This window comes from Epinephelus lanceolatus, chromosome 5 (genome assembly GCF_041903045.1).
Source record: "Epinephelus lanceolatus isolate andai-2023 chromosome 5, ASM4190304v1, whole genome shotgun sequence".
Taxonomy (NCBI): domain Eukaryota; kingdom Metazoa; phylum Chordata; class Actinopteri; order Perciformes; family Serranidae; genus Epinephelus; species Epinephelus lanceolatus.
The window spans coordinates 18,663,177-18,735,010 of NC_135738.1; the positions used below are offsets into that span (position 1 = coordinate 18,663,177).

The 71,834-nt window shown below is 40.1% G+C and overlaps 2 protein-coding genes and 10 non-coding genes across 13 annotated transcripts; 6 read left to right on the forward strand and 6 right to left on the reverse strand.

The window, feature by feature from the left end:
- Window positions 1-868: 868 nt before the first annotated feature.
- On the reverse strand, window positions 869-18,949 carry LOC117261935 (potassium/sodium hyperpolarization-activated cyclic nucleotide-gated channel 2). Its single transcript, XM_033634544.2, has 8 exons — window positions 18,198-18,949; window positions 12,104-12,527; window positions 11,158-11,319; window positions 8,806-9,024; window positions 6,446-6,592; window positions 5,473-5,713; window positions 4,276-4,440; window positions 869-2,524 (listed from the first exon to the last, which is right to left on the reverse strand). Exons 1-8 carry the CDS (start codon window positions 18,845-18,847, stop codon window positions 969-971), a joined length of 3,564 nt encoding a protein of 1,187 aa, XP_033490435.1. The 5' UTR covers window positions 18,848-18,949; the 3' UTR covers window positions 869-968.
- Window positions 18,950-19,982: 1,033 nt separating this feature from the next.
- trnap-ugg (transfer RNA proline (anticodon UGG)) lies at window positions 19,983-20,054 on the forward strand. The gene has a single exon. It is a non-coding gene; the product is annotated as a tRNA-Pro (tRNA).
- Window positions 20,055-20,919: 865 nt separating this feature from the next.
- trnap-ugg (transfer RNA proline (anticodon UGG)) lies at window positions 20,920-20,991 on the forward strand. The gene has a single exon. It is a non-coding gene; the product is annotated as a tRNA-Pro (tRNA).
- A 283-nt stretch (window positions 20,992-21,274) lies between these two features.
- On the forward strand, window positions 21,275-21,346 carry trnap-agg (transfer RNA proline (anticodon AGG)). Its single transcript has one exon. It is a non-coding gene; the product is annotated as a tRNA-Pro (tRNA).
- Window positions 21,347-21,793: 447 nt separating this feature from the next.
- trnap-agg (transfer RNA proline (anticodon AGG)) lies at window positions 21,794-21,865 on the forward strand. The gene has a single exon. It is a non-coding gene; the product is annotated as a tRNA-Pro (tRNA).
- Window positions 21,866-22,347: 482 nt separating this feature from the next.
- On the forward strand, window positions 22,348-22,419 carry trnap-cgg (transfer RNA proline (anticodon CGG)). Its single transcript has one exon. It is a non-coding gene; the product is annotated as a tRNA-Pro (tRNA).
- Window positions 22,420-22,803: 384 nt separating this feature from the next.
- Window positions 22,804-22,875, forward strand: trnap-cgg (transfer RNA proline (anticodon CGG)). Its single transcript has one exon. It is a non-coding gene; the product is annotated as a tRNA-Pro (tRNA).
- Window positions 22,876-23,523: 648 nt separating this feature from the next.
- On the reverse strand, window positions 23,524-23,595 carry trnap-ugg (transfer RNA proline (anticodon UGG)). The gene has a single exon. It is a non-coding gene; the product is annotated as a tRNA-Pro (tRNA).
- A 393-nt stretch (window positions 23,596-23,988) lies between these two features.
- On the reverse strand, window positions 23,989-24,059 carry trnap-ugg (transfer RNA proline (anticodon UGG)). Its single transcript has one exon. It is a non-coding gene; the product is annotated as a tRNA-Pro (tRNA).
- A 336-nt stretch (window positions 24,060-24,395) lies between these two features.
- On the reverse strand, window positions 24,396-24,467 carry trnap-agg (transfer RNA proline (anticodon AGG)). The gene has a single exon. It is a non-coding gene; the product is annotated as a tRNA-Pro (tRNA).
- A 386-nt stretch (window positions 24,468-24,853) lies between these two features.
- On the reverse strand, window positions 24,854-24,925 carry trnap-agg (transfer RNA proline (anticodon AGG)). The gene has a single exon. It is a non-coding gene; the product is annotated as a tRNA-Pro (tRNA).
- Window positions 24,926-31,099: 6,174 nt separating this feature from the next.
- On the reverse strand, window positions 31,100-51,843 carry LOC117262577 (neuroplastin). 2 transcript variants are annotated; one of them, XM_033635586.2, is made up of 8 exons: window positions 51,398-51,843; window positions 39,803-39,971; window positions 39,608-39,702; window positions 38,566-38,699; window positions 36,882-37,155; window positions 35,242-35,251; window positions 32,244-32,320; window positions 31,100-32,072 (listed from the first exon to the last, which is right to left on the reverse strand). In XM_033635586.2, exons 1-7 carry the CDS (start codon window positions 51,486-51,488, stop codon window positions 32,260-32,262), a joined length of 834 nt encoding a protein of 277 aa, XP_033491477.1. In that variant the 5' UTR covers window positions 51,489-51,843; the 3' UTR covers window positions 31,100-32,072; window positions 32,244-32,259. The 2 variants fall into 2 exon arrangements, with proteins under 2 accessions (XP_033491477.1, XP_033491476.1); XM_033635585.2 differs by having other exon boundaries at window positions 35,242-35,263.
- Between the last annotated feature and the right edge of the window lie 19,991 nt (window positions 51,844-71,834).

Below are 71,834 nucleotides of genomic sequence, written 5' to 3' on the forward strand. Positions count from 1 at the left end.
TTTAATCTGTTCTAACTAAAAACAGAATCTCACTCACTCACTCACTCGAGTGCTTCGATTCACAGTACCTTTGTATACCCATAAAAAAACACAGATTATTGCATACTGTGCTGATGGCACACAAACAAATGTTCTGCACCGTAGTTATTGTCAAACGAGTTGGCATCAGTGGCGCGCCTCGCCACGCGCCGCAGCAGTTGTGAAAATGTGTCTCTGAAACTGGTTCCACTCTCCAGTACTCTACAGAAAACCATCATCGCCCTCGAGTTCAACACATTCAGAAATTAATCCCACTCAGACAGACAAACATCACATTACATTCATTACTTCAGGTTTTTTTTCTTGAGCGTGATCTGATTTGTGTGACCCATTTGGGTGTGCAATATTGCTGAAACGCTATCTTGGAAGACATGCCGTCATCAAACCATTAGGTGATCTCTGAAACGAGCAAAGTGCACAGTCTGTCTCTCCTCGAATCTCTTAAGGGGGTAAACCTTGCATTCACACGACACACTCGGTGATGGGAAAGGACATAAAAAAGGACAATAATTTTTGGTTTCAATCATAACTGGATACAGTTGTGGACAAATTTCCAACTAAACGGATGCAGCTAAAAGTTTACACAAAATTGCCTGGACAAAACAAAATACTTATAACAAATCACAGAGTGTGGTTATAATACAATACATAGAACAATTCATATTTTCATGAGGTGCTATATATACCCATCAATAGGTTTTGGATTTTATTACTATATTCAAAGATGCAATATCCTGTAGAAAAAAGTATCCATCATTGTCCATTATTATCCCCTATCCATTCAATCTGATTAAAAAGTGAAACCACCAATCTGATTAGAGTAACACACCCTCCTGCTGTAAAATCTGACAAAGTAGTGGTTAAAACAATGCCAAAGAAGGAGGCGACCTCCTGTTTGTTCAGGCATTAAAGGAGGGTGTGTCTGAACCTCACAAGTTGGATGGAAGTTTGGACTGTTTGTGTTCGGTCTCTATCATCTTAGCGGGGGATCTAACGAGGGGAGATTGAACGCCAACAGACTGGTTCTGAGGTTCGGGACCTGAATGCGTCCGACTGACGGGAGCAACTTGACCCGGGATTGGGCTGTAGGGTTTACTGACAGCCATGGGGGAGGAGAAGGGGCTGGATACCCCCGCTGCCCCCTCTGAGGGGCCGCTCATGGCCAAAGGCCTTTCCTGGTGTATAGAGCTGTGAGAGCCTGAGATAGTCTTTATTTCCTGGGTAAAGAGATCCACCGAAGACTCGGCCCTCTCTTTGAGGGTACAGGCCACCCTGGCAGGGCATGAGGTCTGAGGGGTTAGAGGGCTGCGAGAGCCAAGGGTGCTGGGGAGCTCACTGTGGCAAACTGTCCTTCCCCTCACAGGGCTCTGTATGCTGGGACTGTGGACTGGAGGCGTGTAGCAGGGCGAGGCCTCGGCGGAGCCATACTGAGCCAGGGAGGCGAGGGCCGAGTGCTCGGGGAGAACCTGTGGGAGGAAAACAGACTGGAGACCTGCGAGGCTTTGCTGCGCCAGAGAGGCTGTGGCCCCGCCGAGGCCTCCGACTGCAGACCCTGGCTGAATAAATCCACTGGAGGACTGAGTGCTGGTGAGGAAGGGAAAATGTGGGAGGTTCAGACCACTGGATGTCCTGCCTGCTCTGTCATGACCGAACCCCATCTGCTGCGTAGTGGCGTGAGAGGACTGCTGCAGCTGGCTTAGTATGGGGCCGACTGAGCTGGAGATCAGAGGGCTTATGGCGGAGGCAGAGGGGGCTGGGAATCTCCCGGCTAGCCTCCCTGGCACCCCCTGCTGGAGTAAACCTATTGGGTGTGGCGGGGTGGTCATAGCACCATGGAAGGGCTGAGGGTGGAGCTGAGCAGAGCAGGTGTAGGAGACTGTAGCCTGGCTGATGGGGAAGACTGAGGCCATGGCGGAGTGTGGAGGGTGGTGCGGGAGCTGGTGTGAGGGCAAAGGGGTCAGAGGCTGCAGGCTGCTGGTGAAGACGGGCTGGGTCGTCAGGGTGGGCGACACAGATCCACCGGCGAAATGCTGTGCCCTAAGGGACGCCGGTGTGGAGGTCTCAATCCCAGATCTGACTCTAATGGAGCTGGTAGGAGAAGCGGGTCCTGAGCCACAGCTGCTGGATGTGTTCGCTCCCACATGGACTTTCTTTGGATGGCTGATTGGATCCTTCAGGAGGCCAGATGTCAGAGGATGGTGGAAGAGGATGGGAGGCAGCTGGGAGTGGTGGGCTAAGGCCAGAGCCAGAGGGGTGGTGGCAGCAGCTGCCTGGAGCGGAGCCTGAACCAGCGGGGCCCAGATGACTGGGGTGGGTGATGGGGGCGCGGGGGGAGGCTGCGGGCTGGTCTGGATCAGCTGCGTACACTGGGCCATGTCCCGATCATGCTGCACTATTCTTTGGATGATCTCGGTCTCTTGGAAGTTTAATGTGCCAGAACTTTGGTGATGCTGGACTTTATTCTGAAGAACAGAGTTCCTCTTACCTGTTGAGAAAATGCAAATAAAGCCATTTTCTTTTTTACACATATATAAAGCAGCAACCAGTTAACATGTTTTGTGAGGTGTTATGCTACAGCACAATGTGGCTGAAACTGAAGACAGAAAGGAATCTAAAACAGAGTAAAAGTTCTTTATTCTACGCACACAGCTCAGACAACTTCTCCTCTACATGAAAGCAAAAAGGGTTTATTAATTCACCATCCCTCGTAAAGAATGAACTTGATAAAAACACTTGAAAAATGGTGCTGTTTGTCTGTGAACTCCTAAAGTCGACAACAAGCTGGAAAACTATGCAGCTCCTCACGATTTCATAGTGAATTGGGAAAAAAAATCACATTAAGTTGATGGTGGTGAATTTCCATTTTCTGGAAAAATTGTGATTATTGTGTCCAGCAACACCTAAAAAATAGACTGCTGGGCAACTATCAATAAAAGAGACTCTGCAAAACCAGGCTGACATGAGATGAACAGACTGAAAACTCTAGAAGAAAATAGAGAAAATCTAATATCACAACGTATTTTAACCAAATACCTCAATATTGCAGTGATATTGTAGGGTTGACAATTGGTGCTTTCACAAAATATATATCTAAAGATTTTTGATAAATAATCATCAGTAATGTGGATTTGATGACTAAGTGGATAAATGCAAATAACAGATCAGCTAGAACAGACTGGTGAGTTCAGAAAATTACGCTCTACTATAATGCAGCCTTTAAAACGAGGAAAAGATATTCACAATACAACGATACCCAAATCTATATAATCTGTCTCATATCAGGATATCAACAAGATATTGATATATTGGTATATACTCATACTGCGTAGGATCCATACTAAAAATGTACGTATGGACAAAAGCCAAAAATGTTGTGCGCGAAAAGAATTTCATTCTTCCATCTCACCATCTGTGTCGCCAATTTCCCATCTCCAAAATGTTCGTAAGCATGGGTCAAAGTTTCTCCCATCAGGTCTGTTCTAAAGATTGCAATTTTTGTGCGGGAAGTGGCATACACTTCTTTCAGGCCTCGTTTTGTGCATACGCAATGTTTATAAATGAGACCCCTGGTGACCAGTCACTGCTCTCCATTCCATGGACCCAGTTAAAAACAAAATTAGGTCTTCCCCCTTCAGTGATACATTTAAAACCATTTTAAGAAGTCCTCCAAACCCTTGCAGATAGCAAAATACAGACACAATTCATATTTATAGTTGTGTCTAATTAGGTTAATATTTTATTGATTTTTTTTGAGTGTTAGACGAATTGTTTGGTAACGTATTCATAGCAGATTCCTGTCTGAAGAAGATTCTAAATGAATATGGATGCATTAATGTGAGAATGACAGTGACCTGATTTACGTCATTGATCATATTTAATCCACTGTGTGACGTCAGTGAGCATTTTATTTTTGTGTATTGAAAAGAAATAATCAATTCAATTCAATCAATTCATCCTGGACTGCTATTAATAGATTGTTGGAGTGGCTTTCTTGGATCCTGTGTTTAAATGTGCGCCTCAAATCATGTGTTCTGTCACCAGATGCCTCCACAATCACTGTAGTTTCTCAGTGTACCATCAATGAAATGTTAAAAAATATAATAGACCAGCATTAAATGTAACATAGGGAGAATAAATACAAGCAAGATATCGATACATAAATAATAAATAATATTTCACTGTGAAAGATGAAACTGGCTCCTACATGCAGGTGTTATCTTTTGGTAAAATACTCACCGATGCGGTCCAGGCGGTCGAGAGCCACAGTCTCAAAGGCCCTCCTCATCATGGGATACTCCTCCAGCACCTCATTGAAGTTGTCCACCGACAGAGAGTACAGCCGACAGTAGTTATCTGCTCGCACACTCGCTGTCCTCCTGCCTCGGGTCAGCAGGCAGATCTCTGCAGAGAAGACAGGGGAGGAAATAAAGGTTAATTATTTGTGTCAGTTATATTAAAACACGTCCTGCTGAGTGAAAATCAGATTAATATCAAGGATAAAAACAGGTAATTAATATGAAGTGCCATAGGATGGTTTCCCACTTGTGTGATACATTACAGCCACATTTATATCTTTTTAGATCCATTCACAAAAGGGGAGGCAAAAATAGTATTATCAGTGTGAGACGATAAAACACGAAAAGAGTGATGCCTCTGAACCCCACAGATGGAGCACTTACTGCAATTTCTGCAGCTTACAGTTTGTCCTGACCTCATCTGTCGTGCCAGATCAGAAAAATAAAATAATGCGCCATTAAAAAAAAAAAAAGTAGACATATTTTCAGGACAGACATATTGAGGATATAGACACAAACACACACAGAGACTCACACGCTCTCCCTCTCTCTTTTAAACACACATTTCCTGTCCTCATTTACCACATTCACATCTGTGTGCGTTCAGCTGAGTAGCTTTAAGCCAAAACATATCATGTTTAGTAATCACCACATCGTTTTTGTATCAGAAAAGTATGGTTAAACATTAGAGTATTGCTTTGGATGTCAGATCACACTGCCTTCATTTGCAAATGCAAGTAAATTATATATTTATATTTCCTTGCTGACATTTGACGATGACATTTCGTATTTCTGCACAGCTGGATACTGACAATGAGACGACGCAACAAGGGTGACAACAAATTCAAAGTTCTGCATTTCAGCTTTTAAATATGGCGTTAACAAAAGAGGGAAAACCCCCACAGATGGAATCAAAGATCACAAAGCTTTTGCTCCTCTTAGTCCCGAGCCCTTTTAAGGAGATGATGTCGACAATTTTTCCCAGCTGTAATAGTCAGGGAAGTTAATCTGCTGAGTGCCAGAGCAAAATAAATCAAAACAAATCATGCCATCAGCACTCCTTCACATACATTCAAACTGACCCAGTGCCAGTGATATTAGCATGCGGGCCACACAGCAGCTCGTGTGCAGACACTACCTCCAAAATAAGAGCCGTCAGACAGCTTGGTGTCATTGCTGTTCTTGGTGATGACACTGACGACGCCGTGCTGGATGAAGTACATCTTCTTGCCGATGGTTCCCTCTCTGATGATGTAGTCGCCCGGCTGGAAGACCTCGAAGCGCAGCTTGGTCAGCATGGAGGTGACAAAGTTGGGATCAGCGTTGGCGAAGAGCGGCATGGAGGCCACCAGTTTGCGACAGTTAAAGTTGATGATCTCCTGCACAAGACACACACACACACACACACACACACACACACAGAAAAAAAGTGTTTCAGATTTCAGCCTTCGCAGCATCAGTGTCACTACATGTGTACATTTCAATCATTATAAAAGCAGGGCGGTTAACGGCTTAGTGCTCTGTTAATGAGGTTCCCTGTCCTCATAAAGTCTCCCGCCATTACTAATCAGATTACACCACTATTAACATTATCGTGCAAAGTAAGGGAGGCATATTAGATTGCATAAATAATTAACTGTGAACCATTTAGGACAAGGATGCTCACGTCATTAACTCTGAGAACCGTATAAAATAAAATACATTAAAGCATTTCTGTAAACACTTTAACCCTCTTATTCAGTATGTGTCAGCAGTATATAAACAGTCAATAAATGGTTTTTAGAGTGTAGTTTTCAGCAGATATGATGACATTTTGAAATGACTATGAATAATAACAACACTGATTATCTGTTTATACACCAGCCTCCACTAATGGGCACCAACAGGAGTTAAAGTTGTTGACAAACACATTAGTAAACACTTATATCTGCTGACATCTGCATTATAGTGTCTCATAAACCATTTATTGACTGTTTATATACTGCTAATAAATGCTATATAGGAGGAATTAAAGTAAAATGCTGCCAATATTGTGATAGATGTTGAACATTATGATGACTCAGCAGTATTATTATCAGGACAACAGCAATAATAACAACATGACTTGTGACCTCTCGCAGTGGCTCATTCAGCTCCTCCAAGATGCTCTCCTCATCAAACATCTTGCCCTGGTAACGGTGTTCATAGTAGTCGTGGATCCTCTGGCGCATGTCGGCGGGGAGCTTGTGGAAGGACATGTACTGCTCCACCTGCTTATACTGTAACAACAACACCAGTAACAATTATAAACTCATTTCACAACAAACAAACACCACAGAAATATGTGTAACTGTAATGTAACTGCGAGAGAAAATGCAAAGTCATGTCAAAATGAATATATTAAAGTGATTGATGTGTTGGCTCAGAGGTGGACTATAATGTGTCTCATTATGTTAACAGTCAACTGTCAGGCCATCTGTGAAACCTGCCCACAGAGCAGCGCTGTGCCTCTGTCCCATCTGACAAATACAGTCGTGCTCTGCAGGCTGCAGCTAATAACATTAACTACTGTGTCCTTCAGCCGTGTACTCTAGCAGCAGAGCACCGTGAATGGTGCGTGCACCAACTCTACTGTATGTGCGTTACGTCCTGCTGTAAGGCTCTGTTTTGCTTTTATTAACTAGCTTTTTACACCTCACCACTGTCTCTACTGTTTTCTGTGTTAATAATCCACAACACATCTTGTCTTTATGCTGCTCTCTCCTGTTTGATCTATTAATATTCTCCCTCTGTGGGGCATTTTCTCACTTATGTGCCTTAAGATTTATGACAGGAGGGTAAAGTCTTCACATAAACACTTTGTCAAAATGTCAAACAGCATCATCAGCATTTAAGCTATATTCTGATCAGTCGTGGAATAAGATCAGATTCTTTATTTAAAGGAGCAGTGTGTAGGATTTAGTCACATCTAGCTGTGAGGAATGCAGATAGCAACCATCTGAAATTCAGGTAGAGTTCCTTCAGTTTTCACTGTTCGGGAGTTTTTTACCAGGAGCCGAATTATCCGCAGAGTTCTCTTCCTCTTAAAAGCAAACAAACTAGGCGATTAAAACCGGTATAAATACTGAATAAAGAAGTTTTACATCATAAATCTGTGTTTCTGCAACAGACGCTAACCCGGCATCAGCTGATGTTTGTTCACCATTTTTCTCTGACAACTTAAAATCCAGTCACACAAGAGGTTTTTACCAGGAGCCAAATTATCTGCAGAGTTCTCCTGCTCTCCAGAACAACCGGACCAGATGATTTAAACCACGAAAATCACTGAATGAAGCAGTTTCACCTTCAAAAAATTGGTGTTTTTCCAAAGCTTCCATCGTGGAGGCACTGTTAACTACGGTAACTGACATCAAAATTTAAAAAAGGGGATGGCTCTTTCTAGAGACAGTGTTTGGTTTGTCATTCTGGGCTACTGTTGAAATATGGCAGTGCAACATGGTGATCTCTGTGGACGAGGACCCGCTCACTATGTAGACAAACGGTCACAAAAACACAATGATTCTTATTTTTAGGCATTATACACTAAAGAAAACATACTTATAATTTTATGTTTATTTGTGCCAATATATCCCCCTAAATCCTACACACTGGACCTTTGACTAAAAGCAGCAACACGACAATGGACAAAAAATAAAAAATAGCACAAAATAAATTAATAAATAGATAAAAGTTACAAAGTTACTTAGAAGTTGAACTCCTGCACTGAAAATCTTACTCACAATAGTAAAAGTGCATTAGTATCATCAGGTAATTGTGCTTAAATTATTAAAACTAAAGTACTCATTATGCAGAAAAACAGCTCTTATAAGTGTCATTTTATTATATATTATATTACTGAATTATCAATACTGACTGTTTATAATAACGCATCAGATTATATAGACTGATCTAATGTTTTGTATAGGACTGCACGATTAAATAAATATTAAAATATTGTTGAAAAAACAAGTAGACCACGTGCAATAACCAAATTTAAGGAGCTGTTATTATAAATTAATCACTGTGGTGTTACAGAGATGCCCTGGCATATAAATCATAGTCCAGACATAAGAGAACATGCTTGTTTTGTGTATACCTGAGCAAAAATCACATTATTGTCATTTTCAAAAGCTTTTTCTCTGTGAAAATGAAATGCAAAGCTTACCATTTCTACCTAAATCACAACTCATACGGCAATCGTGGTACCTGTCAAAATAATCGCACTGGTATGTTTTTTGCATATTTTGTCGCCCTAGTTTTGCTGATAAAATTGTAACCTCAAAAGTAACTTAAAATCTTAAATAGATGTAGTTGAGTATAAGTTTAAAAATCATAAAATGAAAATACTACTTGGGTACAGTTTTTGTGTAAATGCTCTTCCATCACTGATTTCTAAAACTAAAGAAAGTAGCTTTGCTGAGAGAAGTCAGCCCTGCAGAGAACAAACGCCCACCTTTTCTTGGTACTGCCTCCTGGAGGAGTCCAGAGACTGAATGAGTGCAGTCGCATGCCCCACAAACATAGCAAAGCAGGTAGCGCCCACAATCATGCTGAGGATGGTGAGCCACACGTCAGCCATGCCGATGGGGGGGTATAGGCCATACCCGATGCACAGCATGTGACTCATGGCCTTGAACAGGGCGTAGGAGTACTGCTGACCCCATGTGTCGTTCTATAAGAGACGAAGAGGAGGAAAGAGAAAGTTTATCACTGCTACATTAATGCTGCAGCACATCTTCGAGAACGATTCACAGTTTCAGATCAAGACTGCAGCTGATGACGCCGTTATTTTCCAGGTTTGTTGGCCTTGAATCGCCCACCTGAGGGCCTCGGCCTGTCAGAAAACATCATCTTATAACACGTGGGCTGACTTTTCCCCTGACATTACTGTCCTGGTTTATTTTTGGGTGTAAGTCTATTTCAGTTACCACTTACTACTATCAATATACTCTGTATCAGTAATTAATAATGCTTGGCTATGTAAGTACTTCAATATAATTAGGGTTGCAATTAATGATTATATTAATTATCCATTAATCTGCTGATTATTTTCTCAATTAATCAACTGAATTGTTAGGGCTATAATATATCAGTTTACTATCATATACAACAAATAAACTATTCAAATCCTCACATCTGAGAGGCTGAAACCAGTGAATGTTTGGTATTTTTGCCTTAAAAAAACCCAAACTAACATTATCATTTACTTGTTAAAATCACTGCATGATTATTTTGTGGTTTTATGGCTCCAAAAACTGGGTTTCAAATCTGAAGTATTTCTCTATATTATTAAAAATCCATGACTAGATATGCATGTTAAAGTATGAAAAAGAAAAAAGACAAACACCCTTAAAGGGGACCTATTAAACTTTTTCTTACTTTCTGTCATATATAAAATGTTACAGTCCTGGATCTTCATATTAAATGTGGTAAAAGAGTCAAATAATGTGTTGAACATATGAAAAAGTAATCCTAACATGACAGCTCCCCAAAAATGAAGCCAAAACATCATGATCACCTCCTGGTGGCTGGCTGCAGTACAGGACATAAACTCCACCCCCTTTATCTTAGTGGATGGGATGCCAAACTAAAAACTCAAAATACATGTCAAATAAATTTTCCTAAAGATGTTTTTTGTCGCTTTAGGTAGTTCTCATCCTGCTGATGTGTGTGCAAGTGCTGGTTTCTCTAATAAGTTTGGTTGTAATGCTATAAAAAAAGGAAGCTTGACGTCATGATTGAAAGCTGTGTGCCAGTTCATGCATTTGTGATCAATGGTGCTTCTCGTGATTGGTTAGACCCGATGCCGTGGAGATCACTACAGCACAGACTCTGGCTCCAAATTACGTCACCAGCGATAAATGGCAGTGGCAATATTTGTGATATTTTGGCTTCGTTTTTGAACAGTGGGAGGAAGTGGAGACGTGTTGTCCATCTTTATGTATAGTCATTGCTTCAGACCGTTCTGAATATTCTGTTTCCAGCATTTTTTTTTCCGACAGATGTCTTTATGTGGTCATCTGCTCCAGGTACAATACTGCAATTGTTTACGTTACCAATTCTACAATGCTACATGTAGCCACTCGCTAACGTCAGAGAAACATGTAAACTTGGTTGCTGATGTTTTTATTTTCTCCTGGATTTTGGATTAGTTGTTTCTCCTGGAACATTTTGAAGATTTTGTTTTAGAAGCTTTTTTTTGGTGATTTCCTTTTTTTTTTTTTTTTTTTTTAAATTGCTGCTATTATGTTATAGTCATTTCCCTGGTTGCAGTAATGGTGCAGAGAGTGCGGCAGCAGAAGACTCAGATACACTGACCAATCGGAGCAGACTGAGCTTTTTGAGGAGGGGGTTGAAAAAGGCCGGTGCTAAAATGGCAGATTTTTGACAGAGGGTGAATACGGGAGTTCCATAGCAGACAGTATGAGGAAAATAAAGTGTTTTTTGAGAATTAAAGCATGAAAAGATGTTCTAGTAGAAATCTTCAATCCAAGAATGAACCTGAAAATGAACACAAGAGGTGCCCTTTAAATATTACTGAGAGTTTGATATTTAAAAATTCAGTTATTCAGCTTTATCAGGACTGTGTGGGTGAGATTTTGATTCAAATTTTGCCGAATTATGATTGATGCTTGGAAGTATTTGGCATCATCCTTTCCAGCTCAGACCCACCTGCTTCAAACCAGCGAAAGAAGCACAGAAACAACGACAAAAGAAATACAGAAAATCTCTCGTGAAAAAACTAAAACGGTTCAGACTTCAGAAAAATTTGTTTTCATGCAGCACCCAGAGTACGACCACTTACCACCATCTTGTTTCTCGTGACCCAGCAGTCAGGAGGGAAGTCCTGCAGCATGGGAACCAGGAACTGCAGACAGCCATCCCAGTGACACAGCAGCAGCATCATCCCGATCAGGTTCATGATGCGCACCATGGCGCTGGCCAAGTCGTAGGTCATATGGAAAACCTGTGTGCCGCAGATTATCAGCATTAATAAAACTGAAACAACTGTACACACATCTCTCTGTGCATACATCTATGAGAGATCAATTCTCTCGCATGCAACCAGTGGATTTGAGAACATACAATAGGTGCTTTGTGGGCCAACAGACACAGGGGTCCTATACCAGACCACACTGTACTTAATCTTCTATAGACCGCCAGAGGCTGATTCAGTGTTGCGTAACCATCTGCAAGCAACATTAATGGCCTATGGGGAGAACAGCCTCAGTTGGAATTATAGAAATAAAATAATGCAGGAGAATATCTGTTATTAAGGCAGCTGTTTGTGTGCGAGTCTCAGAGGGGCAACAGCGAATTAACTCATGTTGTTTTTTACAATAAGGAGTATCATGCATTTTGTCTGAATGAACAAAAATGGTTAAAAGATATGAGGGAAAGCTCACTATATTTTGATTATTTGAAATTTTTGATCGTCTATTTGTTTTGTGAAATGCCCATCAAATGATGTCAGAGCAAGATGGTGTCTTTCAATTACTTGCTTTGCACAATCAGCCATTCAAAACCCAAAGATATTCAATTTACTGTTTTCAAAGACCGAAAAAATTTATATTTATAATGATGTCAGCTAAGAATTTTGGGCATTTATTCTTAAAAGTGGCTAAGACGATGATCAAAACTGCTCCTGATTTGTTGAGGAACTGTCATGTAATTGGCTAACTGTTGCATCTCTATTAGTGAGTGTGAAGTCTTTTATGGAGATCCAAAGAGCCCGTCCCTGCAGGATCTACCTCTTCCCACTGGTGGATGTAGCGAATGAGTCTGGAGAGCCGCAGCAGCCGCAGCAGACTGAGGATCTTGGTGAACCGGACGATCCTCAGGGCTCGTGCCGTCTTGTAAAAGTCCGAGTTGATGCGTGTCTCGACGATGAGAAAAATGTAGTCCACAGGTATGGAGGAGATGAAATCCACCACGAACCAGGTCTTCAGGTACTTGATCTTGATCTGCTGCGGGTCCAAGATGATCTCCGTGTTGTCCTCCTTGACGATGCCCGTGCGGAAATTGAGAACCAGGTCCATGAGGAAGAAGGTGTCTGAGACCACATTGAAGACGATCCAGGGAGGCGTGTTCTCGTCCTTGAAGAAGGTGATGCCGACGGGGATGATGATGAGGTTTCCCACCATCAGCAGCAGCATGGTCAGATCCCAGTAGAACCTGAAACACACAGCCAGAAACATAACTCATGTTGCAGGAAACAGCAGGCCAAAGTCATTCAGGTCTTTAGATGAATCATCAGAAACTTTTCTCACACCTCTGACAGGATGAATGAGTTGGGTGTTTTTATATGAGGATGAATAAGTAATGTTTTTGTGTGTGTGGGTTGTTTTGACTTTTCTTTGGCTTTATGAGAGATTAGAGCAACAGACATTTGCCTTTTCCAACTTCTAAAATATGAGGATTTACTTCTTTTCTTTGACATATGTGATGGTAAAGTGAATATATTTGATTTTTTTGGTCTAAAACATCGGCCTTGGGGACATTATAATGGCCATTTTTCACACTTTGTGTACATTTTATGGACAAAATAATCTCAGTAAGATTTCTTTATTCAAAAGAACTTTGCTAAACTTTGCTTAAAGATGCCACTAATCTGCTCCTCTCTTTAGAGGACTATTATTGTATATTACTGACTACTATTATAAGGAAGCAATACTTTTCCTCCAGGGACAACAAAGTATATTGTATCGTATCGTATCGTATCATATCGTACCGTATTGTATCGTATCGTATTGTATCGTAGAAAATATGAACTTCTATCAATTTTTAATGTGAGCATATACCAGACTTGTGTATTTATATGTATGTCCAGAAATTTTAAAGTCTTCCTTAGACATTCATTCATACTCCAAAAGACACTCCAAGAATTTTTATCTTCCATATTGTCGAACTTCCCTTCATCTGATATTTATTTAAATACAGAGGACCATCTCTTTGGAACAACCTACTGCTATCACTACAATCAACATCTACATTATCGTTATTCAACAAACATCTGAAAAGCACTCACAGATTTACAACACTTCATTGATTCCTTTGTAACACATCTCAACTTTTATAGATAAACTATTGTAATTTGTGCAGTTCTATCAATTTTGTATAACTGCTTAGTGTTTAAAGTTAACTTCTGCAATCTTTGAATTGTTTTTCTTTCTAAAGTATGATATTTATTATTTAATAGGAGAGGTATGCTTATGGGCCATTTTTGGCTTCTAACCTCTCCTGCACGATGCCCTTTTCTATGCACGTGTAGGCACAAATAAACTAAACTAAGCTAAAATAATCAATAATCTAAATAACAGACAAAGACTGGTATCAAATGTGTGAGACACAATGTACAGCCACAAACACACTAGTGTGGGGGGAATACTGGGGGGAATTTAACCCGCTTTTTCACAGCACTCAAAATAAAAAGCAAGCAGCTAATTACACAGCAACAAAATGTTTTGGGATATGAAATCCCAAATACCTGCCTTCTGACTGATCTCGGGAACATTAAAGGTGTGGTGATGAGAAAAGATATTTACTTGACTAAAGTCTTGCTTTCAGCAAGTCAGAAAGCTATTACCAGACACTGGCACAAAGAACCCCCCCAACACAAGGAAACTGTCCAAGAAATTTTAGTGATGGAAAAGTTGACATAAATTTTGGGAGATTAAGAGAATATATTTAAAAAGAACTGGGAAAAATTGAACATTTACATGAGACGTGACACCAACTAAAAGAATGCCTGACTTGAAGATACTTATATCGAAACCGTCCCAGACACCCATATATTGTTACCGTGTATTTTAATTTGGTTTGTGTATCGCACTGTGTTATTTCTGTGTTGATGTGTTTGTACTGCTGATTTATCTGTGAAAACTCAATACAAATGCAGGTGAAAAAAAACAAGATCAATAATCAGCAGATTAATCAATATGAAGATAATTGCAGCTCCAGGAGGAGTGCTGAGTATCAGCAGTTTGAACTCTTTGGTCTGTTTGCTGTTGCTTTACAAAGAACTTTAGAGACACGGGAACAGACACCATTTTTATCAATGGCTGCTCTTCAGTTCACACAGGAGACTTTAAACTCCAGAGTCTGAGTGTGTTTCTCTGTGAGTGCTGAATATCTGCTGCAAACTCAAAGCAACTCTGGATGTGTTGGAACTTCAAATAGAAATTAATCTCTGTGCAACTGGCAGTCTTATCACTTCAACTCAAAGCAGAAACAATTCAAACAAATTGAGAATAAACACTAAAAAAGCAAGAAATGAGTTGATCCTAGAGAACAGCCTCATTCGGTTCAACGCTGGGCTCCTGGCCATGGAGACGGAGAGAAAAATGGGTTATTGGAATCCATCTGAATTGCTCATGAGGAAATATTGATTTTCGAAAACAACTAAATCCTCAAGTGTCAGCAGCAGCGTGCTCAGTTTCATCTATAATTGCATTTAGTTTTGTTTACAGTGAAGTCGTTCAATTGAATCTCAAAACATTTTCATTAAAATTCATAGCTTCATTAACAAATACTTGCCAACAGCTAAATGTAAACGAGTTGTGTTATCTGACACCAAATCTAGCTGTGTCAATTACTCTGTTTCAGGGGCTTAGATTTTTCTTTCATCGTTTGGGAGGACACATATTTAGCGAGAGGGTAGAGGGGTCCTCACCCGTAAAATTTTGAGTGTCCAACATTTCATTGCCTGTATCCTGGTGATTTTTTATGCACCTGTTTGTTGCGGAGAGATCATGGTATTTCCTGCAACAACCCTGCATAATCACTCATCTTCTTTCCGTTTTATGGCACATGGCAACCATTGCTTTTAAGGTTACACGCTGCCATATTGAGGGTGACATGTCCCCTACGTACCCCACAACTACGCCACTCTACGCCTTTGCTCTGTTTACTATCCTGACATTTAATATTGTTCTTATTCCCCTGATTTGTAAGACTGCTTTTTAATTCTGATTGCCACAGCTGATGAATAAAAGAGCCGTTTATGAATCACAGGAAACATACAGCAACGTATAGCTCAGCCACACAATGGCCAGCCAAGATACCGAGAGTGTTTGTTTACCAATTACCATCTTAAGTGTGTATGTGACGCATGCACGGATGTGACTGCATGTCCGATCCATGTCAGAGACATAATTAATCACTCATTGATCCAACAGGAGCCTGACACACCTGCAGGGCCAGCAGAAACTGCTGGTGGGTAGGGGTGAGTGTCGGGGGGGTAGACCTGCGAGGGCGCATGCATTACACCACTTGAGGATAATTAAGCAGCATGTGAGGCAGCATACAGGGACCACGCTGTATGAGTTTGGTGCAGTGAACGCAGACCTCTCAGTGTCTTGTCAACAGGTATGATTCAAAACTGAGAAACAAAATCCATAAAGAAACAGCTCAAAGGGATAGGCAGCTAAATTGTGTTCCTGTTACGTACTCTGGGCTCAAATGAGAGTCCAGGAAAGAGGCGATCAAAACCAGAGAGGTGACCAGGGCACACCACAACCTATAAACCCAGATTTTAGAGTTAACGCCAAACCTTCACAGGAGAACATCTCAAAACCAACGAGGACATGGTGACCATTTGCTCTAATCAGCTTTCTGTTGTTCTCTGCCAAACAAAGCATTTGCATTCCTCTCTTCATCTGCCCGTTCGCCTCTGCGGTGACACACTGGTCCTAATTGCACTTCCCCTCTCTAGCTAAATCCACCGTTATCTCCTGGGAATCCATGTCATCTCCAGAAGTCAGCTCCCATCAGCCAGATGTTGAGTAGTTAGCATTACTGCTCTGCACACGTCACCATGCTGCAGAACCCTGGAACAGCTGGACCAAAAAAAAAAAAAAAAAAAAGGTCTGCAGGGGACAGTGCATTACTGCCCCTGCAGACCATCTAGTTTGCTCATCAGCTGACTGTGCATGCAGCATTCGGGCCACAAAGATCAGACAAGTTGCTAGTGTAATCTGTTACCACACACACACAAAAAAAGCTAACAGTTGTGAGGTTTCTGGAGCTCAACTGGTCCAGAAAGGAATCTTGCACTATTTGGGTCAGAGTGCAACCACGTTAAAGAGCATGAGAGCACAAAGAGAGGGGAGTTACAAGCAAAGTGAACACAAAAAGGCTTAAAATGGTGAAAGGAGCTTAGATCAATCAGGACAGCTGAAAAAGGGATCACATTTGTACTAGAGATACTTATCTCTTGCTGCCAGAGCGCAGCTGAAGCACAACAGCCTGCATGCAGCTCAGTGGCTTAACACACACCTGTACTGTGGCTCAGGCCCACCAGCAATCATATTAACCATATTTACTCAGCGTGCCAGTTCGGTATGTCTGCTCCTGTGTCCACGGACAGCTTTAATAAAAGACAGCAGTTACTTATGCTATAAACAACACAGGGACTGTGTATATAAAAGGTACAAGCAGAGGGTTACACTGTGCTCAGCTGATGCACAGTGGTCATGGGAACACACAGTACACAGTATATGAAGTGAGGGAAGTTAACTGTGTGCAGGATTGGATTCAACAGTGTCTCACAAGCCACGAGGACCCAAACGGTCTTAAATGGTGCAAAGGTTTACAACTTAAAATCAGATCTGCAGGATGAAGTGTCCAACTTAACCATGCTCCTGAAAGTGTGACCCACACAGACCATGAAGTGATGACACCTCATACCTCATACACAGAGTTAACAGCTGGGTGTCCTGATTCCTCACAACATCCCTTTTTTCATTTCAATCTCTCTTTCTGTGTGTGTGTGTGTGTGCGTGTGCAGCGTTTTGTGGTGTGTCCCCTCCCCGTCCACACCATCTCTGCTCCATTAGACTAATTGTACTGTAATAATCTCCACTGATGTGTGCTTCTAATATCTTCTAATATCTCGAATGGTCATGTTACCCTATTTTGATTACCCCATTTCCAAGCCCCTGCTGCACTCTCTGTAATCCATTGCCCTCGCTAAATGATAAAAAAAAAAAAAGTGTAATTCAGATGAGTGGAAAAAAAACCCTGCAGTGACACACATCGGCGTACAACTGGCTGGTGAAAATATGATGACAGTGAGCCTCAAGGTTAAATGTCATGAAAATCCCATGATGGCGGTGATGAACAGAATGCTGGTTTGCATGCAGCGTGCGAGGAAATGTAGAGCATGCATGTAGCTATGCATCGCACGGCGTGGATGGTAAATTAGGGAAATACAGACTGCCTTAGTTTGGTGCACAGATTTAATTTATAGATGTCTGTGTGCAGTGAGTTGGTGGCTTAGATTAGCTGCAATGTTCCTGTGTGAATGAAACCATGTAGTACACACTGACTTGTCTTGGCCAAACAAAAGAGGGACTTATATCCTATATGTATGATATAATTTAGCTGCCATTGTGCGTATAAGAGGATTTTGGATGCAAGTCAAATCCTTTACATAGATCAGATGTTTTCCTGTGAGACTGGCCTGCACAGTAGGAGTGGTTAAGTCTTTAGAAAATGATCATTTTGAGAAAGGTGTGCATGGATTTTTATTCTGCAAAGGCTCCTGATGATCATTTTATCATGATATCATCAAAGTGATCAAAGAAGAAACACTCATCATGGCACATAGGGGATTAGTGTGTGTCTATGATAGGCTGCTAACTTTATAGTGACCACATCATATTTAAAGGCATACTCATATTTAAAGGCATTTTTGTGCTCCATTAAGATTATTCTGCTCTAAAATGATGAGTTTTTCTGCATTTGTCGACCAAACAAGCTGAAAATGTGTGACAGGATCACTGCTGCACTTTTGTTGTAAGACACCACTGCTTGCAAAGAAAAGGTTTTCTGCACACAAATTACCTAAAATCACTGTACGGGTGGATTATCCAGAAGCCAGCAGACTTCACTCGCTCCCTCTCATGCTCCACGGCCCTCTCACTCCCCAACATCCGCAGGGAGAACTTGTTGACTCCCGGCTGGAGCATCGCCCCAAACTGCCGGTGCATGAAGCCGGCTTGGTACAGCCGGTCGTCCTCAGGTATGATCTGCTCGGTGCCCTCCAACTTGATAAAACTTGACTGGTCAAACATTGTCGCCTGCCCGGCTGCGCCACTCACACCACCCGTTGCCCGCTGCTGGGCCCCGGGGCCGTGCTCACCGGGGTAACTCTCGCTGACACCAGCCTCGGGGATGAGGCGCCGCTGCTCCGCTGGGTCTGACCCGGGAGGATGCCGCCCGGTGATGGAAGAGATGCTACCCCTAAATAAGCGACAGTCCCCGTTCAAGTTGGTCTTCACAGTGACGTCCCTGTCCAAGTCTTCACTCCTGGCCTCCTCAATGCTCCTGCAACTGCTTGCAGGAGACGGAGAGGACAAATGTTTTAGCCGAATACTTTTCCTCTTTGTGTCCTTGTCGCCGTTGTCTCCCTCGTCAATCACGAAGGGTTTTTGCCCAATGTTTTGCGGCAAGCTGTAGAGCCGTTTGCGCATGGAAGACTGAAATCTTTCCATTTTGAAGAAGCAGAAGAGATGCGCTCTAAGGATAGCCCGTGAAAACAGAGGGATGAATCATGAATCTCATACACTTGGGGGGCCACTGGAGGCAAAACAGTGACGGCGCATCCGCAGGACAGGTTGTATCTTATTTGACACTTGGGACGTGCCTCTCTTCCCCCGGTTCAAACATTGAGATGCATCAACAATACGTGGCCTCTTCGATCCGACGGTCATGTAAAAGAGGTACACGGGAAATGCGTGTAAATCCAGGTAACCCCACAGCGTGCAGACGAGAGCGCATCAGGATGCAGCATGCTGAACGTCGGACGTGTCGGAGTGGGAGAACGAGCTGCTGAGCTCCTCAATGACAAAGCATGATCTCCACCTCCCCAAAATATCTGAGCTCTCTGTCAGTGCAAGGTGATGACACGCATGCAGGCGGGCAGCCGGCACCGGCGTCCACACAGCGCTGACATCACTGATCCATCAGCCTCCCCGCTTTCTAATAACGTGAATATTGATGGAGCTAATCTATCGGGTTGCCATAGGAGCCAGGATGGCACATGCGCTCACCCCGCCCAGTCAGGACAGCTGGAGAGGATGATTCAAGGATGCGATCCAGCCTTGGAGTTGGTAGTTAGTTGAGAGAAAGCGACGGGGTGTCAGAGAATAAAGTCAGGTGTGCAGGCCGTGTGCATCGTCCTACCATTGGTTTGCATGAAGAAACAACAGGGCAGCTAAATTATGTTTATATAGCCTAGTGTATGAGAAGCCTGATGGAGGGTTAGGTGTTTCAGATATGAGCCTTTTTTCATTGTGATATGAAAACAAATTCTGATGATAACAGTCTCAGACTTGCCCATTATTTTACCTTTGTATTAAACAGCCCTGAAGTCTAATGCTCATCATCATGTTTTCACTTACACAATAAAGCTCATTGTAAATCGAGAGTGTGCATGTCCAGTAGAGATAGTCTATGGGTTTTATAAGTGAACCAAATTCTGATATGAAGCTAAAATCAATAATGAAAGTGAAATAATGACTTAAGTTATATCAACACACCATTTTAAACCATGCTAAATCATTTTGAAAACAACAAATCACAGTGAACAACCCAAACAAAAATTATGGCAAAAATATGGAAAGATATGGCTCGTTGGTCTAGGGGTATGATTCTCGCTTTGGGTGCGAGAGGTCCCGGGTTCAAATCCCGGACGAGCCCACAACTGTTTACTTTGACTGATATTGTGTTCATCAGCTGTCATGCAGAAAACATTTGCTAAAAAAAATTACCACTACAGCGTTGATAGTGTAGCACTTCTAAAAAATTTGTGATTTCACAATGACGTTATTTGATAGAATCAGAGTTTACTCATCTCTTCAAAGGTTAAAGGGACAGTTCGCCCCCTCCTCTTACCTCCTAGTTTTATTTATCAGTCTAGATTGTTAAATTGTGAATTACCAAGTCTTGGAGATATCTGCTATAGAGATGTCTCCACCAATTTGAAAACAACAAATTACACTAAACTAGCCAAAGAAAAATGATGGCAATGATAACAGAAAATGTGGCTTGCTGGTCTAGGGGTATGATTCTCGCTTTGGGTGCAAATATTCCCGGATGAGCCCACAACTGTTTGGTTTGAATAATGTGATATTCATCATGTTATGCAGAAGACCTTTGCTGGCAAATACTAATAGTAATTTCAGTGTAGCACTTCGGGAAAACCTGTGATTTGATGACATCACAAGTGATGTCATCAAATCACAGGTTAAAGGGACAGTTAATGCCAAAATCAAAAACCCACATTGTTCTTTTTACGTGTTGGTTTATTTATCAGTCTAGATTGTTTTGGTTTGAGTTACCAAGTGTTGGAGATATCAGCTATAGAGATGTCTGCTTTCTCTCAAATATGGAAGTAGATGACACTCAGCTTAGAACTGTTTTCTTTACCAAACTGCTCCAGGTTCTACCTTACTCATACTAATACACCTGTTTACGTATTTAGGATGCAAAAAAAAATTAAATAAAAATAAAAATCACAGTAAACAAGCTGATGAAAAATGATGGCAAAATTCTTAAAAAATGTGGCTCGTTGGTCTAGAGGTATGATTCTCGCTTCGGGTGTGAGAGGTCCCGGGTTCAAATCCCGGACGAGCCCATAACTGTTAACTTAAGATGATGTGGTGTTCATTAAGTCACATGCAAAAGACCCTACCAAGTGTTGGAGGTATTAGTTATGGAGATGTCTGCCTTCTCTCAAATATAATGGAACTAGATGACACTCAGCTTGTGCATCTACTTTCTGTACCAAACTGTTTCAGGTTCTACCTAACTTATAGTTATACACGTGTTTACTTAATTAGGATGCAAAATCATTTTGAAAAAAACAAATCACAGGTAACAAGCCGAAGAAAAATTATGGCAAAATTTACATAAAATGTGGCTCGTTGGTCTAGGGGTATGATTCTCGCTTAGGGTGCGAGAGGTCCTGGGTTCAAATCCCGGACGAGCCCAATACTATGAATGGCGTGGTGTTCATCAGCTGTTATGCAGAAGACAATGCTGGAAAATACCACTACAGTGTTGTTAGTGTAGCACTTATGAAAAATCTGTGATTTCACAATGATATTATTTGATAGAATCACAGATAGGTCATGTTTTCAAAGGTAAAAAGGGGAGGTATCCCCCTCCTCTTACCTGTAGTTTCATTTATCAGTCTAGATTGTTTTGTTGTGAATTACCAAGTGCTGGAAATATCAGCCATAGAGATGTCTGCCCTCTCTCCAATTTTATGGAAATAGATGACACTCAACTTGTAGAAGTACCTTCCTACCAAGCGACAAAAAAATGTAACAGGTTCTACTTAAATTATAGTGATACACAACTTCATATTAATTGGGAAACATCTAATCAGAGTATACAAGCCAAAGAAAAATTATGGCAAAATTTACATAAAGTGTGGCTCGTTGGTCTAGGGGTATGATTCTCGCTTAGGGTGCGAGAGGTCCTGGGTTCAAATCCTGGATGAGCCCTTGGATGTTTACTTTTAAAGGTATTCATCAGCTGACAGAATACCTTTTAAAGGTATTCATCAGCTGACAGATACTATAGTCAGTGTAGCACCTCTGGAAAACCTATGATTTCATCATGGTGTAATTTGATAAAATTGCAGTCATGTTATGTCTTCAAAGGTTAAAGGGACAGTTCACCCCATAATCAAAGTCACATATTTTTCCTCTTACCTGTCATGTTACTCAATCTAGATTGTTTTGGTGGGAGTTGCTGAGTGTTGGAGATAGTAGCTATCGAGATATCAGCTATGGAGATAGGCTATGGGTTTTATATAGTAAGTAAACCAAATCCTTACATGAAACACAAATCAATGAATAAAGTGAAATAATGACTTCAGTTGTACTAATCCACCTGTTTTGTTTAGGATGCAAAATCATTTTGAATACAACAAATTACTGTAAATGAGCCGAAGAAAAATTATGCTAAAATTTCCATAACTTGTGGCTCGCTGGTCTAGGGGTATGATTCTTGCTTCGGGTGTGAGAGGTCCCGGGTTCAAATCCCGGACGAGCCCGCTACTGCTTAATTTCAATGATGTGGTCATCAAGTGCTACACAAAATATCTTACCAGGGTTATACCTATGTTACTTCTGGAAACCTGTGATTTCACAATGATGTAATTTGCTAAAATTTCAGTCATGTCATATCTTCAAAGGTTAGAGGGACAGTTTGCCCCCTCCCCTGACCTCTAGTTTTATTTATCAGTCTAGATTGTTTTGTTGTGAATTACCGAGTGTTGGAGATATCAGCTGTAGAGATGTCTGCTTTCTCTGCAATATAATGGAACAAAATGACACTCAGCTTGTGCAACTATTTTCTTTACCAAACTGTTCGAGGTTCTACCTAACTTATAGTAATACACCTGATGAAAAATTATAGCAAAATTTACATGAAATGGGGCTCATTGGTCTAGGGGTATGATTCTCGCTTCGGGTGCGAGAGGTCCCGGGTTCAAATCCCGGATGAGCCCATGACCATTACCTTGAATGATGTGGTGTTCATCAGCTGTTGTGCAGAAGACCTTTGCTGACAAATACTAATGCAGTGTTAAGTGTAGCACTTAAACCAGTGATTTCACAACAATGTGATTTGATAAAGTCAAGAGTAAAGGGACAAAAACATATTTTTCCTCTTACCTGTAGTGATATTTATCAGTGTAGGTTGTTTTGGTGTGAGTTACATGTGTTAGAGATATCGGCGATAGAGATGTCTGCCTTCTCTCAAATGTAATGTGTATCACTATAAGTTAAGTAGAACCTGGAACAGTTTAGTGAAGGAAATAGTTTTACAAGCTGAGTGTCATCTATCTCCATTATATCAAAGAGAAGGCAGACAACTCTATAGCGGATATCTCCAGCACTTGGTAATTCACACCAAAACAATCTAGACTGAAAAATAAAAATACAGGTAGGAGGAAAAATTTCAGTTTTTGATAATGGAGATAACTGTCACTTTAACCTTTGAAGAGGTGACCTGGCTGCAATTTTATCTAATTACATCATTGTGAAATCACAGGTTTCCAGAGATGCTGCACTTATAATGTTGCAGTGCCATCTGTCAGCAAAGGTCTTTACCGTAAGACTTGATGAACACCACATCATTAAAGCTCAATAGCTCCGGGCTCGTCTGGGATTTGAACCCAGGACCTCTCGCACCCAAAGCGAGAATCATGCCCCTAGACCAACGAGCCACGTTTCATGTCGGTATCGCCATAATTTTTCTTTGGCTTGTTTACTGTGATTTGTCATTAAGTTAAGTAGAACCTGGAACCTTTGGTAAAGAAAGTACTTCTACAAGCTGAGTCCCTATTTGATTAGAGAGCAGGGGGACATCACAATGGGTGATATCTCTAACACATGTAACTCACACCAAAAACATCTAGAGTGATAAATAAAACTACAGGTAAGAGGAAAAATTTTCTGATTTTGGGGTGAACTCTCCCTTTACCCTTTGAAGAGACAGCATGACCTTGACTTTATCAAATCATATTGTTGTGAAATCACTGGGTTAAGTGCTATACTTACTGCTGCATTAGTATTTGCCAGCAAAGATCTTCTTCACATCATTCAAAGTAAACAGTTGTGGGCTCATCCGGGATTTGAACCCGGACCTCTCGCACCCAAAGCGAGAATCATACCCCTAGACCAACGAGCCATGTTTTTAGTCAGTATTGCCTTACTTAAGATATTTGCCTTACTTAAGATATTTCCAAAATGATTTTGCATCCTAATTAAGTAAGCAGGTGTATTTGTGTGTGTTAAGTAGAACTGATACATAAAACTACAGCTAAGAGGCAAAATTAATGTTTTTGGAGATACTGTCACTCTAACCTTTGAAGAGATGACATGACTGCTATTTCATCAATTGATATCATTGTGAAATCACATATTTTCTGGAAGTTCAGCACTTAAGTTGCTGTATTTGTATTTGTCAGCGAAGGTCTTCTGCATGAAGCTGATGAACACCACATCATTCAAAGTAAACAGATGTGGGCTCGTCCGGGATTTGAACCCGGGACCTCTCGCACCCTAAGCGAGAATCATACCCCTAGACCAACGAGCCACACTGTGTAAAAACATTGCCATATTTTTTTCTTGGGCTTCTTCACTGTAATTGGTTTTCAAAATGATTTTGAATCATCATTTAGTGAACAGATGTATTACTATAAGTTATTACTACTAGTACTTTAAGAACCTGGAACAGTTTGGTAAAGAAAATAGTTGTACAAGCTGAGTGTCATCTAGTTCCATTATATTTGAGAGAAGGCAGACATCTCTATAGCTGATATCTCCAACACTTGGTGACCCATGGCATGACCTTGACTTTATCACACTGTTGTCAAATCACAGGTTTAAGTGCCTAACTTACAATGCTGTGGTGGTATTTGTCAGCAAAGGCCTTCTGCATAACACATGTTGAACACCACATCATTCATAGTAAACAGTTGTGGGCTCATCTGGGATTTGAACCCGGGACCTCTCGCACCCTAAGCGAGAATCATACCCCTAGACCAACGAGCCACATTCCATGTTAACATCGCTATAGCCTTTCTTTGGCATATTTACCAATTTGTTGTTTTTAATATGATTAAGCCTCCTAATTAAATGTATAGGTGTATTAGTAGTCAAATAGAACCTGGAACAGTTTTCTAAAGAAAATAGTTGTACAAGCTGAGTGTCATCTTGTTCCATTATATTTGAGAGAAGCCAGATATCTCCATAGCTGATATCACATAGCTCACACCAAAACAATCTGGACTGATAAATAAAACTACAGGTAAGAGGAAAAAAGTGTTTTTGATTTTGGGGTGAACTGTCCCTTTAAAGGGGGGAGTTCCTTCTGATCCAAACTGAGGCTTTGTAAGGTAAGAGGGTGTTTCTGCTGTATACAGTGTAAAGCTCCTTGAGGCATGTTAATGATTTGTGATACTGGGCAGTATAAATAAAGTGTACTTGACCTGATCTGTGATCTTTCAGAGCTGAAACATCTCAGATGCACAAAGCAGTTGATTGTTTCCACTTCTGATCAACCTTTAAACTCAATGCTCGAGGTGAGACGTCAATGCGATTAATGTTCAGTACTATCCTTGCTAATGGTGGATTTGTTTCAACCTTCATCACTTACTGTAATGATATCCCACTGAAGTAATACCTGTTTGGCTACCTGCTCCCTATATTATGGCAGATACATTACTCTGAGTGTACGCAGTGTTAATTTTTATTCCCTGAAGAAGACGTATTGAAAAGTGATGAAATATTTCCTGGCAAAGACCAACAGAGAGAATTTATTTGGTGAAAGGTAGTTGGCAGCTGGTTGTGTTGCTCTGTATGATTGAATACAAACTTCACTGAATTGATTTAAACCACACAGCAATTTCTTATGGCACGATGCCATAAGACAGGGAGAAGTAAACAGTTTGTTTCTGCCAAAATATTTCCTCATGATACAGCGATGAGCTAATATAAATGTTAATGTATCTAGAGCTCCAGATTCTGCTGTATGTACCAGAGACTATTTCTCATCAGCAGTCGCATAACATGGGTGTAAAATAGAGTGAACTGAACAGAATATGACAGAAATTATAAAAAAGAGGGATTTTTTTTTAAATGTACGCAACTGTCCTCAGAGTATGTATGCAAAAATAACCATATCGCCATTATTTTTGACAAATATTGCAATTGTCAGAATATTAGTGGGAATGGTAATTTTTGTTTAATTTTCACAAAAATAAAATAAAATTAATAAAATAAAATAAATACACTGAAATAGAATAAAATAAATAAATAAATAAAAATAAAATATACAAAACAAAACAAAACAAAATAAAATACAATAAAATACAATAGGCCGGGACATCTCTCTAGCACCACAGTGCTCAGTTTGCTATGTTGGGACACATTATCCCCCCAGGACAGAGGGATGTTGTATGCTGTAAAGCCCTGTGAGGCAAATTGTGATTTTTGATATTGGGCTTTATAAATAAAATTGATTGATTGATAGCGAAAAATTGCAGCTCCTGTGATTTGGATATTGCACTTGGTCATTTTGCAATTTCGATAACAATTCGATTGGGCATCCTGTTTTCTTCCTTTCTTCAGTAATTATCTTTTTTTTAAATTACACTTTATATGCAATATTTACCTACCACACTACATGTACGATATTCACAGTGGTACTATGTGTAGTTTTTTTGTTTTGTTTTTTTTACCTATTACAATTATTTATTGTCTATTATTTATTAGTGTGAGGTTGAATGTATGGAGGATGTGGTTTTAACTGTCGGCATCTTACAGGAGCAGCAACCCTAATTTTGTTGGGTTTTTTATTTCAATGATATAACGACAGTAAAAAGCGTTCTGAGTCTGAGTCTGTTTCTAAAGAGCCCAAAACAGTGTGCAGGCTTGGAGTGCTGACGCCTCGACACAGTCTCCTGATCATGAACTGCCCAGATTAGGAGTTCACACTCTGTGCCTTATTTAGTACATTACAGTCATCACTCTCCATTATGTTTGCAGGCACGATTATCACCCAGGGTGGGACGTCATCACCATCACCACGTGGCTGATTTAGACTCAGATGCCAGTTTAATAGGTACACCTGACTGAAAACCACTGCTGTCAAATACAATTGCCATGTCCACCCCTTTTGGATAGACCAAATATTAGTTTTAGCCAGTGTTGGGGAGTGACTAGTTACATGTAATGTGCTGACATAATTAAATAACAAATGTAACTGTAATCTGATACAGTTACTAAGAAAAACTATGTAATTAAATAACAGTTGCTAATCAAAATCAAAATTCAAAAACTTATCATTCACTCTGCTGCATTGCATCTTTTCACTCTGCAGAAATGTCTTCCTTTGGCATATGTCCGTACAACACAGGTCAGCAAAGACGGGACAAATTTGTGTGCAACACTATCAAGAGTATTACAAAAAGGTGTCTCTGTGCCAGACAGGCTTCTTTCATTTGGAAGTTACACTTAGATTTTTGTTTTTGATTAGTGCTCTTAATTGAATATGCCCAGCCTCTTGTGTGCCAAAGAGAGCGCCTTCCAGTGCTGGAATTTTACCAATATTTTCCTCCTAAAATCAGAAAATGTCTTTAACATTCCTGTACGATGTAAAGCTTGTTTAGCAGTAGTGAAAATGCTGTCAACACTGAAATGCTCAATGTCAAAACTTGTTACCACAATCAGTCACATTTGAAAAATAATCAAAAATAAATCAAATGTAATAAGGTACATTTCTTTGATTATATAATTAAAAGAGTTACATTACTTATTACCTTTTTAACAGATTAACTAGTAATCTGCAACCTATTACATTTCAAAACTAAGCTTCCTTACATCTGTTTTAGCTGAGTGTACCTAATAAACTGGCAAGTGAGTGTACATGCTACATGTTATGTGTGCTATTTTCAGTTTATCATGAACTATATGTGTCGGTCAATTAACTGTCACACTCTAATTGAATAACTATTCACATACTATCAAATAGGAAACACACAATGTACAGCAATGTGGAAAAATCACATCAGACAGAAAATGTTATTTAAAGGACATTATTTTTGTTTTGTAATGTGTTATGTTGTGAAACATGTCTGGAAAGGGTGTTTTAAATTAGACTGTGTCTGGTCACAGAGGAGGCAAACAGTAGAAGAGGGCCAAAAGGAACATTACTGAGTGAAATCATTAAAAATAAAACTATGACTCTTTCCAGCCAAGTTTAAATCTACCCTCTAAATGTATTATTAATCCAGTGGCCTGTTTAAGAACTAGTCCATCAGATTTATTTAAACTTCACCTGACATCTCAGAGTGAGAGATTAACCCACACAGACACAGTTACAAATCATTTTTCTCAAAAGTTGTGTTCCTGTTGTTTTTTTTTTCAGGGTTCATAAAGTCACAGATGTCTCTTTGCTCCAGAAATGGACTGTTCCTGTTACAGTTTGAATCCCACTGACATATTAATCCAGGACACGGCGCTACATCACGGGAATCAGGTCAAGACAATTAAATGACTAGTTTGAAAAGGTATGAAAACACATTTTAGTGTGTCATCACTCTCCAGGTGGTAACAGTTAGAGAAATGTTGCTGATAGCTCGACAAGGAGACCTGGTCACTGCAGGCATTATAAAATAGCGCCCCCCTTTGCTGTACTGTTGCCATTTCCACATAATGTGTTGAATGTGCTGCCCACTACTGTCTGAGAAGATAATGCATCTACCAGCACCACAAAGTTGAATCAATACTTTTTTATAAAGGTATGATTTATAGTAGGACTGTTGTGTCAGACTGCATTAGCCTTAGGTAGGTGTACCCAATAAACTGGGTGTAGATATTTCTGTGTAACTGTAAACCATAAAATGGAATAACTACACAACATATTCTAAATTGCAAAGGGGTCATTTGCCATCAATAAATGAGCTCCATGTGCAGATAATATCTTCACTAAAATCACACATGATAACTACCAATATTGTTGAAGATATGTTCATTACTTCAACCCGCAGTCAGAATTTTAGACCAACAAATAACACTTTTGACTAATTGCCACCAAGAAGAGCGTAAAATTTTCTTTTTACCATATTTCTGCATTGTAAATCTTGTTTATTAATTAAATCACACATTCATAATGGTCCAAATGTTATTTTCAAGCCTTCTCCACAGAGCCAGGAGCATAATTCTGAACATAACAATGCTCTGACAAGGTCAGCACACTGCTGTCTGAGGTGCAACAGCAGCCAGAAGTCTGGGGTCAAGCTCCTGGTAACAGGAGGTGCAGACTGGCTACTTAGAGGAGTCGCTTTGCATATTCCATTGTATTCGTTTTCTATGCAAATGATTCAGTTCAATCAAATTCTATAATTTTAGCATAAACAAGTCAAATTTAAGAATTTGGACTCTAAAAATGTCTGAATCAGACTTAAAAACTCAGCACCATCACCTCACTCACCATGTCTAATTGTCCTGCAATGGTAGAGGATAAACTCTAAACTAAGGTCATTTGAACCCTTATTTCTTGAAAAGATACTGAGGAGATTGAAATTCAAGCAACATTTACACAACAGTATCTAGAACAACTTCTACTACAAGTGTTGCTGGAGTTTCAACCTCTCCAGATTTCTTTCTCATCTGTTTGCACCTTGAAAGTAAGTTAAGTTGTACCAGATACCCCCACCCTACTTAAAAAGATACTGAAGACATAGCGTCAGTGCAGGAGCGTAGCAACAAATTCTGGGCCCTGTGCATAAATGTTTTCTGTGGGCCTCCCGTCCGTCCTTTCCTGATGCATGTTTCCTCTCAATTTTTTTTTTTTTTCAGTTTGCGTTCCTTTCTTTTCCTTTCTTTCTTTTCTTTTTTGAAACAACAATTTCCCTTTCTTGGGGAAAGACACAACAGTGTGCATTGGTGCTTCAGCAGCATTAGAGGTCTGTCACTGGGGTTTAGCTGTATTTAGAGACAAATCCTAGTACAGGGGCACACTAAACCATTTTGCACCTTTAAGGGGTGACAGGGCGGCACCCAGTAGCTCAGTAAATAGGGCGGGCGCCCCATGCACAAAGGCAGTGCCGCAGCCCCCGCTGCATGCCACCCCCCCATCCAACACCATCCTGTCATCAAAGGCAAAAAAACCCAAAACAAAATAATCTTTAAAAACAAAAAAGGGGTGAGAGGGGCTTTACAGAGCTTCCATTATTTTTTATTATTTGTACAAAATTTGATATTTAAACTAATTTATTCAGCCAATTTGAATTAAGTTATGGCACTAATTACTGACAAATAAAACTGCAAACCAAACCAAACTTTTCATTCCAGGCTTTTTGAGGGCCCCCCCTCTCACTGGGGCCCTGGGTAATCAGTTCTACTTTTCCTCCCACTATCACGCCCCTGCCTCAGTGTCCTAAATGGTGGCTTTTAATGGATATATAGAATAAATTTCCACCTCCATCTATCAATAATCCTAACCAGAAAGATAGTTTCTCCCTTGCAATGTCACATTTTTCACCCTTTCAGATCTAGTCTGGATCTTAAATACCAAAAACACTAGAACAAAAAAAATATGGTATAGGAAGAATGAAAAAACATTTGTGTGCTTAAATCTAAAGATTATTTTTTTGGGCTTTTTGCCTTTAATGACAGGACAGTTTGGGGCATGAGGGGGGATGTGAGAGGGGATGACACAGCAAAGGACCACGGGCCGGAAGAGAGCCCACAGTCGCCGCAGTGGGTGCACTGCTCCCGCACATGGGGCCCATGTGCATAAATTTAGTGCTACTCTTGAACTCAGGGGTCTGAGTTAAGAGTATTCTATTATCTGATCAATGCTCACTGCTCAAGAGAAATAACAGAACTGTAAATGACCCCACAGTTTGCCTCAGTGTCAAAAGAGCAGAATAAACCCACATATCAAGTATAAACTGTTCACAAAAATCTTGTTTTTCATACGACTGGGATTGTTGCGCACCAAGTGAGGATTTCTTTTTAATCAAGATTTGTTGGTCCTTGTTCCTCTGATGTTCATCATCATGTTCAACATGTCAGCTGTGCATCACTCAGAACGTCACTAGATGGTGCTGTTCTCAACATGCTCATATTTTCCTGCATCCTCCTGGGACGGCCTGTGTGCATCCTTAACGGTACAACTGAATGTCCACTGTGTCTCACAAAGAAATTCATCACACACACTTTTCTTTTTCGAGATATTTATTCTTAAAAATGAGTCTGGGATCTTAGAATTGCTTCACACGTGTCAGTCCTGACATGGGCTTCTTTTCGCCGCCTCCCACGCCAGCTGTAGAGAATTCATGCAGCTGTGTAGTATGCCATCAACGCTCTACGGTGATCCTACTAGTTTAAAGCTTTGTCACAGAGAAATCAAAAGCTGCAATGATTTTCAATATATTGATATGGATAATAATTGCATAGGATAATAGCCATGCTGTACAATACACACAATTATAAAACAATATGTTAGAATGATTAGTACAGATTTCCTAAAGTAGGTTTATACAGGTTTTCATTACCCTCAACATTTAAGTGCATCATATCATATGAATAGTCTTTATATTAATGGTGATCTGATACATAGTTATAGTGATTTAATACATACAGTACATACAGTAAAGTAAACCTTAACCAAATTTAGAGGGACATTGCAAAGCCCTTAAAATGTAATAGATATTTTCGGATAAAATGGTATGCAGAGGAATGATAAAACTGTACACAACTGTCATACCAGATTATGGTGGTGTTTTCTGTTACATTGCCGAGTTTTGTTTTTCCTCTAGAACACACAGTACAGATTATCTAAATGAAGCCACTCTCAGAGAAAAGAGCAAAATAAATAAATAAATAAATAAAAAGCCATTTCTGTATCAAACAGAAGGTCGACATCTTGCATGCATTATTTTAGAAGTAGTAAAAATGTTAAATTAGTGGATAAGAGGGGAAATAAATCATAAACGTCAACAACTGCATGCAGCAACAGTGGTTATAATGTTAGCAATTCCATATTCGCACCCTCACACAATAAAATCATAAGGCATGCCTCATTAACTCCTCCACAACCATACTCGTAATGGCAGATACATCCTATTAACAACTGGTTTGGACTCCCTTCTCGTTTACCTTCATATGGTCAATACATGTGTAATGAAACCTGCAAATAAAGAGAACGTACGACCCATTAGTGCAGTCTGACAACAGGCTGATTTTGGTTGACAGCAGCGTTCATTGATAAGATCATATGGTGGATCATCTTGTAATTTGTGGCCACAGGCTTGTCGTACGTCTTTATCATCAGGCTTCCTCTTAATAATTTAATACTTACTCAGCAGACAGGCTGCTCAGTTCGTATTCCTCTGGCGGAGATTCTTGTCTTTGTGGTTGTTGGTTGAATTAGTTTTCCTAAAACAGGAAGGAAACAACACAATCAGTTCATACCTCAGCTGAAACACGTGAACACTCAAGAAACTGAGACAGAAAATAATCTGATTGCAATTCTAATGACTGATATACACAAACACAAATGATTTGTTGTCTCTGTTACATATAATTATGAATGTTATAATTTTGTTTGCCAATCAGAATAAATTACCAATTTTAAGTAATCTTTTTGGGCTCTGCCGTCTTACAGTAGCGCCGCTGGGGGCCATGACCACCCTGATATAATCAATTGTTCACAGTAAGTGTTTTTAATCCTTACAATTAATTCACGTCTTCAAATTAAAGCTGTATATTAGGGTGCTTTCAGACCTCGACTTTGCTTTCTTTGGTCTGAATCAGGGACTAATGTTGTTACAAAGTTGCATAATAGCCTAGAGTTGGTTCGTGTTCTCACGGCAGCATTTACAAGCGGACCAGATCAAATGCCTTGTGTGAGAAAGCTGCTCTTGATTGGTCAGAATTTCCATGTGGGAAAAATCCAGGAAGTAAACAAAATGTTGAAGAAGAGTACACTTGCGAGATAAATGTGACACTTTCTAATGTCACAATGGAGGGACAACTACGCAGGTTGATTTTAGCGCTGCTCATCATGGACTATATTGCTGTCATTGTTCATTTTAGTCAAACCATACAGTTTGAAAACGAGGCACGGCTCCAACTAGAAAACAATGTTTTGATGCATTGGATGTGCTGAATGTGCATATTAAGGCAGTACAGGAGGAGGCGCACATTAATAATCCTCCAGGACTGTAACATGCTCATGTTTAACCCAAACAATGTGTCACGTGACTGCAGGTGGTTTGGATCGAGGTCGGAACACGTTCTCACCACAAATGAACCGCACCAGAGTTCGTCTGTAACCGGACCGAGACCACCTCTTCAAGAAGGTCTCGGGTTCGGTTGTTTTGGTGCACACCTGAGTGTGACTGCTTTAGAATTAGAAACCAAAGCATATCAGTATGCAAGTCATTAACTGTCATACTGACATAGAATTTAACTAGCCTATATACAACAGTATAATAGAATTTCTGAAATTCAGTTATGGCTTTTGGTTTTGGTGTTCCACCCCAAGATTTTCTGTGGCCCCATCTGGCTATCCCTATGAAAAATTTCTGGGGGCACCACTGCCAACTTATGATGAAAATTTAGCATAATTTCTAACATTTTATTGATTTCAATTTAGGAAAAACAGTAAATTAAAGGGGCATTCCACTGATTTTACACATGGTTTGTACTACTGAGTTATTGAAAACAAGTCGATGATCCTCTGTGGCTCTGAGGGGAGCTTTTTAAAGTCTGAGGAATGACTGTTTAATCAATAATGAAAACAACACTCAGTTGAATCTCGGTTGTAGACTAAACAGCTCATTAGCTGAACACATATTCTACTTTTCACTGTGGAGGAGTATACCAGACCTGGGTCAGGTTACACATTTAAAAAATCTACAGCAACAAAGCAGGATACAGAATTTAATAAATAGTTTACCACACTATGATGTAGATGTAAACAGCTTTAAGGGCATTTCTAAATTATCATTTGTGTACAGTATTTGTCAGCAGTTATAAGTCCTCAGATAAAGACCTAATTTGTATTATTACAGCTGTGTTTTACTACATAATTTACTTTCAGTTAATACACCTGTTCACTCATGCCTCATAATGGGTTCTTAAAGGTTGTCGATAAATATATTAAAAGAGCGTTATATGATACAAAGTGCGTATCTATGATTCAAAGGGTTGTCAGCACACGGCTCTCAGCATAGAGATGGCTGAGCCGGCAGCTAACTGTGCTAATAGCGGGAACAGTGCTGACAGAGCTACAAGTGTTAACCATGGGGCTTTGCATCTGCAACATCCACGACGATCTACACATTCAACCAACAGAGGTAGCGTGACTTCATTCTCTGCTCAGGACGCCATTACTCCACTATATCTCTACACAGGAAGTACTTGTCTGCTGTTATATTAATGCTTTGAATTTGCGTACAGAACATTTAATTAATACCTATCTCGGCTCACAACTGCATCATAGTGTGTTAAACTATTTTCTAAATGTTTGCATACTGCTAATGAGAGATAAATGGGGGACTTAAATTTAAGTGTGGCCTTTTTTGTTCTTAGAGCATCATGGAAGGGCTTCCATAATCAGGACAATTCAGACAGTAGCTTGTCATTGACGAGGGCTGTGTATTGTCAAGAATCTGTCTATTCAATAAGTATTGCGTTACAAGGGTTACGATTCAGTATACTGCGATACTGAAAGCAAGACAATATATTACCATTTTTTAAAATCTAATTTCAAGAAAATTGTAAAAGTATAAAAAACACACCACCATCCGTATAAAATCTGAGTTCAAAAGTTGTCTTTTTTTTGCAATCAGAACAGTGGGATCTACATGTGTATTCATCACAGTCCATTTAACACGTTAGCGATATGTTGATGCGCTGGAGCGTAAGAGTCAAATGGCTTAAGACAGATTACAACACTGATATCAAGCTGTCAGGGATTTAAAAAACAAAATGAACCACTGCTGTGAATCTTTGCATGTAAACTATTCATTAAAATCGGTAGTGTTTTTGAGACTTGACACAGTATCACAAAAATTAATACTGCAACACTCAAGTGTATTGATATTTTCTTATCCCCCCTGTTGTTGACAGCTTAAAAATACCCTTATTTGACTCATTATATTTCCCTGTGATTTATATGAATGCAGCAAAGCACCATCACATGATGCTCCCGGTTATTTGTGACCCAAATTTGGGGTGTACTGTACACTGAGCTCTACAGACAGCCCGGAGTGGATGCATCATGATAACCTAACAACAAAACACACGTCATCAAGTCAAAGAGATATCGAAGGCAAAATGTTAATACTCACACTGGTCCTGCTGGGTCATCATCTGAGGCAACAAGGGAAAATATGGAGAAATGAAGACCAGAAAATAAAATAATCGCAAGGAGAGTTGCAAATGTTGATGAAGTGATAAGTTGTTGTTTTTAACAGAAAGCGTAAAGCATTGAGAACAGTAGCTGCGACTGACACATGGTGCACTTTAGATTTTCCAGACTTTTTATCTTTCAACTGTGCTGCATGTGCAGACTGTGTTATGGGATGAAAACGCAGCCTCGATGGAGTAACAAAGTAGTAAACAACAGGCTGTCATGCCGCAGGAAAAACCACCTCATGAGGTCACTCACAAAACACACAGAATGCAGTTAAATCCAGCACGACACCACATTCAAACAAATACATACAGGCAAAAATTCAAATTTAAAAAAACAACAACACTGTTGTCATGCAGAGACAGGCAGCGCTCGCACAGAACAGCTGTTCGCTCAAAGAGATTAGTGAGAATAAAATATATCAGCCCTCTACTGAGGGTAATAAAGTCGTTGAAGCAGTGTGAAACAGTGACGGTAGAGATGATTGAGAAACACAAAATATTTTCGGGTCTTTACAGTGACGTGCATGCCATCTCACTGCTGCTATGTGATGCAAAAATATGACCGTTACTAAAATAAAATCTTAAAAACTGAGGATTCTGAACTGCATTGACATTAATGTCGAGGCCAAACACAACTGTGTACTCGTGTGCTGTGAACTGGAAGAAGATGAGGCTGAATGCTTATTAAAATTCATGAAGCATGCAAAGTCTCACACTTACCACGAACATGGTTAAGGTTATGCAATTTGGGGAGAAGGGGAGGATGGGAGATATTACAACAATCAACAATTAAATATTCAACAGCAAACGCTAACTGGAGCAAAATATGAAATTTTAACATTTCATGCAAGAATTTGCTGTTTTTATTCACGCAGTCTGCGTCCATTTTGTAACACTGTGAGGATTTTCAAGGTGACTAATGACAGTATATCCCTGTTCAGTGTCACTGACTGACAGGCGATCACAGCTCTGAGCTGTCAGTCATTCGCTGCACATTGCGTCTAATCAGCATGTGACAACATCAAAATTCTGTTTGAGAGGAAAAGGTCGCCCCAAATACCATTAATGCATAATTTATGATATGGCAAGTCTCTTGAAAATGAAGTACTCAGTAGTATTAGAAAATCCCAGGCTGGCATACGCAGGTTGTGTCTCTAAATGATGTGTCTCGTGGTGACGCTTGCAGCAGCTTGGGGACAGCACAAGGTCCCTGGAAAGCTGTTAATAATTGAAACTGTCCACCTCCGCAACACTGCAGTATCATATTTCTCATGAATAATAAATGGGTAAAATTGTCCTGACAAGGTGCGACCTCCTGCAACAGCGTCTGCCTGTTGGGTCAACCTCGCCAGACTGAATTACTGAGCGCGGGCAGAGCGCAGTGTCAGGTGACTCTGTTGGTGTCTCGGGCCAAGAAATGACTTAGGCGGAAAAAAACAAAGTGCGCCTCCTTTCACAGCTGCCTCGTCGCCCCGCAGCACGCTGACAGGGTTTGAAATGAACAGTTAAACCAGTTTCTCCTCAGATATATTAAAAACAGTGGAATAATAAAACAACCCTGGCGGCGACTCACCGTCTTGTAAATCCTCAGGCTTCTTGCGCTTCTCATAAACGACGATGATGACGACCAGGATGATGATCTCGGCCAAAACCCCCAGAAGAGGCCACAGGGGGGCCAAGTGACTGCGGACCCTCAGCACGATCTTCTCATCACGGGTGCCGAGCATGTTGGTGGCGTTGCAGTGGTACTCGCCTGGATCTAGATTAATGTCCAGGTTGGCAATGTGGAGCTCGGTGTAGTTGTCTCTGCTGTTGATGAAGAAGCGCCCGCTTGAGTTGTCGATTTCCTATTGAGCGAGAAGACAGAAATGTGGCTGTATTCACATGTACAGAGGTGCTTTAATATTCTAAACAAGCTCATGTCTTAAAACATTAAAACATATATGCATTTCATTTGTTTACCTTTTGCATTGTTTTTGTTTATTTTACTTTTTTTTACCTTGTTTTATTAACAAGTAGTCTCCTTCATTCTCTTTACTTTTATTTGCCTGGATTTATATTATTGTAATGCTGATTTGTTTTAATCTTATCTTTCCTATATGAAGCATTTTAACTTTACTTTTTGTAACTTTGTTTTGAAGGGTGTTGTATCAATGAAGTGTATCATTATTTTTAATATGAAATGATGTACAACACATGCGAGATTTTCTATCTGTGTACTATCTAACGCCAGTAGCTCGGCCCATAGGGACTTGGGTTGGGAACTGGAAATTGACCAAATATGGAGTATGGACTGGTAGCTAGACAGGTGCCAATTTGTTGCCCTTGAGCAAGGCACCAGACCCCCATCTGCTTGGGGCACCGTCCAAGGCAGCCCCCTCGCTCTAAAATCTCTAGATTTAATGCATGTATAGGTCCTGTTTGTGCATGTGTGAGTATTTCAGGCCTGTGTGTGTACATGACAACAGAGTGAAAACATTGAATTTCCCCTCAGGGATTAATAAAATATATGTTTTTCCTTCTTCTTCTGACATTACAGCTTTTATTGGGGGAATGTCCAATATCTTAGCATCATGTAAGACTCTTGGTGTGTGTTCTAGTGTACATGGATCTGTGTGTTTTACTGAATGTTATAGATGTAGTTTGAATGTACATGTATACGGATGGTTGTTTGAGGCTGTGAGCTGTTACGTCGCCTGTGCTCTGTCAAATACCCAAGACAAATTTCTCCTAAGGGAGACAATAAAGGCTTATCTTATCTTATCTGATGTAATCATGCTTCTTGTCTTGAGCTGGAATATTCACAGTGACAGTAAAATTACAATTGTGCAGAAAATCCTTGAAAAAAGCAGATAAGAATGCAGTTGGAAAATAAATTGTTAGTTTAAGTCAAAGTGGATTTTAAAATCTTAACTTTAATGTTAAGATCTGCTCGTGCTTAGTGTATGCATACTGACGTCTTCCAACACAGGTTCGTGCAGATATAAGAAATTTTAATCAACAGTAACCTGTTATCTATCTGTAATACGTCGCCAATAAACTCTTTACAAAGATAACAGTGTTTAATAATAATGCCAGTTTTCAGCGAGGTATTAACTGAACTATTACTGAGGTTGTATGCTGAGGTGTTTCGAATGTTTTGCCAACTCCGCATACGCAGGGGAGAATATTCAAAACTGAACATTATAATATACTCAAATGTAGAATATGTACTGAGCTGCTACAGTAGCCAGGGGGAGTATATTGGTATCTCATACCCTGTGAATGCCGTTGTCGTACTTGCGCCAGGTCCAGACAGGGTGAGGATAGCCCACAGACTTGCAGTAGAGAATAGCACGCTGGCCCTCGTTCTTATTCTCACTGCGCTTGTGGCCTGTGATGTCAGGAGCAGCTGAAACAACATAAAACAGATTGATGGTTACAACGCAATCAAGAAATTCAGAGAGGTTTTTTTTTTGTACTAATTTATAATTGTAAGTATAGTCATGTGCGTTGCATGAAAATAATAAATGGGTTACTTATTTGTGCTTTTCATTTTTTCATTTTCAGTACAAACTAACAATGTCCTTTTATTCATAGAGGGGTTTTTTCAAGCAAGATGCACACAGCAAGTTCCAGAGTTAGTATATGCCAAATATAGCTGCATTCAAACAGCTGAAGGGGGTAATAATGCAGCAAATGTGACTGCTACAAGTAGAGAAATATAAAAGAAGAAAACTCAGATACAATGTTGTCCTTCAATTAATCCACTAAACTAAAATAATTCTATTGAATTTTTCTAGCCATGATCAAGGAGCACAACACGGGGAGGATTGACAAACGTCTGTGTGAGCAGAAGTGAAATGTCAACATCAAATATTTAATTCACAACATCTCATCTTATCAGGAACATGTAAAGTGATGAAACATCAAGCTGCCTGCATTATCCTGTATATTCTGTATATTAAAAAACATGAAAAGAAATGCCCCATAAAATAAAAGCAAACAAAATCCAATTTGCCTCCGTAGCAATGCGTGTGACAGCAGAAAAGGCAGACCAGATTTTACCGTTGAGACATAATCCCTTGCCATCAGACAAACAAGACACCATCTGCTGCCACTGAGCCGGGCATTGGTTAGATGGAGGTGTCAAGGGCGCCGGCTGCCCCATGAGCAGCCCGCAGAGCCGTTTGAAATCACAGGTCCTCACATGACAGGGCTGCCAGTGCTCAAGGCCATTTGGGCCATTTTTATTGGTGACAACTCTAATGTGGCCTTGAAACTGACAAAAACGCCTGCGGCTCACAAATCAACACCTACATTTAACTTCGATGGTGGCGTTTGCTGGAGGAACCATATCGAAGGTGTAGACACACATGTACACTCCGGCGGCTTCTCCTCTTGGTTTGTTCAGCCTGTAGAGCAGAAACACACCTCACGTGAACCCACTGCTAAACTCTGTGTTAAACACACACACACACAACAAGTTGTAAAAGCTTTTGCCCTGACTCCTACTTGTACTCAGTGTTCCTGTTTGGGCTGCGTGTCTCAGGTATCTCCTCCCCGTTCTTCATCCAGTAGCTCTCCAGGAGGACGCTGTGGGCGTTGGTCAGGTTGCACTGCAGTAAGTAAACGTCGCCTTCCACAGGAAGTGTGGTGTGTTCAGAGGCGGCGATTGACGGCTCTGTAATAGAGACACAGATCAGTGTGCATGCAGGGACCTGTGGGTGAGTGCTGGAGGATGTAAACAACAACGCACAAAGGGTTCAGACGGACACCAACGCCAACCACACTTCATACACACACTTATACAATACAGCACAGGAATAGAGTCTTGATGTGGGAGGAATTATTTTGGGCATCCAGGGTTCCTTAAGTAGAAGTCATTTTCTGCGTTGTTGGGTGACTGGGAAGTGGGAGCACTTCCAAGACTCAAAACTCCCTCGGCTGAATCATCAGTACAAAAGATGACCAACTGCACTGGGAAATATCTGCTTCTTTAATAAAAGTTAAGCCTGTGTACATATAAATGTAAGAAGGGAAGCCAACTACAGCTCCCAAGGTGCACTTCAATAAGAAGCATCCAATCACTGAGCTTTGTAGATCAATCTGCAGCTTAAATAAAAATTAAACCCCAATTTTGGGAAAACTGTGCAACTATGGAGCTCTGTTGTGGTCTCAACTGCAATAATAAAGCGCCCAGCCTCGAGCAGTCACACCACAATGACCCAAAAACATGACTTCTCAAAAACACAGTTGATTTAATTTAAACTGACGGCCATAAACCTAAATTGTCAGGTGACCCTGTGATCTTATGTAGAGGAAAAGTACTTCTGGAACCTTTTTCTGTACAGGATACACAGGAGTACAGGCGGATCCATTTTTTCACTTATTTTTTTCAAATGCTGATTTCTTTTTATGCTAAAATAAACTTGAGGTTTAATCTTCAAATAATAAAAGAAGTACTCCTAGTGTTAGCCAGTGAAGATGACTCCAGGTCAAGGTCTGTTCAACAACTCTCTGAGCTTTATTTCAGAGATGAGATTAAAAAGCTCTGAAGGATTCCCATAAAAACAGTCTACAATAACATTTATTATTTATAACTGGCTGAAATTCAACCTGTGGAAAATCCTCACTCAGATTCACTTTTAAACAACGAAGATCTTAACTGGGGTGTCGTATTCTGTTTAATCCTGATCTTGTTCTTACACAGACACATAGACTGAATATAAAGATGGACGACATGACATGGCAAACAGTGGAATGATAACTTCCAAATCTGTCATGTGATCCCATGGGAACTTAAAGACTTTTTCCCATAGACTTACATTGTGAAAGAGAAAGCTTTAAATCCGTGGATACATTTTTTTGAGCGTCACAACCCGTGACATGACTCATTTTACTATCAGAATTCAATCCATTCAGTCTGATAACATTTGGAAAGTCTTGAAGAGCCGCGTGATTAAATAATTTTATTCCCATTCAAGTTAGCGGGGCGCTTAACCGGAAGTTAGCTAGCTCAGCCAGCAGGCCAGCTTCTGCTCTATGGGCCCAATGATGCAGAAGCAGCGCCGCTCATTCAGGTCATTTTTTTTATGTGGCAGCTTCATGTGCCACTGAGCAGCCTTCATAGGAATGAACAGGGTCCCACCTCCAACGCTGTATCCAGTTCTTTTTATGCATCCAAGGTGTCAAGCACAGAGTCAGCTGGGACCTCGATACCACAGCTCCACTCCCTGATTACTACTGTGCAGACTTTGGCTCCAAAAGACATCACCAGCACAAGTCATTTTTGTACAGTGGAAAGAAGTGGAGACATGCCATCCATCTTTATATACAGTCTATGGTAGACACCAGTGAACCTCTCAATCTAAGTATTCAAACATATTCTGTGCAAAGATTTTTTTTTTCACTTTACAAATGTCGTCTAAACCTCAACACCATCAGCTGTTTAACGACTTTGCCTCCATGAAATCTAAAATCTAATCTAGAATTGTCAAGATTTTGATAATGAATCTGGAGCTATCTGATCATCAAATAATTAAAAGGTTTACTAATAGACATGACATAGATATTTGAAGGCAGCTTTCAGCACTTTGATACTCTGGGCTAAACAGAAAGTATTGACAATTGACAATCAGGTTTAGTAACCACAAGTTTTGGTTTCCATCACAGTTCTGTACATTTCAGATCCTGGTACAACGTAGTTTGAGGGGAAAGAAAGAGAAGTATAATTTATAGAAAAGATATGCTGATTCTTCGCTGCTGGTGAGCAAACAACAAATGGTGCCATTCATAACATTTAGAATTAGCAAGTTCAAAGCAAATATTGGACAAGTTCAGAAGAACAGTCAGTCTGCAACATTTTAAAAACACAGACATAAAATAATTAAATAATAATAAACAAAGGAAAAAATAAATGCAATCTATTGACAAAGAGTTTGGGGAAATGACAAGATGAGAGCTAAAGAGTAAGAAAAATTAAGTAAAGAGGAAATGGAGGGTGTGCTCTATGGGATGGAGGCTGATCCGACGGATGAGCACAATATAAAATACTACTCAAGTACTAAAGGACTAGTTTCTTCATTTCCCAAGTCTGTAGGGGAGGATGGCACCTACGGGGAAAGATAGAGGTCCCCTGGAGAGGTCTGAGGGAGGCTGAATCACACAGGAAGTGTTACATTTGTTTGCTAACGGAGGGGAAGGGGGTGTTTCCTCTACAGCGACCACTCACTCTGCAGCACCGAAATAGTGGCCTGAGCACGGATCCAGGTGGTGGTTGGATTTTGGTGCAGGTCATTACGTCGCGGGTCATTGCTCGCTCTACACTCATAGGTCCCGGCATCGTCCAGTGTGAGACGAGACACACCCAACACACTCACGGCGTTGGAGCCGTAGGCCGTGCTGATGGACACTCGCCGCTTACGGGCGCCGTCCCACAGCTGCCTGAAGGAGTCGGCTCGGTTGATCTCAGAGTACCACCACTGGATTTCTGGGGTGGGGTTTCCCACCACGTCACAGTACAGCTCAAAGGTGTCGCCCGTGAGCTTAGTCTCAGAAAAAGGTGATTTCACAAAGCCCGCTGTTGGTGGAGGCGGTGGAGGTTTAGGGGGCAGCGTGTCCAGAAATAAAAGGAGAGCAGGCGGAGGATGGAAAGGCAAGAAAATAGATGGGTAAATTAAATGGGAACCAGGAAAGAAAAGACAAACAGAAATAAAGATAAATTAAATAATAAGAGACACAGACAAACAAATAATCATAAAATGAAACAAAGGTTGGTTAAATAAAGGAGAGAGAGAGAGAGAGAGAGAGAGAAAGGAAAATCTGTACAGAGCTGCAGCTAACAACTGTCTTCCTTACAAACTCATCAAGTTGCTAGTTTTCTCGATTATTTGATAGTGAAAAATGTCCATAACATTTCACAGTCCAAATTCATGTAGTTGAATTGCTTTTTTTGGCTGACCTACAGTACCAACTCAAAAATATATATTTTTTTTTCTTACATCCTTTTTCCATCAAAATGTAGCGTGTATATGCAGGTTTCTAAAACGCAAGAAAACCCACTAAGATAAGCAATAGACTAATTTTCCTTTGCCACTAGACAAGAGTCATGTGAAGATACGTATGCCTTTGTGTTTTATTTTTTTCTAATGTGTAACATTCAACATCATGAATGCACTGGAAAACAGGTTAGTAAACAGTACGAAATGCATGGAGGCCAGTGACAATGTGACAACCGATCAGCCGAAACATTAAACATTAACATTAACATTAACATTAATCATCTGGTTAATTATTAATGCAATGTTCTGCTAGGGTACCTTGGGTGTTTGCATTCAAATGGATGCCACTTGACATGTTCCACCCACCCAAACACCATTGCAGACCAAATACACTCCCTCATGGCAACAGTACTCCCTGATGGCAGTGGCCCCCTCTGCAGAACAATACACCATGCCACATTGCAAAAACTGTTCAGGAATGGCCCAAGGCATGTGACAAAGACCTCAAGGCATTGACCTGGCCTCCAAACTTCCTATACCCCAGTCCAATCGAGCATTTGTGGGACGTACCAGTACCCTCGAGGTAACCCCTATCCACAGTGGGGCCTTCATAGATCCAACTTTGCTCTAAAATGTCAAGGCATGGACACAGGACCTCTGGGAGTGTCCTGTGGTGTCTGGCACCAGGGCATTTGTGGTGGATCCTTGGAGTCCTGTGGGTTGTAATGTGGGATACCAGCACATCCCACGCATGCTTAATCAGATTGGGATCTGGGGAATTTGGCCGACATCTTGAGCTCTTAGTCATGTTTCTCGGGCCATTTCTGAGCAGTTTTAGTGGTGTGGCATTGTCCTGCCATGGAGAAGTGCTGCCGCAATGAGGTGGTGTATTTGGTCTGTAACGGTGTTTGGGTGGTTGGAGTACATCAAGTGGCATCCATATGAATGTAAGGACCAAAGGTTTACCATCAGAACATTGCATTGTAACACAGTGACAAATGTTTATCACTTCATTCTCTCTTTCAAACTCAGTGCCAACTAATTTTTGAAATATATTTGAGCACTGCTTAGATGGAGATGGGTGGTATTTTGTGGTAGCGCTTCATTATATCATGCCGAAAAAGGTGCAAAAATTAGAGCATCCACCCAGGTCCCGTATATCCATCACTGCCAGTTGGAGCTGATTGAAACTGGAGCTGATAAATACACGTGACAACCGCAGAGTCATTTGTCCTGTGAGTGAATGCAAATTGTGACCTTCCCATTAAGTACAAAAGCCAGATATTAGCAGTTTTTGTTTATAGTGGGATAGGGGCTAAGACTAAGAAATTGGAGAAACATTAAATTATGGCCATATTTTACATTGAAGAACAATTGCAGATTCATTTTCGTCAATTGTTTCAGCTCTACCTTAAAACAGTGAAACACAAATCAGTGAAGTCGACATGGAACCATCTGTCGGAACAGTCACATCAACACTTTTGGTAAGAGAAAGACACAACCTCATCTCTGCCAAAGTCATTATTGCTGCTATTTCTAGGAAGCTTTCATTCAATTCTGCTGGGACATCTCTGCGAGGCTGCTCTCACTTTATATTGTCCAATTAATGACATCACATAGATTTGTGCCGGGCTCGCACGGCACTCACATCCCAAAGTCTTCCAACTGACCTTGTCTTTTTCAATACATCTTGTCTGTATAATGAAAACATCATCAGCGGTTGTTTATATAATTATCCAATAATGGGACACAGACACCGGGTGAACTGTACGCTGTTAATTTTATGGGATTGAAATGTCTCCCTCTCTGAACTGAGAGCAATAAAGTGAAACAATTGATCACGGCTGCACAGATTGGAGGAGGAGGAGGAGTTGGGGGGGATGGGGGGGCTGTAGTCATCATAGGCATGGTGTATAGGCACTGTGGAGAGCACATGAGATTGAGAGAGCAGATTTATAGAAACTGTAGCTCTGGGTCTCTGGGGAGCGTGTGGGCGCGTGGTGATAGACCCCCTCCGTTTCCATAGAAGCGCGCTACGGCAACACAGTGGGAAGAGGAAGAGACGGGCAGTCAGACCAAGCAGATCATCACAAGATGGACAGACATGTTTGTTTCTTGTCAAGCTGACATCATCACCCTGCAGCGCAGCCCACAACTGGTTCATCAGGAACAGCACAGATTCCTACAGACACTCAGCTGCCAGTTTATTAGGTACACCTGGCTGAAACTATCACAGCAGTCCTGCAATAAATCCTGCCTTCATGACGGTTATAATGTTGAACTGTATTTTATTTATTTTATTTACTGATGGGTGTCTCCTGTTGTTTAGCCTAACCTGATTGACATAGATGGGGTGGACAAAATAATAGAAACACCTACTACAGTTGAACACCACCAGAAACTGCAGCCTCCAAAATGATCATACAGTTAAATAAACAACTACTTGAAACAGCTTTAACCTAAACCAAACTAGGGATGAAATAGTCGACAATAAACCGCAGTAAATTCCCATCAGTTAGTATCACCATTTCAATTTTTAATTATTAATAAAACTATGTGTTAAAAGGATGTCTACAGATATCAGACACTTCGATTTTATGCCTTTTTAGACCTTTTAAAAGGTAATTTTTGACCATGATTACAACAAATTATCTCTTTCTTATTCAAGTCTTGCAGGTAAGTAAAAGTAGTATATATGTGGTCCTGTGCAGAGGTAGATTTTATGTAGGAATATGGTTATTAGAGTGAGTTAAATTAATCTAGTGGTAGGTTTAAGGATTTGTAACATCAGAAATGTGAACTATCACGCAGACAAGCTTGACTTATTTCGACAATAAGGAATTAAAAGATGGATAAATTAAATTAGATTAAATGTTTGTGGCAATTAGTACACCAGAAATTCAAATTTAAGACTATTTACTTACTTTTAAGGCCTAATATTTATAAAAAATAATGATAATTTAAGCGATTCAAAGATGGTTTAAGGACGTTCAGTCACCATGGTTCAAATACTGAGCTTTGAAAAACTCATAGTGTCAAGCAACAACCAAAGTTAGCAACAGTCTCCCTGCAGCATGAAACGTGGGTTTGTTTTGTTTTGTCCTTTGTTCACAGGGTGGGCATGCAGCAGGCAAACCCAGTGATGCTACTGGTCACTTGTCCTCATCTGCAGTGACACTAACACTCGAGCAAACATTTCAAAGACAGACTATCTTTAATATTAATGTACTTTCTGTATGGTTTTCATGTGTTTATATGAGGTATTGCCTATTTTATTATTCTAATGTTGATGATGATTTGGTCACTATAATGGTGATATGTAATCTTAGTATACAGGATTTACTGCAGGACTGTTGTATTAGACTACATCGGTTTTTGCTAGTTGTACTTAATAAACTGGCAACTGTAAATAACATGACAGGGACTTAAAACAAATACCAACACCTCTGCTCTTAACACAGAACTGCTGAGAGATGGGTGCTGCCACCTCGGATAGTCCTGATGTGTAAAAAGTGCTGAGCCAGTGGCACTGTGCTGTACATGTCTGAATGACGTCACTCATGTCAAGCTGATGTTTGTTTAGTTTTGACACGCTGTTATGTCTCATGTGGGTGATCTAAGAACTATAAAAGGCTGCAGTGTGTTGTTTTTATAGATCGTACTGATTAACCTAAAGTTATCAACATATTCTTGACCTCTGAGTGAATTGGGCTGCAGCCAACTGATCATTTTCATTATTAATTCATCTATTAATTACTCTTCTGATGATCTCTTAAATGACAGAATGGGAGAAATGCTCATTATAATTTCTTAAAGCAAGGTGACACTTTTAAATAGCTTCCATTTTACATATTTCATTTTAGGTCTGCAGCTAATGATTATTTTATTGATTGATCGGTCGATTCTTTTTGATTAATGCTCCGACTCTGACCGCCTTTAAAAGCAGGCTCATGTTCTGCTGCTTTCTAAGGCTGAGCATCACTTTAATTATGATATTTTATTTGCATTTTTTTACGTCAGTATTGCCAAATTCCTACAAGCAAGTTTAAATTTCTGTAAAGCACTTGTTTGTCTTATTCATTTTGTGTTGCCTTATCCATGTTTAAAGCTGGATTTTGTTTGTTATTTGATGAATATGTGGAAAAGTGTGTGTTTTGGCTGGTGAATCAGTTGTGCTATATAAATACTAGGAATATAAATAGCATGTTTCATCACAATATAATATTATATCAATTCTTTGGATAACAATACGATATTTGCAGGTATCACAAAGTCTGCCATGATATGATTTTGATTCGATTAAAGGGGCCAGCGATCGATATGAGACAATATCAGTAAATATCCTCCACATCTTTGTTTAGCTGCTTGCCTTTCTTTGCCTGGTGCTAGACTGCTAGCACTGTTTGAATGTTAAGGTGCGCTTGGACAGAAAAGGTGACACAGAAGTGCCATGGGGATTTCAAAATAAAAGCATTTCTTGCAGATGAAAATACATTGATGGCTTCAATTTGCATCAATGATATTGGATTGTTAATCACTGAACATCGATTCAGATCAATATCGTTACACCCCTAATAAATACATGTGTCTTTAGCTTTTTGTCGATAATCTATGAATGGTTTTCCTCTAAATAATGTCTGAAAATAATAAATAATGCCCATCACAATTTCCCAGAAGCCAAGGTGACATCTTCAGATGTTTTATTTTGTCAAACCAACAATAAAAGTATTCAGTTTATGATGATATAAAACAGACAAAAGCAGTAAATCTTCACACTGGGGAAGGTGAAACCAGAAAATAGTTTGGGCTTGAGCTTGATAACTAACTGATGATTAATCAATTATCAAAATAGTTTCCAATCTGATCTACTAATTAATTATTCAACTGTTTCAGCTCCAAATATAACGTCATGGTGTATTATTGTTTTCATACAAGACTTTCAGAGTCACATACTGTATTTAGAAAGACAGAAAGCTCTGTCTAAAGAAAAACACTGTACTTCTGTCCAATCAGACACTTTGATGTTTCAGTGAGGACCAATCAAAATCTGCCTTTCAGCCACATCCTTTCAGCCCCTACTGAAAACTAAGAAGATGGTTAATATGATACTGTAACCATAAAATAAAATCATAAGTTAATACCCTCATCACTGCACTTTTTATTTCTTACTGGAGACTTGATGCTAATTTCTGTCTCATTATTCAAAGCGTAAACCTGACAGCAAACCTGACAACAGATGGCCTGGAATAGTCATGAGTCTTTCCTTGCAGATATTTTCTCGTTATCTTCTGATGAATTTGTTTATACCGGTGTAATATAAAGTAATTCTGGCCACTGTCCCAGTTTATGTACCTAAACTGTTGCAACACATCCTGAGTGGATAATTGGATGTTAGATGAATATTCTATCAGAAGAGACGACTGCAGAGATCAGGGCAGAACAGCTGCAGGAAGCATATATGATATTTATCTGCTGGGTTTAAAGTGAATGTACTGAAATTTAGTCGAGTGACTTACATTACAGAAAATAGAGGAGATTGTTTAAATGTGATTTTACTTATTTTTTCCCCATTATTCTGTAACTGTTTGATTTTATCCTTAAGTTCAGGGGAGATCCATTGTAAAAGCCGGTGGCTTCGGATGCATTTCTGTATTTTATTTTATTTTATTTTATTTTATTTTATTTTATTTTATTTATTTATTTATTTTATTGTATTTTTTTATTTCATTTTATTTTATTTTATTTTTCATTTTATTATGTTTTATTGTATTTTATTTTATTTTAATTTTATTACAATCTGGATTTCATGCAGTTTTATGTGAGTGGAAATGAAAATTATAATAACAAAACTTAAAAAAATTAAATTAAATTAAAAAAATCAAAATTAAATTAAATTAAATATTACAATCAATATTGTCCAATTTTAATGTGCTTTAAACAGCAAACCTCATAGTTTGAAAATTTCTACTCTTAGTCTAATTGCCCTCAGATTTTGCTATTTTGCACTCAGGGTATCATGCATGAGAGGCATGAGAAAGAGTTGAGCTATAAATAAAACCACCACCACTTCCTGGTTACATGCGCTTAACGTTAAATATAACAGAAATGAAAACTGCAACTGACAGAAAAGTAATCTGCACCAATTTTGACAACCAATTTACCATTAAGTCATTTTTAAATGCCACACATTCCCTAGTTTATGTTTATTTGAACCATTTTCTGACATTGTGCTGACCAAACAATTAATCAGCCAATTGGGAGAATAATCATTTGAATAATTCAAACAATCAATATATGTAGCCCTACTGTAAATTAAACAGACGGGACCTCATCATTTCAGGCTTGAGATTTATGTTTTGTATTAAATGTTAGCTGTTGGCAATATACTCTATTTTTACACATTCCTCTGACAGTACTCAAACCTTCAATCTTTAAAATGAAAATGGAGGTAACCTCGACCCCGGGGTGAATAATTTGTCTGCCAGGTCATCTGTCAGGATAACTGCACTGATGAACATCTTCACACCTCTGCTACCAACCCGAGACTCAGCTCATTACTGGAGCGACAAAATCCTCTGTTTGCATTGATCAGTTCATTAACTGTGACCTTCATTTTCAGCCGTTTTTGTGGCCGCTGTCTGAGAAATTACAGTAAAATGTGGTTCGAATGAAACCATTAAACAGCCTCGTTGGTAAAAGCCACTCCGCTTCAGATCAAACACACATCCTTAGGGAACCTTGGCGGGAATATCTTCACATGTGAACAGCCATTAGCAGATACAAATGGCTTCTGTGATGAGGCTGGTTGCTGTGCGCGTTAATATCTCGCATCAGCATCAGCTGATGGTATAATATGTACTAATAATACACGGTGTAATACTGTGACGTTCTCTGAAGCATCCAGCCTATTTGGACTCTTTGAAAGAAACACAAAGAAGATAAAAAGCATCACTCTTTGTAGCAGTGTGTCAGATAAAAAGCCATTACATTTAAGCAGAGCTTTATTTGCTGATTGAAGACGAGATGTAATGAGTGGGCGTGCAGTATAGGAGGAGATGTGTAATGGATTCCTACACATGGTCAACTCCAGGGAAGGCCGGGACTGAATAATTTCTCTCTCACTCTCACACAACGCCTGCAAAAGGGATACAAACACAGAGCAGAGAGGGGTTTACACTGCCCCTAAACTGTTTGGTGGGGGGGTTGAGATTTATGAGCAGAGGGGTCAATTGGACAAGCAGAACCATGCTGACAAAATCAATGCCACTCTGCAGTGCAGTGCATCTCAGGGAAGAGTTAACAGATTCACTGTTGCAAGAGGACATTAAAGCCATGGTTCCCAGTGCAGCATCTCTGCTCTAAAAATAGAAGCATGCAGCAAAATGGACTGGTGCTATTTACGGCACTTCTGAGGTCCTACATCTAATTACATACATGTTGTGCTCTGTTACAGGGAGATGGAGTGATGCAGGGAATGATCTCACCCTGCAGGAGAGGAGCTGGTGGCACAGAGCTGGAGACTGGATTCCTGAGCCATATCCTGACATACCTGAGCAGAGCGTGACAGCATGTTGAGCCTGTGTGTGTATGTGTGTGTATGTGTGTGTGCTCATTTCTAAGGAAAGCATGACAGATTTTGAACTTAAGTGTGACACCATTTCCCTATCCTCCTCCTCCTCCTCTATTCCCCAACCTGGTGAGCTGAACTTGTCCTTGCACGGATCCTGCATGCAGCTCCACACTTCAAAGGACATTTTAGGGACACAGGCCTCCGTGTGGCCCACTTCAGCCCCACGAACACAGATTGTATCCCATTAATGATTTATTGACCCCTCATCATAAATGCACAGAAAGCCAATCATGAACAAAGCTCCATCCGACTGGTATGAGTGTCTTTAGTGTCACGGTGAGGGATTATCTAATGAGACTTGGCTGCTGCTGCTGCTGCTGCTGAGATATTCGTGATGGACAGCGGTCTTAAGAACAGATACGTCCTGTAATGATTCATTAAAATGCCCCACTGCAGAAATGCAAGCGACATCCCTCCCTTCAAAACCCGCATTTTCGTCATGATGTGAGATTACCGCCAGGAGAGCTGCTTTCCTACCGTACTGGGACGAGACGGACTGCAGCATCAGGACTCCAAATATCGCCACCGAGAAGGACATGACTGCAGCTCTTCGTTTGCCAGGTATCATCTTCGGAGCGCGGAGATGGAAAATGCCGGTAGCCGAGCAGTAAGGTGACCCGAGCGGGATATGATGATGCGGGGAGGATTCGCCGACACACTCCAATCGTATCACGCAGAGAGGGAAGTGTCTCTAGGTAGACTAGCGGAGGCTTTCAGCACCACTGCTGCTGCTGCTGCTGCTGCTGCTAGCTACCTGTGCAGCTCTCTGCTGTGCTCTCAGCCCGGTGCAGCAGGGGAACCACCTTTTTTTCCCCTTTTTTTTTAAACCACCCCTTTAATCTTAAATCCCGCGTGATCTTGGGGGAGCGCAGAGACAAGCCGTGAGACACGAGACTGTCCTGTCAGAGAGTGGAGCAGAAATCAATTACAGAGCAATACACAAAATGGATGTTATTGTTTTTTTCAGCCAGGTGTTACCATGTTCATTTAACAATGAATAGAATAGAAACAACAACACAGTGGTCTTAAAACAGACATAAAATAAGTTAAAATAAGTGCATAAATTGAAATTAAAAATCTAATTGAAATTAAAGTATAATTAAAGTTGCCCATTCCACAGTCCAGTCCAGCTGTGGCTGAGGTGGTGTGTGTGAGTGTGTGTGACTGGATTCAGGAGGTGTTAAACAGTCTTTCACAGAGCGGTGGCTCAGCTTTTTATGTGCATATGTGAACACTCCAAGAGAACTCAGACCCCTCTGAAGCGAATGGTGGTCCAAGTTTGGTTCGCTTCAGGAGGTGGTCTGAGATTGGTTCGCTTCAAGTCCATGGTGCAGTTCACTTAGGATGTTTTCACACTTGGTCCTTTTCAGCCCTCTAAGTGTACTTAGAGCGGTGACTCAGCATTTTTTGCGCATACGTGAACACTCCAAGAGAACTCAGACCCCTCTGAAGCGAACAGCGGTCCAAGTTCGGTTCGCTTCAGGAGGTGGTCTGAGTTCAGTTCACTTCAGGAGGTGGCCTGAGTTCAGTTTGCTTCAGGAGGTGGTCTGAGTTCAGTTTGCTTCAGGAGGTGGTCTGAGTTTGGTTCGCTTTGAGTCCACAGTGCGGTTCTACTTAGGGTGTTTTCACACTTGGTCGTTTTTAACCCTCCAAGTGGACTCAGAGCTGTGACTCAGCTATTTTTGGTGCATATGTGAACACTCCAAGAGAAGAGAACTCAGATGCCTCTGAAGCGAACCGAACTCAGGGTGTTTTCACATTTGGTCCTTTTTTAATGAACAAAACTCAGTCCTCTTAAAGTGCAACAAAAATTGGACCCACAGAAAAGGGACTCTGTTCTATTTTGTTCATATTGTCAGTTCATTTGAAAGAGGAATCAGTTCACTTTCTGGTCCACTTCAGCTCTGATGGGGCCCCAGTCCTCTTTCTGTTCGCACTTTATATAATATAGCCCCTCACTTTCAGATGAACTTATTATTTTGAGAAAAACCTTAGCGTTTCTGTGCTGTAGACTGCTGGCTTTTGATGTATTCTACATTCCACATCTGAAGACATGCAGTATCCTCTGTGGACCAAACTCTGTGTCTGTTTTATCAAGTGTCCCAGTGCAACAGCATGTGATCTAGAGGGCTAAATACAATGGCAAAGATGGAAAAATGAACCTGGAGTACTTTGTGTTCACAAGGCACACGTTAAGTGAACCACATCGCTGACTTGAAGCAAACCAAACTTAGACCACCTCCCAAGTTGGTGAGGATGATGCTTCAGATTACAGTGACACTAAGTACAGTAACCACAATTTTAACTATTCACAACCTGTAACAAGCAGTGGGGCCCAAGGAAAGTGCAACATTTTAAATAGTTTTAAAACCCTAGAATGAAAAGTTTGGTCTTGCTTGCAATTTTTTATTTCGAAGTAATTAGTGCCATGACTACTGTACAAGATAGAAGTTTTATCTAGGAGCAAAAGCAAAAACCAGTGCCTTAAACAGTAACAATAGGAGCATGATAATCACAAGAGTTACTAAAAATGACTTAAAATACAACAATAGGAAGTAGTATTGCACACGACTGAGAAAATGATATTGTACTAGGAATGATTGTGATATTGAAGAAAAACAGATGATGTGAAAAATATCACACAAGATATAAATTCATTATATAAAGTAAAACTGCACCTAATGTGGGTGACAGAGGCCACAGAGAGACAAGATCTCCTGTGGCGTTCTGTGGTGCTCTCAGTCTACAACTGAACATGCTGTGATATGACTCCAGAGTGGCATGCAGAGGGTGAGACGCATTGTCCAGAATACTGAGCAGTTTCCTCAGCATCCTCCTCTCTGACACCTCCACTAAGGCTCCAGTTCCACTCACAGGACAGAACCAGCTTTCCCAATGAGCTGATTGAGTCTGTTAGCATCAGCTGCCTTCACCTTCACCTTCGCCTTCTGCCTTCATGCAGGGTTTGTTTGATCAACCAATCAGGAATGATTATTTCTCTGGTACTGACACAACTGTAAACATGTTCAGTGCTTAACAAACTGCTACTAGGCCTGAAACTGTGTCGTGGGTCAAGCAGCCTCTCAGGCTGACTAAGCCCTGACCTCAACAGGACCTGTGGCTTTAAGTAGACTTTTAATCCTATTTCTCTTTGAACTAATATGGGGTAATGGCAGCTTCACACCTACAACACACTACTGTGTTCCTACACTAAATGGAGCTTATATAGTGGCCTAATTGTAGCCTGCTTTGTGGTCAAATGTAATTGGAATTTGAATCATGTCATAGTCATAGATGTGGGACTGTCAGGATATGGGCTGCAAATGTAAAATAAATTAAAATAAATAAATAACCCAACAATTGTTCTGTGGCAACAAACCAGGACATAGGCGGTTTCTGGGGTTGTCGCTTTCCTTCCAGTTGTAGTAGTAGGCCCACCTCCAAACCTTCAAGGCTGTATCACCTGTCAAACCCACTGGTACGGGCGTCCTCAGAACCCCTTAAAGAAGAATTTCAAAAACATACAGTATCTTTTATAGACAGATAGTTAGGAACATCTCTTGTAGGCCTACAAAAGCCTCACACATACAAGACACTTTTATTCATATAGATATGTCATAGATATGTCAGCTCTCACCTTGAGGCCCTCTCTCTTATAACTTAGAATCACACAATAAACCTCACAGATGCCTTTATTTCCAGTAGATTAAATTACCGCAATGGTCTGTTTGTAGAACTTTCAAAACAAGCTGTTCGGCACCTTCAGCCTTTTCAGAATGCTGCAGCGAGGGTCCTGACAAAAACCAGCAAATATGACCACATAACTCCACTTCTTGGGTATACAGACATGATGAAGCAGCGTTTTGTTAACATGCAGCACAAACCTGGAATATCCTCCCTCCCTGATGATGTTAGAGCCCCGACTCTGACTCTGACTCTGACTCTGACAGCTGACTTCTTTGGCTTCTGAGGGGTTTGAACATCGTGGGCTTTTTTTCTCACACTGGGTGTTAAATCTTAAAACTTCATCTGTATAAATTAATGGCAGGAGCAGGCATGATAAGTAGGCGTGTTTTGGAGCAGCAGTTGGTGACTCTTTCCTAGAAACAGTCTCTGCAAACAAAGCACCCGAATATATGTCAAGTCAATGTCAGTTAGTTATTGGCTCATGTCCAACACTTAACATGTCAAAAATTTTACAAGAAGCAGCAGACAAACTGGAGAAGAGGCCACTGATGCTGCGTCTATTCCTCAAAGGTCCAGAAGAGACACAAAAGCACGGAGGAGGCTGAAGGACTGCTGTGTGTTGCTGTGTGAATATTAGGCAAGTTTCAATGTGCAAGCAGATCTAATAGTGAAATTCAGTGCTGTGCTTTAGTATAAAAATGTATTTTAGCCATTTTTCAGCATTTTTCTGTTGTTATAGCACCACCCAGTTGCCAATTAGAGTTAAATTTCTCCAGTCACCTTGAGGCATACTGTTCTACATATCTACCAAGTTTAGTAAAAATCGATATGGCGGTTAGGCCTAGATAAGAAATTAGCTCTCTAGCACCCCCATTTTGTTTGATGGGTCAATAACGGAGAGGTCCCCTCAGATTATGTGTGGTCATATGCCTACAAAGTTGCGTGGTGATCAGTGAAACCCTTGAGATGTTATACACCTTTATGTGATGAGCCATGCCCTCCGCAATATTCATTGCCTTATAGAAGCTCAGTTTTACTAAGTTTTCCAACTTTTGCTAAGAGGGAACTTTAGATATTGGTCCCTAGATTATGTTCACCGAGTTTCATGCAGATCGGTCAAACTTCCTAGGAAGAGATTGATTTTAAGTGTTTTTTTTTTTTTTTAAAATTCAAAATGGCGGAAAATCTATATAACCGGAAGTTATGGGTTCTTGAGGCAAACCTGTTCCTCATGAGGAGAGGCATCTCTGTGCAAGGTTTCATGACTCTACGACACACGGGGCATGAGATATGCCCATTCCAAGTTTGCAATTTCAATCAGTTGCTATAGCGCCCCCTTTGGCCAATTGATGTAATATATTCAAGCAAAAACTGTCAGGATAAAGTTTGATTTTCTTTTGTGCTGCTTTATTTATCAGCCAATTGAATTAAGTATGAATCTGCTTTATATATATATATATATATATATATATATATTGTGTGCACATATGTCATGGTTCCCTCAGAAAATAAAGCTCCTCTTTGATGCCGTGATGTGAGCTATGTCTTTTTACCACAGCCTGTATGACAGATATGACGTTGTAGTGTGTATGATATCAGATGACTGGCTGTCAGTATCTTGAGAAATTTCATGATGGAACATGTTACACAACAGTTGCTTTTCTTTTTATCTTTAACTAGTGCGGTGCCCATTCAAAACCTGCCTGTTCAGAACAGGAGCTACAGCTGCTTGACCTGTTGGTGCTGCTTGCAGCTTTCTTGAGAACACTCATTCAAACAACTTCACACACAACACTGTTGCTTGTGCGACACACCTGGACCCCAAACAGCTGTAGGATTATTATGATGTTTAGATATAAAAAATTGAATTATGTTTCTATTTCTGCTAATTGTGCCCAAAACAAAAGCACTTAAAAATATGCAACTCAATGGTATACTGCTTACTGTATTCTTCTCCTTCTACTTCAGAAGAAAACATTTTACTACATTCACCTGATATAGACAGGTTACTGGTTACACTACAGTTTCAGATTTTACTCACAGTATATAACAAATACAATATTCATTTCATTCCTTTTCATAACCACTAGGGGTCACGGGGGTGCTGGAGCCTATCCCAGCTGACTCGGACAAGAGGCAGGGTACACCCTGGACAGGTCACCAGACTATCACAGGGCTGACACATAGAGACAGACAACCATTCACACTCACATTCACACCTATGGACAATTTAGAGTCACCAATTAACCTGCATGTCTTTGGACTGTGGGAGGAAGCTGGAGTACCTGGAGAAAACCCACGCTGACACATGGAGAACATGCAAACTCTGCACGGAGGGACTCCCCCACCCTGGGTTCTAACCAGGAACCATCTTGCTGTGAGGCAACAATGCTAACCACTGCACCACCGTGCTGCCCAACAATTATAATAGGATGTTTTATCATTAAACTATCCAGCATTATATTGGAACTGAAATCTCTATCTTAAACAGAGGTTAAGTAGATTTATGTACTTTGTGCCTTCCTTCATTGCATATTATTCTCCTCCTCCTCCCCTTGCCTTATCCACCCCTGAACACATGCATCACATTTTTTGAACACCTTTATGGTGTAGGAAAAAAACTAGAAATACTTGACATCATGTACAGCAAACGATTTATTTGAATGGCTGAAGTGCCACAAAATAATTTGAGTGTTGGCAAAACAGTGTAAGGGTGTAGGGGGGAGAGAGAGGGGATGACATGCAGCAAAAGGCCACAGGCCAGAGTTGAACCTGCAGCCGCTGCAGCAAGAACACTGCCTTTGGATTAGTTATTTTATTGACACAAACAAATAAAATATTTCAGTCCAAACAATCTTCAAAAAATTATATGTAAGATAAAACCACTAGTAAAAACATTAAAAGGTAGTATAACTAATAACACAGAGTCCCATCATTCAGTAGAGGCCTGCTGGTGCTTCAGTACTGCAGGGCCTGCATGTAACATGACTAATATTCTTTCATCAGTGTCCATGAAGAGTGAGCTCAGTTCAGAAGAGTCATGTCCACATTTCTCATGGATATCCTGTGTAAGAGGGCACACAAGTGTATTTATTTTCAATCATCTCCCAATGATCTTGTTCCTCCAATTATCTCAGACAAGTACGACATCATGACTTGATTCTCCTTTCTTGTCATTTCTAGAACATACCACAAGGGGTCATCCAACATGCCCTGACGCTGCTTCATCATGGTCAGATACTTGGCTTCCCTTTCTTTCACTAAAGCTTGAACTGAAGGGAGTCCTGCCTCCAACATGCAGGTTAGGATAGGTGTAGTAGACCTCACCCTAAGTAGGGATTTCCCCCCAGTCATGTAAAGAGATTCAACAGATGTTAAGGGCACTTTTAACCAAGCCTCACACCCATAGAAGTTTGACACAAGCATGGGACGCCTGCTCTACCCACTGAGCTACTAGGCGCCCCACTTTAAAAAAAAAAACAAAAAACATAAGAATGATATTAAGACTTAATTTATCAACAACAGTTTGTCTGTTATTAAATTTTAAAACAATTTTCTAACGGGTAAGTTAATATCTGGTGACACTATAGTGTGAAACGTGCAAAACCAGTCCATCATGGCCAAGTAAATCTTTGTGTTTGACACATTCTTTTAAACTAGGTTGCTAAGGTCATATTAAAAACTTAGCTGTGGATGCTCCCACCTGCCTCTGTACCAGGGCTGTGCCTGACCAATTTGGCACCCTAGGCAAGTAAAGAAAAACATAACAAGAACATTAATACATAGGAAGTGAGATGAGGTTGTTGCCACTATCCAAAGCTAGCAAAATCAAAATCCGGCCTGCACAGTATTATATAGTCCATCCATTTCATCCAATGTGTATTAAACAGGTCCCTCTTGTAATTCACATCTGCTGTCATTCTCTCCATCCTGCATATGTCCATTGTGATGTCCACCCACATGTTCAGAGTTGGGCTCTCCTGTGAAAGCCTTTTTTTCATGAAGGCCTTTTTGCCTGCCACCAACAAAATACTAATACTAATATGGCCATTCTCCTGGCATGGGTCCAAAAAATAAAATTTTACTGTCCATAGGCAGGTGACTTCCAAAAATTTCCTGTATTGCAATATGTATTCCCTTCCAGTACGTTTTAATAATCTGACAGTCCCAAAAGACATGATAATGACTTGCATTTGTATTTCCACAACTTCTCCAGCAAGTCGGGGAGTTACCTTCATAGTGGGATTTTTGGCAAGGTGTAATAAAATATCTTATCAGGCTTTTCCAGCCAAATTCCCTCCAACTCTGTGAGCTGCTACATTTCCATTGATATGCCTATATTGTCATCCATTCTTCCTCTGTTATATCTATTCCTCCCTCCATTTCCCATTTTGTTTTAATATATATGGTTGAGTGTGTTTTCATGTTTGTAAGTCCTTTATAAAGACCTGAGATGATACCCCTATCTTTACTTGAACCATATGCCCTTTTAAACAGGTCTAACAGCTGTTTGCTTGATTCTGGATTTGAGTCATTTGGGACGTTTGGAAATAATCCTACGTAGCCTCGACTGAAATCCAATTCCATAAATAATGTATTACAACCCAGATTCCAAAAAACAAAACAAAAAACAAAAAAACAAAATGCAATCTTTCAACAATCGTCTTTGATTCAGTTAAAGAAGCAACAGACAGCATCTTTTCCTAAATATATCATTATGAAAATAATGTGGGATGCACAGGGTAGTGGCCAGAGTAAAATCAGACTGTCAGCGTTTACATAGGTTACTTAGTGGCTTTGCAATGTTTGCAATAAGCTTCTGCTGCTGGGGGCGAAATTTCGCGGAAAAAAATCTGTTTTACGGCGGGAAACGCATCATGTATTGCAAAACTGGTCGGTCAGCCAATCAGGGACTGGAGCTGGTCCTTATGAGGAGTTGGGCATGAGATAGTTGAGTCAGGAGCACAATGGCAGACAGACAAAGTTTGGAAACAAGTGAAAAACGGCCTAGCAAAAGAAAAGGAGCTCCTCTGTCTGAGGAGGCAAAGAAGAGCAAAAAGGAGAGTGATAAAAGAAGAGGAAAAACAAGAGTAAACCTCAGTCAGGCATTCAAGAGATGGAGGGAGCTCCGTGACCAAAGAGGTGTCAACACCGATGTCCAGCTAGCTTTATTTGGCAGTCACTTTCAATGGGAAGAGACAGAAAAGTGCAGCTGAGGAAAACTGGCTTTGAGGTCATTTTGCAGATGGACTAAATCATTTTTAAGAATTTGGAAAACACCTACTGACAAAAGTCAGCCAACGGGGAAGAAATAAAGAATTCATCAGCACTGGTTTCCACGGGCTGCTGCTGTTTCATTTTGTGCATGTGCATATGAATGCATGTTCATGCATGACAGCGTTATCTTTCCTGAGCTGCAGTTCATAAACACTGCTGGTGTTTATCAAACATAATAAATAGTTGTATTTCACTCTGACCTCTGTCAGTTACATACATTAGTTAGAGAACACAGCCAGCTGACATTGGGCGAGAGGCGAGGTACACCCTGGACAGGTCACCAGACTATCACAGGGCTGACACATAGAGACAGACAACCATTCACACTCACATTCACACCTACGGACAATATAGAGTCACCAATTAACCTGCATGTCTTTGGACTGTGGGAGGAAGCTGGAGTACCTGGAGGAAACCCACGCTCACATGGGGAGAACAATATATGGGCGTGATGGCACTCCTCACAGGTTGACATAATTTTAAAAGAAGACAATGATTATCTAGTCTCTTGTCCCAATACCCACACTTCGCCTAGAAATACCCACTTGCACTTGGTTGTGCGCATTCACATTTAGGCTAGTGGTGTCCCAAAACAGAACTGAGGTAGTGGAAGTGGTGTCCCAACTGCTGTATGACAAGGTTAGAATCTCTTAAAATTACTAATAAATTGACGTTTTTAGCCTCTGGTCAGGTTTGGTAAGTTTACATGTCAAATGGTATGACCCTAGAAAAACATTAATAATTCATAAAAATCATTAAAATTAATAGTTACTTTAAAAATTATGTTTGAAATCTTGAGACCAAGGCCATGTGCTTACACAGGTGTCCATAGTAATGCCTGTCAAATTTGATTTTAAAATGAAAAATGGTGTAACCGGTTACACCATTTGACTCCTATTAAGAGCCTTTCTGTTATAGGCAATTATGTCAAATATCAGCAGTTTATGATAGTAATTTTTTAGATATCAGTAGTTTATGATGTTAATTAAAGATGTATTATAAAAAAAACTACTTTTGATCTTGTACAGTAGCTTTAAAATACCTAAAAATCCAATAATTCATTTAAAGTAGAAATGTTACTCAAACATTAAAATTTCTGTCTGTAAAATACAATTATTTACATTACTGCTATTTCATTACTAATGTATGATACATTTATAGAAAACTAAAGTAATCAAACTAACTAAATAAAATCAATTTTCCCCATTAGTCATCGTTTTTTATATGTGTCAATACTGTATGTATTCTGTTTCTTCTTATTGACATCCTAAACTCTTTTTATTGTGTGCAAATAAAAAAAAAAAAAAAAAAAAAAAAACAAGAAAAAGTGGCTCGTCATAGAGTGCTAATGCAAATGAATGCTAATGAATGCTAATGTTGCAGCAAGGGCCAATTATGTCCTTACGAGTTGTTGTTGTCAGGTGACTTTTTCCCTTATCAGAATTTAAAACACAAAACATGAAACATGAGTTAAATTTTAAAATTAAATGATTGTTGTTAGCAAAGAATTTACAGTAGAAGAAATTAGTTAATTGTTGTCAGCTGTTCCTTTTTATGAACTTCCTCTCTCATTAAATTTTTATCAACCATATTCACAATAGTAGACCAGTTCACCCTTATGAGTTGTTGTCAGGTGACTTTTTTCTTATCAGAACTTAAGATACAAAACATGAGTTAAATTTTCAAATGAAACATGATTGTAAAATGTTTTTTTCTGCAAAGAATTTACAGTAGAAGAAACTACCTCACTGTTGTCAGATGTTCTTTTTTCTGAACTGAAATAACATGAAAAAAACAAGTTCACTTAACCTTGTTGACTGTCATATTTGATTTTCAGTGTCAATTCCTTCACCAAACAGTGGTGTTTGACTGTAGAAGGAACATGGTCAGGCAGTGTATCATATTTTTATGAAAAATACCAGTTACACCAATTGACACAACCCAGTGTCATTTGGTGTAACTGGTATTTTTTGTACAGATAATTTAGCTGGTTGAACAGATACAGATACAGATGGTGGTGGTGTGCTCACTCAGCCCTTCCTTCTCGTATCTTTGAATTCACCATTAACTATTCACCTGGACAGTGTATAATGTTGAAGAAGTCAGTGAGGTTGTGAGATGGATGTCAACAAGGAGGCAGAAAAAACACAGTCTCCTTTAGCCGTAAGTCTAGATTGAGGGGCTTTCAGATTTTTGTCGTATGATCTGAGATTGCGTGCAGGTAAAAGGGGACATAAAAGTTCACAGGTGCATGCTGGTGCTGGGTCATGTAGTGCTTTAAAAGTAATTAGTAGAACTTAAAAATCAGTCCTGAAGTTTGTTATCACTTCCTGTTTTATTGAATGCAGCTTGAAAACTGCCATAGCCCTTCCATTAAGCTCAGTTTTGTTTTGTGGAATCATTAATCAGGCTCTCCTATGTTCCTGGATCTCTGCACCATTCTATTGTTCTTCCTCAGTCACATGAACAAAGACATATGAAGACATCTCTGTATCATCCCTAAATCTGCACCATTTCACTTTCTTCTCATCAGCACCTTTTATTCTTGCTTGTAGATTATCCTCATCACGATGAGCTGATCACAAGGCTCAGGACTGAGTTTGGATGCTGCCCTGTTGTGTCAAACATAGTTTTTGGCTTTCTCTTGGCTGGTGTGAAAACAACGCTGGAGGTGAAATTTGCTTGCACTTGAATTCCTACATGGAACATCCTGTTTGTGGCTCCATTTTTCTTGATTCCTGCAGCATCAGCTCCTCTGCTGATGCTGCTGATTCACGGATGCGGAGTGTATAAAATGTCTTGTGTAGCTTTTTCCCTCCATAGTGTTGCTGGCCCTGATGTTGCTCAAAGGCCAATACATAAAGTATAGTCTGTGCAAAGACAGACTGGCCAGGCACATTTATAACTTCAGAAAAAAACTATCTGGAATGGTGCACACCAATCAACATGACATGTTACTCCTCAGAGGAACTACTGAGTTGCTGACACAGATTTTAGGTTGTTTTCTAGTGCAGGCCAGACCTCTGGACAACTTGTTTTTTTATAATATACAGTACAGGCCAAAAGTTTGGACACACCTTCTCATTCAATGCGTTTTCTTTATTTTCATGACTATTTACATTGTAGATTCTCACTGAAGGCATCAAAACTATGAATGAACACATGTGGAGTTATGTACTTAACAAAAAAAGGTGAAATAACTGAAAACATGTTTTATATTCTAGTTTCTTCAAAATAGCCACCCTTTGCTCTGATTACTGCTTTGCACACTCTTGGCATTCTCTCCATGAGCTTCAAGAGGTAGTCACCTGAAATGGTTTCCACTTCACAGGTGTGCCTTATCAGGGTTAATTAGTGGAATTTCTTGCTTTATCAATGGGGTTGGGACCATCAGTTGTGTTGTGCAGAAGTCAGGTTAATACACAGCCGACAGCCCTATTGGACAACTGTTAAAATTCATATTATGGCAAGAACCAATCAGCTAACTAAAGAAAAACGAGTGGCCATCATTACTTTAAGAAATGAAGGTCAGTCAGTCCGGAAAATTGCAAAAACTTTAAATGTGTCCCCAAGTGGAGTCACAAAAACCATCAAGCACTACAACGAAACTGGCACACATGAGGACCGACCCAGGAAAGGAAGACCAAGAGTCACCTCTGCTTCTGAGGATAAGTTCATCCGAGTCACCAGCCTCAGAAATCGCAAGTTAACAGCAGCTCAGATCAGAGACCAGATGAATGCCACACAGAGTTCTAGCAGCAGACCCATCTCTAGAACAACTGTTAAGAGGAGACTGCGCGAATCAGGCCTTCATGGTCAAATAGCTGCTAGGAAACCACTGCTAAGGAGAGGCAACAAGCAGAAGAGATTTGTTTGGGCCAAGAAACACAAGGAATGGACATTAGACCAGTGGAAATCTGTGCTTTGGTCTGATGAGTCCAAATTTGAGATCTTTGGTTCCAACCGCTGTGTCTTTGTGAGACGCAGAAAAGGTGAACGGATGGATTCCACATGCCTGGTTCCCACTGTGAAGCATGGAGGAGGAAGTGTGATGGTGTGGGGGTGTTTTGTTGGTGACACTGTTGGGGATTTATTCAAAATTGAAGGCACACTGAACCAGCATGGCTACCACAGCATCCTGCAGCGACATGCCATCCCATCCGGTTTGCGTTTAGTTGGATGATCATTTATTTTTCAACAGGACAATGACCCCAAACACACCTCCAGGCTGTGTAAGGGCTATTTGACCAAGAAGGAGAGTGATGGAGTGCTGCGGCAGATGACCTGGCCTCCACAGTCACCGGACCTGAACCCAATCGAGATGGTTTGGGGTGAGCTGGACCGCAGAGTGAAGGCAAAGGGGCCAACAAGTGCTAAACACCTCTGGGAACTCCTTCAAGACTGTTGGAAAACCATTTCAGGTGACTACCTCTTGAAGCTCATGGAGAGAATGCTAAGAGTGTGCAAAGCAGTAATCAGAGCAAAGGGTGGCTATTTTGAAGAAACTAGAATATAAAACATGTTTTCAGTTATTTCACCTTTTTTTGTTAAGTACATAACTCCACATGTGTTCATTCATAGTTTTGATGCCTTCAGTGAGAATCTACAATGTAAATAGTCATGAAAATAAAGAAAACGCATTGAATGAGAAGGTGTGTCCAAACTTTTGGCCTGTACTGTATTTCACAGCTGACTTCTTTGATTTGTCTTTTAATTCTAATTTAAAACAAACCTTACGGACTGCATTTTTTCATCTGTGTAATATTGCGAAAATTAGGCCTATCCTGACCCGAAAAGATGCAGAAAAATTGGTCCACGCTTTTGTTACCTCTAGGCTGGATTACTGTAACTCTCTATTATCAAGTAGCTCTAATGAGTCTTTAAAAACTCTCCAGCTAATTCAGAATGCAGCGGCACGTGTACTAACAGGAACTAAGAAACGAGATCATATTTCTCCTGTTTTAGCTTCTCTGCACTGGCTCCCTGTAAAATCCAGAATTGAATTTAAAATCCTACTGTTAACTTATAAAGCTCTAAATGGTCAAGCTCCATCATATCGAGCTCATAGTGCCATATTATCCCACCAGAACACTGCGCTTTGAGAATGCAGGGTTACTCTACTCTACTCTATTTAAGTAGTCACTGTCTGAGTATGACACTCTAATCACCAGATTTAGGAGACAAACACAATTTGTCACAGTCACTATCCTGATGACTTTTTGGAAAGACTGAACTAAGCATAACAGACTCATTCAAGTTGCCTTTATCAGTTAGGCAACTCGGCAATTCATACATCCTCAATTCCCCTCCTTGGCTCCCCCTTGCATCTTAGGCCCCGTTTATATGACAAAGATTTCAACTGAAAACGGTAAACTTTAGTTGCGTTTTGCGTTTTTTTACACAACAGCGGTGTTTTGAGTGCCTGAAAAGGCAACATTTTGAAAACAGGTTCCAGAGTGCAATTTTTTGGAAATGGCGGCGCCTCCATTGTCATGTAAACTTGCAAAATGCAGTTTCTCTGAAAACGGAGACTTTTTGCACATGCTCATTACAGTTCCAGTCACTAGGCATGCGTGAGAAAATCAACCATCACATCAACAATACCAAGCTCTGTTTGTGCTGCTCACCCTGTTGACTTTATCAACGCTTCTCCAGCAAAGTGTAGATCTACTGTGGCAACTCCAACTCGTCATCCGTCCAGACAAAGTTATCTGTGCATGCTTTCGCCATTGCGTCTTCTTTGTTTTGGTTTGTAATCACCGCATTGTAGAGGAAGGTGCTTCAGCGCAGGTGTGTGGCGTCATGCCGTGTTGTTGCTTTGCAAATTTACACTGCCACCATTGGCCTGGTGTGCATACTACAGCGTTTCCAGTAGATTTTGCGTCTTCGTGTGAACCGGGATTATTTCAATAATGTCCTCATATAAATGCAGAAGTTTTTTAAAACGCAAAGGACAGACTTTTCCGTTTTTAGAGAAACCGTTGTCGTCTAAACAGGGCCTTAGTCTCTCTTTTGCTCTCTCACAGCTGTGTGTCACGCCTACTTTATATATCAGGTGCCTAAAACACTTATTAAGTAACTTATAATAAGTAACTTCTTATTCTACACAGAGAGTAATATTGTAGAGTGACTCATTAAAACGCACCTGCTTTTAAACATTATGAATGGATATCAAACATAGACTACAAAAATAATGGATGAAGCTACCGTGATGTCAGCCGTTGGTTTGTGGACTCCTGTTTTGAGATCTTGAGTTCGGCATTTTGTCTGTCGCCATCTTGTTTTTTTAAAAGCCAAAAGTGACTGTATTTGAAACATGGATGTATTAAGAGACCTAGAAACAGATGTGGGGCCCCTGTTCATTCCTATGAGAGTTGCTCAATGGTGCATGACACCAAAGTGATTCAACTGCTGTGTATACAAATACCCAAATGATGCAGATATTATCGGCACTGAACTGAACTGACAAGCTCTCTAACTTTTCATCTTTTCTTCTCTTTATGCAGAATGAACAATGGCAGAGAAACAATCCCGGATCTCTAAAATGGTCACTAAACTGAAGAGTGAATTTAAAAAAAAGCCCTCTTGCGTCAAACGTGTGTTTCGGCGTCATCCTTTCTTTCTTGGAGGAGGACATGGAGGAGGAGTTTGAATGCCCTTGCGACGATAAAAAGAATGCCATGTTTGGGGCTGCATATTTTGTTGTTCCTGCAGTTGTGGCCTTTCTACTGTCGATGAGCATCCAAGGCTTCTGGAGAAAGAAGGGATCAAAGGACTTAGGAAAAACTGTGGGTTTCAGCCTTTTTCCTCCCGTACTGTGGATCATCCTGCTGCTCATGGATGGCGAAATGTTTGCCTGTGCAATGACAACCTGGTCAGGCAGTTATGAAAAAATTGAAAAAGGTGGTGCGAAGCAGTGGTGCAAACCAGCAAACTACACCTCATCACAAGAGAGAGAGAGAGAGATCAACAAGGCTCAGGAATTGTTTTCTCTGTCTCAGGTAAGGAACAATCTGATGTCACTGAAAATAGTTTGCTTGGCACCTGTCAGAAAATAATCTGAGAACAAGACTGAGGTTGTGGTCTAATAGTCTTCTTTGCTTTGGAGGGTTCCTCACTGAGCGAAATGACCAGGAATTATCTAAGTGGCAGCCATGATAGGAGCTGGTCAGATGCTTAGTTAGCATGCTGACATTTGCTAATTAGCATCAAATGGGACAAAAAGAAAATCTGACCTGATGATAGTCCTAGATTAAAAGTTTGATCACTAAAGTCATTACAATTCATCACGAGGAGACCATAGATGTGTGAAGCTACCCAACAGGTGTTGAAACATTTCACTAAGATCCACAAATGTCATCATGATGGACGAAATATCAGAGGGCCATCAAACTCAGTATATTTATCATCAAGGACCATGAATGTCTGTACAATATTTCATCATAACCCATGCAGTATTTGTTTTGACACATCAGCAGTAGTCTAATAAGCTTTCTTCAAACTATGGTTGGTTAACAGCTTATCATCCCTTGTCTTTTTCTTTCCTCTGTGGTTTAGGGCATTGGAATGGGAGTGATCATATTGCTCACTTGTGGATTTGGAGTATTTGCCTTCCTCTGCTCCAAGAAGGAAGTCCACAGAGATCCAGAAGCTTCTGAGCTGAAAAATAAGCAGGACACGGATGAATCTGGTGACATTCCACTGAAAGAACTGAAAGAGTAATAAAAAGAGAAAATGACCACAATTCATAAATCAATGAGATCCAAGGCTTTGGTAATGATGATAGAATAATTACTGTAAAAATCATTTATTGAAAGAAATCTTGTTGGCTATACAGCTTAGGAAAACCTTTGATTGTCATTAAACCATCACATTGATAGGAGCAAGTCTAGAAATAGGTTGTTTGCAATCAGGTGACTATTATGATGTGTAAAATTCAGATGTTAGGCAAGGAAAATATTATATTATATTATATTATATTATATTATATAAGAAAGGTCATGATGACAGTGACAGCAATTGAGGAGCCAGACTCTGGTGTCAGCTCTATTGGAGTCAATGGGGCAGACACAACAAGTCACACTTTAACCCATCATATCTTTGCTGATTCAACTTTGACAGAAAAATCCTTCAACCAGATATAAAACACATATTACATTATGCTTACTGACATTTTTTATCTAAATATGTGCATTTCTTTTCGTTGTTATTGGTCTTAAGGCAGATCATGGCTCTGTCCAGCAGCTGCATCTCAGCCCCTGTTCATGTAAGCCTAACACACATCCTCTGCTGAGCGTCCAGCAGTGATTATAACCTATATATCAAGTTCATAATTAACTGGAGACAAAACATTTTTTCTACTACACATAGATCACAAACCCATAGATATGAAAACGACTCATTGTAATCGATTGAGAAATATAAATGTTTCAGTGCTTTTTTACCCAGGAAAACTACAGCCCTCCTTTTTGTTTGCATTTGCGTACAGGCAAGTCTTGCCTCTCCAATATGCTGACGTATCGTCCGAAATCATTCATTCATTCACTACTCTCTACTCACTATATAATGGACTATAGTGGGTAATGAATTATTTTGGATATGGATATATATGCAACACATTCTCACTCCGACCTTGTCACATATCGACGTTTGGTCATGGACTTTCCACATCCAGTTACAACCTGAAAGGTACCTTGGGTGCGTTGGTTGTTGACATTCTGGGACACTGCGTCAAGTTCTGCCTGTTATATACATTGTCTTCTTTCAAAATAGCCTTCCGTTTTCACAGGAAATGGTTGAAAGTCAGTGTTTGTTGGACCGACCCTCCCTATTTAGTCTTTTGCCACCTCCCGCCACGTTTCCCCCTGATGCCGCCAAGCAGGGGCGCTGCCAGGAATTTTGGGCCCCGTGAAAAAAAATCACACTGTGCCCCCCCTGCACAGCTGTTGTCACCACATCTCTAGGACCTAACCGACCCATTAAAAGCTTTACATAACTCTAACTTTGAAGGCTTGCAACTGTCTTGCTTCTTGTAGTTCAGTACTACCAGTACAATATTTACTGCTAGTGAGTTGTACATGCAACAGTCTGCATACAGTATGCAATTCACTATTTGATGCAAGATTGCTCCGCCATAAAAAATGTGCTAAAGGCCATCTTTTACAGTCTAAATGTAATTTTTATTGTAAAATCCCAAAATGGAAAAAAACATTAATGAAAGACAAAAAAAAAAACGTTTTAACTTGCTGCACATATGCCAACAAGAAAATAAAGTTGAAATGGAAAATTATATTATAAGGCCTCATGGAGGCGCTGAGTTAGGCTACTTAATGTTTCCAACTGTCCAGCATCCAGTACAGACAGGTGTAGGCTGTTTTTGTTTCATAATAATCATTATGTGGAAAAATAATTTGTTTGAATTTCCGTCATTAAAAAATACTTTGTTTTCTTTTTTGTAATGGTAAAAGAGAGAGAGAGAGAGAGAGAGAGAGAGAGAAATTCCCACAGACTCCCTGCAATGATGCTAACTGGCATGTGTTGCTCACCTTCTCCACTGGGACAGGGCTGCTGCTTCTGACTCATCTGTTGTTGAGTCTGGTAAAAGGGGCAAGGACAACTGATTTAATATGAATATCTTGCTAAACATTTACCTGCACTGATTAAATGTAGGTTAAAAAGGAGTGAACTGTAGGCTAACACTAGTCTGTAGCTAGCTTATTTCACTATGGACATTAAGCTAACAGGTTCACCTTACCCACCTTTCTTGGAGAAAAACTGGGTCACATATTGACACCCTTTCTTTTGCCTCTCCTCTCTCTCCTTTCTCTCTTTCCTTTTTTGAAAACCGGATTTTATTTTAGTACTAGGTAGCATGATGATGACTGTAGCGTTCTAGCAGCAACTGCTAACTGCTACTAGGCACCATCACCATCAGTGCGCTAAGACAGGACCAAACCATTTCATGCAGATACAGGGGGGTGCTAAGTCAATATGGATGTTCACTTGTTGGTCAATGCGGATATTTAACTTTTACTACCAAAAACTAGTAAAAACAAAGAGATCATTAATTTTATTACTATATTTGAAAAAAGATATATTCTTAACAATGATGGTTTAATAATTTTATATTAATTTTTGCCTATTTTTTGGAAAGGGTGTCAATATGTGAACCCAGTGACCCTTGGAATCATCCTAACTTCTCTCCCATATGGCACCACTGCTGCCAAGCACTGTTAAACTATAACCGGGTTGATACATGTCCATGAGAAACACAACAAAAGATGAGCAGCATCCAAAGGAAGTGGAATCAACCCAGAAATTACCATGTAAATGTTTTTATTTCAAAATAAAAGTATCTGAACATAAAGAATAACCAAAAGTAAGTTCTTGTTTTTTTCATAAATGTTCAAGTTATGCTATGCTGACATGTTTGTTAAAAAACCCTTGTCAGTGAGAGGCATTTCACCTAGATTTATTTGTGTGTTCCTTGGATGCCTACTGCTTACAGTCTGACACCTGGTTGCCACCTTTAATAAAGCCCTGACCTCACCCAAGCGCTGTGGGGGTACACGCCCATAATCGTCCTGAACATGGAGAAAAAGAGGAAAATAAGAAAATACAGTGGGCAGAGTCTCTGCAGAAAAACACACATCCAGTGGATCATAAGTGATGATTGTTAGGGTAATTACACCTCTATGAGTCTACACATAGATTATCCTGCATAGTATGTCTTTAATGTTTTCATTGGGGTTATATTTAAGCTTGCAGGTCAACTTTAGTGGGCCTATGTTTTTTTCATAAATGTCAAATGTTTTATTTTAAACGTTGTGTTTTTTTCACTGTAGTTCGGTTTTAATGTGCTGATTTTAGAAAATGCCTTTAAGAATGTTTTTTCCTCCCAAAAATGATAAATGTTGTATTATAATAATAATAATAAGACTATGGATGGGCATCATTACAAAATGTTACATCATATTACTATGTGTTTTTCACTGGGGTCATATTTAAGTTTTAGTGGGCCTATGTTTTTTTCATAAATGTCAAATATTTTGTTTTAAATAAATGTTGGGTTTTTTTCACTGTGGTTCGGTTTTACTGATTTTAGAAAATGCCTTTAAGAATGTTTTTTTTCCTCCCAAAAATGATAAATGTTGTATTATAATAATAATAAGACTATGGATGGACATCATTCCAAAATGTTACATCATATTAGTATGTGTTTTCACTGGGGTCATATTTAGGTTTTAGTGGGCCTGTGTGTTTTTTCATAAATGTCAAATATTTTGTTTTAAATAAATGTTGTGTTTGTCACAGTGGTTTAAAATATGGAAAAATGTACTGATTTTAGGTTGGTTTGGGTTCTGGAGATCCTGGAGACAGGATTTAGCTCTTGTTCAAATAAAGTGGTAGCAGTGTAGAAGCTTGTGTAGGAATGTGTCATTGTCAATCAGTGTTTTGAGCCATAAGCTAAATGATATGACTGCATTGTGAAACACATTCATGCTGGTGTTAATATTAAAATTGCCATTTCATGGATTGAAAATGGCTCAATAACAGGTCATCTTCTGCTTTCAGTAAGACCTGAACCTTACAAGGCCAAGAGTCGACTTGAATAGACAGGACATGTCATGAAATCTAATAATGATAATGCCCTGTAATCAACTCCTGCCACACACATCCCCCACCCGGCCTCTCACTTACTGTTTATCTCAGTGAACCAACTCTCAGTATTCACAGTAGTGCATTGAAAAGATAATGAATTCACTTTTTCTTTTGCCAGTCTCCTGATAATTAATTTAAAATTTGAGCTACATTTGGATGTAGACCTGACTAACGATCAGTCATTGGTTCAAGTCCACCGCTCACCAACTTGCAAGAGAGAGGAAGACACAGGCCCAGGCTGCACCACAGGTATGCTCCACTTTACACACAGCTGATGTATTTTTTTAAG

Bases quoted from the DNA above. Each gene is read 5' to 3' on its own strand.
- LOC117262577 (XM_033635585.2), bottom strand. From the start codon at position 51,488: ATGATACCTGGCAAACGAAGAGCTGCAGTCATGTCCTTCTCGGTGGCG. The intron at 39,703-39,802 runs GTAGGAGTCAGG...TCTGCTCTACAG, and splicing joins AACAGGAACACTGAGTACAA to GCTGAACAAACCAAGAGGAG. The intron at 35,264-36,881 runs GTGAGTCGCCGC...TTGTTGCCTCAG, and splicing joins GCCTGAGGATTTACAAGACG to ATGATGACCCAGCAGGACCA.
- LOC117261935 (XM_033634544.2), bottom strand. From the start codon at position 18,847: ATGGAAAGATTTCAGTCTTCCATGCGCAAACGGCTCTACAGCTTGCCG. The intron at 12,528-18,197 runs GTAATTTGTGTG...TGTGTGTTTCAG, and splicing joins CACCCGTACAGTGATTTTAG to GTTCTACTGGGATCTGACCA. The intron at 11,320-12,103 runs GTAGATCCTGCA...TGCGGCACACAG, and splicing joins ACATCCACCAGTGGGAAGAG to GTTTTCCATATGACCTACGA.